General features: G+C 39.0%; 1 protein-coding gene across 1 annotated transcript; it reads left to right on the forward strand.

The window, feature by feature from the left end:
• Positions 1–25,653: 25,653 nt before the first annotated feature.
• HAS2 (hyaluronan synthase 2) lies at positions 25,654–55,513 on the forward strand. Its single transcript, XM_043880120.1, has 4 exons — positions 25,654–26,307; positions 39,468–40,094; positions 52,119–52,220; positions 53,867–55,513. Exons 2-4 carry the CDS (start codon positions 39,468–39,470, stop codon positions 54,794–54,796), a joined length of 1,659 nt encoding a protein of 552 aa, XP_043736055.1. The 5' UTR covers positions 25,654–26,307; the 3' UTR covers positions 54,797–55,513.
• Positions 55,514–72,089: the final 16,576 nt, after the last annotated feature.

The raw sequence follows: 72,089 nt of genomic DNA on the forward strand, positions 1-72,089 counted from the left end.
TCATCAATTGGGTTCTCTCTCTCTCTTTTTCCAACTCAAAGTGAAAAAAAGAGAAAGTGACAGTCACTCAGTGTGACCCCATGGACTATAGCCCACCAGGCTCCTCTGTCCATGGAATTCTCTAGGCAAGGATACGGAAGTGAGTTGCCTTGTCCTCCTCCAGGGGATCTTCCCAACCCAGGAATCAAACCTGGATCTTCTACATTGCAGGCAGACTCTTTACCATCTGAGCCACCAGGGAAGCCCAGTGAAGGACAAAAATGAAAATACTTCTCACCAATTGTGCTCTCTCTCTCTCTTTTAAAAATCAAATTCTTTAACAATTATCTCCCAAAGCCCATCTCCTCCTGGTAGGACTGGGTGGTTTTACCATGATGTGAGGTCACAGGCCTAGGTGGTGCTAGTTTTTTAAAGAAACTGCCTGCTAATGCCGGAGACCTGAGACATGGGTTGGATCCCTGGATCAGGAAGATCCGCTGGAGGAGAATATGGCAACTTACTTCAGAATTCTAGCTTGGAGGATCCCATGGACAGAGGAGACTGATACGCTACAGTCTATGGGGCCGGACACAACTGAAGCAACTTCTGCACATACGAGGCCACAGGATGAACTGTTGGATTTGAAAAGCAATAAATACAGTGCATTTCAGTTTCCTGGGAAAGATCAAATGTTTTGAGTTTGACTTCCTTTCTACCCCTAAAAAATATTTCAGAAGGAAAAGACTGATGAATTCTTCAGTGATCTTTCTCCTTTGTATATTTTGCTAGTTTTTTTTTTTTTTTAAACCAGGCTGTGAAAAGTTGTTGTTCATTAACGAAACTCAGAAAGTAGTCAAATTCCTTTGAAGTTTAAGATAGCATCTGTTTCACTATCCAAAGAGAACAGAGAAATTAACATCTCCATCACATGAGTTTCAATGTAACTCAAGTTATTACCACCCAGAAGTTGCAGGTGCAAGGATATAGCTAGCTTTGTTTTACGAAGCATATTCATGTTTGTATGTGTGTGTATGCACATGCGCAGTAAAGACGAGATTTTATAAAATGCATATTTTAAAAGATAAGTTATAAAAGCTTGAAATTAAATTAGAACTGCTCTTCAGGTAGATTTTTCTGTTACTGTCAAAGCCGTTTAGAGTTCAGTCAATAATAATCTAGGTCTTGTACAAAAAAAGCAAAGAACAAAACTAAGCTTTCTAAGAAACAACTTAAATTTTTTAGTCCAGCTAATTAGAAAGAGTATATTTAAAAGTAGGAAATCAAATTCAAGCAGGATGCTTATCTCTCTTATCCTTCCCAATCAATATTTCAAAAGTTAGAGTATTAAAAATAATAATAAATATTATATTTAAGGAAACACAAACTTTAAATGACACAATGGACCAGCTAGACCTAATTGATATCTATAGGACATTTCACCCCAAAACAATCAACTTCACCTTTTTCTCAAGTGCACACGGAACCTTCTCCAGAATAGATCACATCCTGGGCCATAAATCTGGTCTTGGAAAATTCAAAAAAATTGAAATCATTCCAGTCATCTTTTCTGACCACAGTGCAGTAAGATTAGATCTCAATTACAGGGAAAAAATTGTTAAAAATTCAAACACATGGAGGCTAAATAACACACTTCTGAATAACCAACAAATCATAGAAGAAATCAAAAAAGAAATCAAAATATGTATAGAAATGAATGAAAATGAAAACACAACAACCCAAAACCTATGGGACACTGTAAAAGCAGTGCTAAGGGGAAAGTTCATAGCATTACAGGCTTACATCAAGAAACAAGAAAAAAGCCAAATAAATAACCTAACTCTACACCTAAAGCAATTAGAGAAGGAAGAAATGAAGAACCCCAGGGTTAGCAGAAGGAAAGAAATCTTAAAAATCAGGGCAGAAATAAATGCAAAAGAAACTAAAGAGACCATAGCAAAAATCAACAAAGCTAAAAGCTGGTTTTTTGAAAAAATAAACAAAATTGACAAACCATTAGCAAGACTCATTAAGAAGCAAAGAGAGAAGAACCAAATTAACAAAATTAGAAATGAAAATGGAGAGATCACAACAGACAACACTGAAATACAAAGGATCATAAGAGACTACTACCAGCAGCTCTATGCCAATAAAATGGACAACTTGGATGAAATGGACAAATTCTTAGAAAAGTATAACTTTCCAAAACTGAACCAGGAAGAAATAGAAGATCTTAACAGACCCATCACAGGCAAGGAAATCGAAAGTGTAATCAAAAATCTTCCAGCAAACAAAAGCCCAGGACCAGATGGCTTCACAGCTGAATTCTACCAAAAATTTAGAGAAGAGCTAACACCTACCTTACTCAAACTCTTCCAGAAAATTGCAGAAGAAGGTAAACTTCCAAACTCATTCTACGAGGCCACCATCACCCTAATTCCAAAACCAGACAAAGATGCCACAAAAAAAGAAAGCTACAGGCCAATATCACTGATGAACATAGATGCAAAAATCCTTAACAAAATTCTAGCAAACAGAATCCAACAACATATTAAAAAAATCATACACCACGACCAAGTGGGCTTTATCCCAGGAATGCAAGGATTCTTCAATATCCGCAAATCAATCAACGTAATACACCACATTAACAAATTGAAAGATAAAAACCATATGATTATCTCAATAGATGCAGAGAAAGCCTTTGACAAAATTCAACACTCATTTATGATTAAAACTCTCCAAAAAGCAGGAATAGAAGGAACATACCTCAACATTATAAAAGCCATATATGACAAACCCACAGCAAGCATCACCCTCAATGGTGAAAAATTGAAAGCATTCCCCCTGAAATCAGGAACAAGACAAGGGTGCCCACTGTCACCACTACTGTTCAACATAGTGTTGGAAGTTTTGGCCACAGCAATCAGAGCAGAAAAAGAAGTAAAAGGAATCCAGATAGGAAAAGAAGAAGTGAAACTCTCACTGTTTGCAGATGACATGATCCTCTATATAGAAAACCCTAAAGACTCTACCAGAAAATTACTAGAACTAATCAATGAATATAGTAAAGTTGCAGGATATAAAATTAACACACAGAAATCCCTTGCATTCCTATATACTAACAATGAAAAAACAGAAAGAGAAATTAACGAAACAATACCATTCACCATTGCAACAAAAAGAATAAAATACTTAGGAGTATATCTACCTAAAGAAACAAAAGACCTATACATAGAAAACTATAAAACACTGATGAAAGAAATCAAAGAGGACACAAACAGATGGAGAAACATACCGTGTTCATGGATTGGAAGAATCAATATTGTCAAAATGGCTATTCTACCCAAAGCAATCTATAGATTCAATGCAATCCCTATCAAGCTACCAACGGTATTTTTCACAGAACTAGACCAAAGAATTTCACAATTTGTATGGAAATACAAAAAACCTCGAATAGCCAAAGTAATCTTGAGAAAGAAGAATGGAACTGGAGGAATCAACCTGCCTGACTTCAGACTCTACTACAAAGCCACAGTCATCAAGACAGTATGGTACTGGCACAAAGACAGAAATATAGATCAATGGAACAGAATAGAAAGCCCAGAGATAAATCCACGAACCTATGGACACCTTATCTTTGACAAAGGAGGCAAGGATATACAATGGAAAAAAGACAACCTCTTTAACAAGTGGTGCTGGGAAAACTGGTCAACCACTTGTAAAAGAATGAAACTAGAACACTTTCTAACACCATACACAAAAATAAACTCAAAATGGATTAAAGATCTAAATGTAAGACCAGAAACTATAAAACTCCTAGAGGAGAACATAGGCAAAACACTCTCTGACATAAATCACAGCAAGATCCTCTATGACCCACCTCCCAGAATATTGGAAATAAAAGCAAAACTAAACAAATGGGATCTAATGAAACTTAAAAGCTTTTGCACTACAAAGGAAACTATAAGTAAGGTGAAAAGACAGCCGTCAGATTGGGAGAAAATAATAGCAAATGAAGAAACAGACAAAGGATTAATCTCAAAAATATACAAGCAACTCCTGAAGCTCAATTCCAGAAAAATAAATGACCCAATCAAAAAATGGGCCAAAGAACTAAACAGACATTTCTCCAAAGAAGACATACAGATGGCTAACAAACACATGAAAAGGTGCTCAACATCACTCATTATTAGAGAAATGCAAATCAAAACCACAATGAGGTACCATTACACGCCAGTCAGGATGGCTGCTATCCAAAAGACTACAAGCAATAAATGCTGGAGAGGGTGTGGAGAAAAGGGAACCCTCTTACACTGTTGGTGGGAATGCAAACTAGTACAGCCACTATGGAAAACAGTGTGGAGATTCCTTAAAAAACTGGAAATAGAACTGCCATATGACCCAGCAATCCCACTTTTGGGCATACACACTGAGGAAACCAGATCTGAAAGAGACACGTGCACCCCAATGTTCATTGCAGCACTGTTTATAATAGCCAGGACATGGAAGCAACCTAGATGCCCATCAGCAGATGAATGGATAAGGAAGCTGTGGTACATATACACCATGGAATATTACTCAGCTGTCAAAAAGAATTCATTTGAATCAGTCCTAATGAGATGGATGAAACTGGAGCCCATTATACAGAGTGAAGTAAGCCAGAAAGATAAAGAACATTACAGCATACTAACACATATATATGGAATTTAGAAAGATGGTAATGATAACCCTATATGCAAAACAGAAAAAGAGACACAGAAATACAGAACAGACTTTTGAACTCTGTGGGAGAATGTGAGGGTGGGATGTTTCAAAAGAACAGCATGTATACTATCTATGGTGAAACAGATCACCAGCCCAGGTGGGATGCATGAGACAAGTGCTCGGGCCTGGTGCACTGGGAAGACCCAGAGGAGTCGGGTGAAGAGGGAGGTGGGAGGGGGGATCGGGATGGGGAATAAGTGTAAATCTATGGCTGATTCATATCAATGTATGACAAAACCCACTGAAATGTTGTGAAGTAATTAGCCTCCAACTAATAAAAAAATTAAAAAAAAAAAAAAAAAAAAAAAAAAAAAAATAAAAGTAGGAAATCAAATTCAAGCAGGATGCTTATCTCTCTTATCCTTCCCAATCAATATTTCAAAAGTTAGAGTATTAAAAATAATAATAAATATTATATTTAAGGTTTGCATATAAATGAACATTAATTTGTCAGTCTTTTGATGTACAGTTATGGCATTTAAGGGGGAGTGAAGTACATAGCAACTAATTTGTGCCATCTATTCTTTATAAGCCATGCCAGTAATGGAATTTTTATTATTTCTGATTCTGGTTTCCTTAGAATGGAGTGAAAACTCTGGAAACATTTGAAACTCAAATCTCAATGCAGAAACCTTCAATATTCCTTCTCATCCATACCTAGTTTGATAACAATTATTTCAAACAATTTTAGTTTTACAGATCAATTAATCCCCCAAACACATTGTTATCTTGTATAATTTACTAAACTAAGTAATCATAATAGTAATTATCAAAAATGGAGTAAGCTTCTACTTCTGACAAGATGGAATAAGCTTCTATTTTTAGTTTTTATTTTTTTAAGCTTCTAGTTTTAAAAAGATGGAATAGATATGTTTTTCCCTATTCCTACTACTAAGTATACCAAGATAAAATTTTTGAAATTATATGCAAGGCAGGAAAACAAAAAAAAAAGACCTTGAAAGGTCTGTTTTTGAAAAACAGAAAGAATATACATAGTGGATAAAAAAAGATTAACAGAGCCCTATGAATCAGTGGGATCATCACAAATCTAATATTTGTGAAGAGGAAATGTTTAGAACAATTATAAAAATAGAATTTAAAGAAACACAAAGGGAAATAAAGTTTTAAAATTTTATTCAAGCTAATAAACATTTTAACACCAGTTTTCTGTGATAAGTTATATATATATTGTAGTACCAGTGTTGTGCTATTCCTAGTCGCTTGCTGCTGCTGCGGCTGCTGCTGCCAAGTCTCATCAGTCGTGTCTGACTCTGTGCGACCCCATAGACAGCAGCCCACGAGGCTCCTCTGTCCCTGGGATTCTCCAGGCACGAATACTGGAGTGGGGTGCTATGCCCTTCTCCAGGGGATCTTCCTGACCCAGGGATTGAACCCAGGTCTCCTGCATTGCAAGCAGATTCTTTACTGATTGATCCACCAGGGAAACCCAATGTAGCACCTAGAGCAACCCTTTAAAAAATTATATAAAAGGATACAGTGAAAAAAACTGTAGGTGAAACAAAATGGAATTTTTAAAAAATGTTTTAGCAAGCCATAAGAAAGTGGGAAAAAGAAATGAAAAACAGAAGAGGCAGAAAACAAAGATTTAAATGGCAGGCTTATGTGCTAACATACCAATAATAATTTTAAATGTAAATATTCTAAATATACCAATTACAAGACGCAGATAAGCAGAGTAGATTAAAAAAAATGATGCAAGTATATGCAGTCTATACTCACTTCAAATATAATGGTACAAGCAGGTTGCTGCTGTTGCTGCTGCTAAGTCACTTCAGTCGTGTCCGACTCTGTGCGACCCCCTAGACGGCAGCCCACCAGGCTCCCCCGTCCCTGGGACTCTCCAGGCAAGAACACTGGAGTGGGTTGCCATTTCCTTCTCCAATTCATGAAAGTGAAAAGCGAAAGTGAAGTCGCTCAATCTGGTGTCGACTCTTCACGACCCCATGGACTGCAGCCTAACAGGCTCCTCCGTCCACCGGAGTTTCCAAGCAAGAGTATTAGAGTGGGTTGCCATCACCTTCTCCGATAAATAGGTTAGAAGTAAATGAATAAAAAAAGATATATCATGTAAATGGAAAGCAAAGTGAGAGTGGCTATATTAATATCAGTATGGTAGCTTTCAAAACAACAGAAATATCACATACTAAGAGATAGGTAAGAAAACATAGTACTCCTAAATGTACATGTATTAAACAATAGAGCTTTAAATTCTGTGAGGAGAAAATTAATAGAATTGAAAGGAGAATAGATTTATTCACAATTTTAGTTAGAAACTTCAGCATCTTTCGAGAATTGTTGAAATATGTACCAGTTAGAAAATCATGAAATTAATAGCACTGATGACATCAACCAACAGAATTCAATCAACATTTACGGAACATTCCACTCACCAAAAGCAGAATATATTCTTTTCAAGTACCCACAGAACACATTCCTAAATGGCCCACATTATGGCCATAAAACAAATCACAAAACAAAAATGTAAAAGTAAGGTCATACAGAGGGTGTTTTCTGACCACAATGAACTTAAAACTAGGAATTGTTAACACAAAGGGAAGAAAATCACCAAATGTGTGAAAACTAAGCAACATACTTTGAAATAATCCATGGGTCAAAGAGGAACTTTCAAGGTAAATCAAAACTACACTTAACAGAATGAAAATAAAAATATAGTATAACAAAACTGGAGGATATAGTTAAAACATTGATGAGAGGAAAGTGTGTAGTTCTACACTCTTACATTAGAAAAAAAGACATATCTAAATAATTATGAGAGAAATTTTTAAAACTATAGCTATTAATTTAGATTAATCCATATTTTCTTTTCTGAAGAAAAAAAATGTATCTATTTATTTGGCTGTACCTGGCCTTAGTTGTGGCATGCAAACTCTTGGTTGTGGTATGTGGGATCTAAGTCCTTGTTTGAGAATCAAACCCAGCCTCCCTGCATTGGGAATGCAGAGTCTTATTCACTGAACTACCAAGGAAATCCCAATCCATATATTCTTAAAATCCTACCAGTTGTTACTTTATTCTACTACTACTACTAATTTATAAATTTAGACATCTAAGAGACAAAAAAGCATACTTGTAATTACCAAAATGAATAACAAATCAAAAATATAAGAAATGTGCCCACAATTTAGGAGTAGTAGAATAAAGTAGCAACTTAAATTATCTTTCATTTTCTGTGTGTCATTCATCACTTCCAAATTTCTGCTAGTTTCCTCTAAATTTCTTGTTTTGGCTTGGCTTTCTTTTTTAGGTGAAAATTTGTCTATTTAGGGGAAAAATAGTAAAATCTTTTGTATGTGTGTATATGTGTGTGATAGAGTGGAAATCTGTCTTTTCCAGGTAAACTTAATACGTGTATTCATATTTATTATGTTCTTTAGTGGTTCAGATGGTAAAGAACCTGCCCACAATACAGGAGACCTAGGTTCAATTTCTGGGTCAGGAAGATCCCCTGAAGAAGGGAATTGCAATCCATTCCAGTGTTCTTGCCTGGAGAATCCCATAAGGAGAGGAACCTGGTGAGCTACAGTCCATGGGGTCGCAAAGAGTTGGACGCAACTGACTAACACTTTCACTTTTCTTTTGTTATAATTGGACTTATTTTTATCTCTGGTTTTATGTGTTCTAGTTATCATACAGTATGCCAATAACTTTCACTATTATCCTATAGAACATACTATTTATGTTAGCTGTAGGGATCAACACCACTTTTTTCTCCCAAACTCAAATTTGCATGAATCGTATGATAAATATTAAGTGAACAATTGTTTATAATATTTGAAATTGAAACCTGATGTGACAAGCCAGCTCTTTGGAAAGGACCCTAATGATGGGAAAGATTGAGGGCAAGAGGAGAAGGAAGAGACAGAGAATGAAATGGTTAGATAGCATCACTAACTCAATGGACATGAGTTTATGCAAGCTCCAGGAGGTAGCGAAGGACAGGGAAGCCTGGCATGCTGTAGTTGTTGGAGTCACAAAGAGTCAGACATGACTTAGTGATTAAAGTACAACAACAATAAATCTTCACCCTGTGGTCAATTCACTGAAAAAAAAAAAAAATGTCTGGATGAGAGGATGAATGGATAATTATTTCAGCTTGATTGTATTTTAATAGTGTTAGAAAACATTTTTAAGCTTGTCTCTACAAAGGAAACAAATATTTGTAAAAGTTAGACTAAGCACAATTTATGTCCATTTGTTTAAATAATTTTTTTAAATATAATTATTTTCTCCCACTAATCTTAAATGTTTTCATTTCAAGAAGAAAAAAAAAAAAAAACCTCTTAGCCTTTCAGATTGGGTCCCCTATTTCAAAATATAAATAGGAGCATTTGGAGAAAGGAAGAACAAAGAACATTTGAAAGCTGATTTAACCTTATTGGATCAGTCACTTGTAGAGGCTCAGGGATGATTAAAATTTTATCTATCAAAATAAAAATAAGCCAATAACAGCCATTGCTAAAGGTGAATGCTTTTTAGAAGATATTAGGCTTTCTCTCTCCCTCCTCTTCCTTTCTGCATATATATATATGTATATGTATATATGAAAATTTATATGTGTGTATGTGTGCTAATTCGCTTTAGTTGTGTCCCACTCTTCAGGATTCTATGGACTGTAGCTTGCCAGGCTCCTCAGTTCATGGGATTCTCCAGGCAAGAATACTGGAGTGGGTTGCCATGCCCTCCTCCACATGGAGGTCTTCACAATCCAGAGACTCCTGGGGCTCCTGCATTGCAGGATTCTTTACTGCTGAGCCACAGGGGAGGTATATATATATATGTATGTGTATATATATATGTATGTATGTCAGTCTATCATGGTCCAGGGAGTATGCTTGGTGCTAAGGATTAATCAAAAAAATGGGGTGGTTCTAAAGCGAACTACGTGTGTTTAAGTCAGCAGGGCACATTCCTTTCTCATCTAAACAAGGTATACAATTTTCAACAAACTTGCAGTCTTCACCAGCTGGAAAAAAGGCAAAGCAGGTTTTTTAGTAAAATGCCTAGTCATGTTCAGGTGTAACTGGTCAGTTAGAGGTCATTGAAGAAACAAAGGTTGTTAGTCTTCTCCAGTTTGTGTTTCCTGGTAAAAGAGGATCCTCCGTACAAACAGCTATTCTAAGAAACCAGTTCCTGACTCAGAGTTCTTTATTAAGATGCAATGGTGGAAAACTGTTATTTAGCTAAAAGTCAGAGTGGCATATTTAAGAAAACACGGTGAGGGGGCTAGAGGTGGCAAGAAAAAGTGTGAGGCTCCTCCTTACTGTAAGTTCCGTGGCCTCAGGTCAATAATTTGTCTTAATGGTAAAATGCTTCCTCTGCAAAATGGATGCAATGATACTAGTTTTAGCTTCTCATAGCATTGCTGGGAAGGAAGAACAAATAAACACTTGTAATGTTCACTACAAATATCTCTCACTCTATTTATTTCATGCCTTACTATTTCTTTTTTTTTTAAACATTTTTCTGTGTAAAAAGGTAGCATATCTCTGGATTGGCTCCTTCCAGAACATCTAATCACAATACTGTATTAGATTAGTTATGTAAATGGATATTAAATAACCAATCATGAATTTACTGTTGAATGCATTCAGTCAATATTTATGAACTATCTGTTGTTTTTAAGGCTTTGTACCTAGTGCTCCAAGAGAAAGTGAATGAAACAATTCCTTTGATATTATATGGAAACCTTAGTTTTAAGAATTTATCGTTAAGGGGTCACTTGTGCATACCTGAAAAGATCTTAAATGAAGGTCATATCTTCAGTGCTTTCATAACAGATAAGAAAGAACAGAATAAACTATCAGGTAAGAGAGATTGATTAGATATATTCCCAAAATATTACTAGTATAGAATCATATGCAGTCATTAAAAAGACTATGTCGATCTCTAAATCATTAACTGAAAACACACAAAATAGTTAAATAAAGAAAAGAGTTGCAAAAAGTAAATGCTCCTCTTTGTGTAACTTCTGTACATTGATTTATGTGTCTACATGAAAAAACTGGCACCATTTCTGAGTTTTTACTCTTTTTGAACTCTTTTGTGGTATAGCTTATTTACAATGAATAAACAAGATTTCTACAAAACCAATAAAACTATCTTCAAAGAACTGGAAGTAAGTAAATGGCGTGGGACTAGTCTTCAAAGCTTCCACAACTAAAATTAGGAGAGATTGTATATATAAACATAACTATAAAATTATTGTTGTTTAGTTGCTAAATCATTTCTTCTATCACCCCATGGACTGCAGCCTTCCAGGCTCCTCTATCCGTGGGATTTCCCAGGCAAGAATACTGAAGTGGGTTGCCATTTCCTTCTCCAGGGGATCTTCCCTACCAAAGGATTGAACCTACATCTCTTAAGTCTTTTGCATTGGCTGGCGGATTCTTTACCACTGAGCCACCAAGGAAGCCTAACTATAAAATTATAAAGGGAAAAGTATGATATGAAAGATAGCCATGGATAAGACTTAGCACTCCCAATGCAGGGAGCCCACATTCGATCCCTGGTCAGGGAGCTAGATCGCACATACCACACACTAACACCCCGCATGCTACAATAAAGAACCTGCATGCTGCAATAAGACCTGGTGAGGCAAAAAAAAAAAAAATTAAAAACAAGAGAAGAGAGAGATAATAAGAATTTTTACACTTGGACCAAGGTGAGAAAAGAGCAGAAAGGACAAACAGACTAAGGTATTGAGATGAAAAAGTGCTGTAAGTTGTTTAACCCAGTGTACTTTACATGGAAAGGTTTTCTGTCAGGTTGGAATGTTCAAGACAACATCAGATTGAAGCACTGGACCTATGCTGAGTTGACAATGGAAAGTGGTGATATGTACAATAGAAGAAGGATATGCTCAGATTATACTGTGGAGCAGTTTCACCTCATGGATGTCCTGGTACAGTGCCTGGAAGTACTACCCTGACACCCAGGCATGAAGGACCCTGGTACTAAGCCTATTTTCAGGGCCAGCATAAGCTTCTATCCTGGAATTGGAGGTCAGAGGTCAAAAGAATGGTGCATTGGGTGCCTGATTTGGGGAACGATGCATGTGCTTGAATGTGTAAACTGGTATAGTCAATGCATGTCTGCACTGCCCATCACATTATAAGATATAGCCAGGAGTGGGGAAAAAAAACAGACAAACATAAATGATTGTCGGACCAGAGGTGGATGGTGGCTGGTAGTGAGTTCTCAGACTGTGTTTCTGGCACAAAATGCTGAGGCATTAATTCTAAATTTGAAACAGACCTTACACGTTTGTACAAGGGTACCTTTTTCAAGGTAGGAAGAGGAACTAATTTTATTGAATACTTTGCCCATTTAACTCATCAATATTAAGCATTTAGACATGTGTCACGTGAGCCTCTGTTAGTACTTGTGCTGAGTCCTATGAGGGTTAGTAGTCAGGCTGTAGATGAGATCTCAGGTGGCCTCAGCTTGCAGCAGTGTGAAGCAGGGTTTCAGTTCCCAGCCAGAGACTGAGGTCAGGCAGTCAGAAATAGAGCACTGAATTCTAGCCACTAGACCACTGGGGACAGGGGTCAGTGGCATGGCCCTGGCCTGTCAGCTGTGTAGAAATGAATTCCCACATAGAAACAAAAAGTGGCTATGTGTTTATTAGGAGGAAAAGAGCACAGTGCATGTGGACATACACAAAGGTGGGTTCAGAGAGGGACAGTCTCGCCCTAATGGTAGTTTGAATTATTTTTATGAAGCATTTCTTCTAGGTTTCCTTTGGCCAGTCATCTTGCTTTACCTCATTCGTAGTCCATATCTGCTATATCTCAGGGTCCTCCCATGTGTACATGTTCATCTTTTAGTCAAGATGGATTCTAGCGAAGAGGTCCATGGATAGTTGCATTGATCTCGGGTGGCCTCGGCCTGCAGTGGCGTGGAGTGGAACTTGGGTTCCCTCCGGGTTGCAGTGGTGAAAACACGAGATCCTAGCCACTAGACCAGTGGTCAGTGACAAGGGCCCTGGCTCTTCAACTTTGCAGGAAAGGATTTCCACAAAGACGTAAAGTAGTAAAACAAATGAATTGTTTATTAAGAGGAAAAAAGAGTACAGTACATGTGGATAGAAACATGCGTGGACTCAGAGAGACAGACAGAGAGTCTCTGAGTCACACCCTCGTGGTAGTTTGAATTATATTTGCGGGGCATTTCTTCTGGGTTTCCTTCGGCCAATCATTTTGACTTTTATGGTTCACCGTCCATATTTGGTGTATCTCAGGATCCTCCCATGTGCGCTCATGAATCTCTTAGCCAAGATGAATTCTACTGCAAAGGACTATGGGTGATGAGCCTCTCTTGGCATCACTTCCCTTTGACCTCCAAGAAGCTTTTTTGCACATGTGTGGTTGGAGAGGTCTCCTGATTTTGAGAATGAGAAATTTGTGGTCCTGGCAGGGCCTAGCCTCTTCTCTTAATTGTCCTGCTATTCTCGTCATGGACTGTCAGTCTATAGGGAGTGAATGTCCAATCACTTTACCCTGGGCAGGGAGGGAGTCAGCTACCGCCTACCTCAGCATCACTTACTATGAGGTGATGCCCCTTTTCTTTTGACCTCCAAGGAGCCTTTCTGCACATCTGTAGTCAGGGAGGTATCCTTGAGTTTGAGAATGAGGAATATATATTCTTTCATCTCTTATCTGGGCAGGGCCCGGCCTCCTGCATCATCCTGATTTTCTGGTGTTTCTGCTATTATGGAGTTTCTGACCACATGCGATAAACTGTTCAGCCTGGGGCCCATCCATCTCCTGCCTCAGATGGCCCATAGTAGATGCTCAATCAACTTTTGATGAACAAATAGTCGGTAAAAATGAACACAATGATTCCAAATGAGGAGAGATGACAGACAGATGACAAACTGGCCAGAATTTCTTAGACAGAATTGTTGTATTTCCAATTCAATATAGTCAGTAAACAGCCTAAATTCAGTTATTTGGAAGAGAGTTGGGAAGTCATGCTCAAGTTGTTATATTTAGAAATATCTTTTATTTTATTTAGGAATTTAAATTAAATAAAGATGTGAAAAATAAATATATCCCTTCTCTTTGCTCTAAAAACAGAGGTATAAAGATTTGTTTTCAGTTAACTATTTATTTTTGGACACACCTACCAAAGAAACTCCTTGATTCAATCTGGCCTGAATCACTGACTCATTGTGTGTGACGTGGGGCAATTCATTTGACCTCTCTTCACCTCAGAGCTTTTCAGCTGGAAATATAGGTGTAAAGCAAGAATGTGCTGAAAACCAGATGCTCCATCTAAGTAAGCTTCCTTGGGTAAATACATTATGCAAAAAAAAGAACATTCAACTCTTTCAAAGAAGTATTTTAAATTTGGCTTTTAATTCTTCAACCTAGGGCTTTTTATAATTTAGGTAAACTCAATGAATGGTCATATACCTTCTGAACTATATACTTATGGCTGGTACTCAATGAGTACTTTAAAAAGATTTTCTTTAAGAATTAAAATCCAAATCTGTAGCTTTTACATCTTCAAAAAGATTTGACCAGCTTTTTGAATTTTTGAACTCTGAGCATATTCTAGTAGTATAGTAGCAGAAAGTCTTAACCTGAAGAAGAGAAATTGAACATCTCTATGACAACGGAGGAACAAGTTCTTAAGCACTTTCTTTTCAACAACAACAGTAATTATGGTTAACATTTATCGCACAATTATCAGAATCTGCCTGCAATACAGGAGACCTGGGGTCGATCCCTGGGTCAGGAAGACTCCCCTGGAGAAGGGAATGGCAACCCACTCCAGTATTCTTGCCTGGAGAACCCCATGGACAGAGCATCCTGGTGGGCTACAGTCCATATGGTTGCAAAGGGTTGGACACGACTGAGTGACTAACAGGGTATCAGACTGTTATGGGGATAACTTTATTTACTTTCAACATGAGCTTCTAAGGTAAAGTTTTAGTAACCTCCCTATTTTACATAAAGAGAAACTGAGACCTTAGAGAGATTAGCAATTTGCCCAAGACCACACAGGTAGTAGCTGTGTAGGTGCCAAAAACACATAGTTCTAGTCCAAGAGCCCTCAGGTCTATATGTGATATTGCCTCACTTGTGGTAGAAATCACTAGGTTAATACACCAATGAAAACTTACTGATTATACAAACCTCATCATGTTCAAGACAATCATAGTGTCATGAAATAAATTCTTTGGTATCCACAATTTGATTGCATTTTGCAAAAGAGTTTTTGCTCTTTTGTTTCCCAAGTACAGTTAAGACCAAAAACTGAATTTTAAAGAGCTATGTGTAAAAAGCCCAAGAAACTCATAAAACAGAAGTTCCCAAGCTTCAAAGTACACAAGAATTACCCAAGGAAGTGTTCAAAATAGATTCTCAGGGTGTGCGTGCTCAGTCGCTTAGTCATGTCCAACTCTTTGTGACCCCTTGGACTGTAGGAGCCTGCCAGTCTCCTCTGTCCATGGAAATTTTCCAGGCAAGAATACTGGAGTGGTTTGCCATTTCCTACTCCAGGCAATCTTTCCAACCCTGGGATCGAACCCATGTCTCTTGTGTCCCGTGCATTAGCAGGTGGGTTCCTTACCACTCTGCGACCTGGGGAGCCCTGGTTCTCAGGACTCACCACTGTAAACTCTGGTGAACTGGGTCTGGAGTTTGGACACGGACATGTCTGTATTTTTAAAAGCAACCAGGTTACCGCAATGGAGGCTGCCCTCAGTCCATACTTTGAGAAGTCTAAGTTACTTGTCACCTCTGATTCTTGGAACCACCTGGCTTTTCAAAATAAACAATGAGGCAACTTCCCTAATTGCTTCATTAGAAGCCTGACAAATTCAGTGTGAACAAATAACAGGTGCTGTCTGCAAGAGACAAATCAAAATACGTTCTAGTTTCTTAGCTTAAGCATAGTTAAATAGATGGCACCCCTCCATGCTAAGTTCTCAGATCCACATTGATCTGGGTTGAACTTTGGACTTTTAAAATACTGGAAAACAGTGCTATGGGAGAGATCATTCCTACAAGCCAGAAGAATGTAACTCCTTTGACTAGCATGACAATGGCCTGCTTTCATCTTCAAGTTATACTGAAGTCTAAGGTAGGCAGGATGTGACTAAGGCAAGGCAAGCTGTCACATTTCTTAATGGCATTTTGTAGGACAGAGAGTGCAGCACCAGCCTGCAGGTACCTTGGGAATGATAATTCTGCTAATTGGGTTTTGGAGCTTACACCTCGCTTGGACAAAGGTAGGAAGTCTCACTTTACTGAATTGTTTCAGCGTTTTTCTTCTAATAATTTCAGCTACTTGCCTTAGAAGGCAGTCTTCTTACCTTGAAAGTTTGAATTAGAATGCGGACTTTTGTTATTGTTGCTCTTTTTCTCCTAAAAGTATAAAAGTATAGAATCAGATTTCAATTCCCAAGGAAAGGCAAATAATGTATTCTTTAAAAATCTTCTATTTCCAGTTTCCTATTCCCCTTGGATGACTTTCTCCCAAATGCCTGATTTCCTTAATTTGAGATTTTACGTTCCCTAAATTGATGCATGAAAAAAAATTACTGTGAATCACTAGAGAAAATAAAAGGCTTGTTTAGTTTTTCACCTCTTTGTTCTTTCAAAAAACTTTTAAGTATATGATATAGTTGCTAAAGAATTAAAGGTTTAGGGTATTATAGTATTTACAAAGACCTAACAACACTCCTGTTGAACAAGGAAATTTTTAATTTGCCCTTGAACAGATTTGGGGGAAAGCAATCGGTGAATCCCTTGAAATTGTATGGACATTTTTGAGCACATATTCACTTTTCTGAGAACAGAGTCATTTTTTCCCCTTAATTATATATACAAAAAGAAATTTCCTCTACCTAGAAGACTTTTAACTACCCCCCCCCTTTAGTAAGAAATACATTAGTTTCCAGAAATTGAGTATATCTTTAAGATTTTTTTAAAGCTGGAAATCTTATTAAGCTTTTCAGGAAAAAGGTGAAATGCCAACCAATATTCAAAGAAGATAAGTTAAACAATGTAGCTATATTTTCACAATTACAACTATTAGCAATTGCTTGTGAGCACTACCATTTCAAAATCTCCTTAGTCATTACAATTAAGACTATTAAAATATCAAAGGACAGTTAAATTTAGACTTCCCCTCAACTAGCTCTTTCTGCTTTTATTGTTTTGTCATGTAAAATATAAACCCTTACTGATGGAGCTATTGGTATTTAAACTGAGAATAAACAGTTCTGTCTTTTTCTGTAATCTGGGTCAGAAAATCACATAATAAAAAATGTCATTTAGGTTACATGAAACAACTCTGTCCCCCTCTAATCTGAATCCCATATGAGCCAGGGGATAATTCTTAAAATTTAAAGAGTCCAATAACAGGAAAGCAAAGCTCTCACATATTTGCTGCTTTATGATAAGGTTTTAAAATATAAGGTTTTCTCTTTTTTTTCTTTTTCAATAATTCATTCAGATGGTTGTATTTGGATATTGTGATGCCAATCAAATCACAGTCATTCATCTTAGGTACTTTTGAGTAATCTTTTAGACTAAGCCACATAACATTTTAAAGCTAGTTTCCCTATCCATGGAAAGGGATATTGAAAGAAGATTATAAAGAGAGTATCTGATGAAGAAAGGGAGTTTTGTTCTTTTTCTTTCTTTTGGGTAATCTTTAGTGCACAGCTTTAATAATACTCAAAATCTAATTTTAAATTATCAACAATTGAAAAATTATTATTCTGCCTGATACAGTAAGATCTTCAAAAACTACGATGAGATTTAAAGTATCCTCTTCTATATATTAGTGAATTAGTCTCTTCATTCTGATTTCCTGGATATCTGATAGATGCTTCAATATCTCCCTCTACCCACAAGTGAAAAACCTAGTCTTACCTTCAAAATTTCATCTGAATTAATCCTGGAGCCTCAAGAGTTCAGCCTTGGAATTAACATTAAAAATATGCAGTCCAATTTCGATGAACTACTGGAAACCTCTTCACATTATCTGAACTGGGAACTATTAATAGAAAACTAAATTCCTGATGGGCTTCCCAGGTGGTTCAGATGGTAAAGTTCGATCCCTGGGTTGGAAAGATCCCCTGGAGAAGGGAATGGCTACCCACTCCAGTATTCTTGCCTGGAGAATTCCATGGACAGAGGAGCCCATTGGACAACAGTCCATGGGGTCACAGGACAGACTGAGTGACTAACACTTTCACTAAATTCCTGAACAATCTTTTTCTGTCTTTGCACAATACAGAATCTTACAAATACTACCTTTTATGAGGCTGAGACATATTGTTTTAATTCCCTTTGGCTCATAGAGAATATGCTAAGTCTCACATGTATATGCCAGCATTGTGAAAGCTTTCCATGTCTGTTAGGTTCTCTGAATCCTTTCTGTTCTCTGAAATATCATTCTGGGCATTGTTGTTTCCTATAGGCATACTTCATATGACAGAATTACTATTAATATTTCTCTTCCTGTTGCAGGAAAGAGGACCCTTTCCAGGGCCTGAAAGTGGGCTCTTGTCTAACACTCAGAAATGAATTGCCCAAGGAGATACATGTGCTGACAAAGCAAGAGATTTTATTGGAAAGGGCGCCTGGGCGGTGAGCAGTAGAGCAAGGAAACCCAGGAGAACTGCTCTCCCAGTCTTACGTTTTATGGTGATGGGACTAGTTTCCGGTTTGTCTTTAGCTAGTCATCCTGACTCAGAGTCCTTCCTGGTGGTGCCAAGATGGATGCCAGCAAGGATTCTGGGAGGCGGTCGGACATGTGGTGTCTCCTTTTGATCTTTCCCGAACTCTTCCAGTTGGTGGTGGTTTATTAGTTCCGTGTTCCTTACCAGGACCTCCTGTCATAAAACAGCTCACGCAAATGGTTACTATGGTGCCTGGCCAGGATGGGCCGGTTTCAGTCAATGTGCTTCCCCTAATATTCCCACTGGTAGATCTCTTCTCAATGTGAAAGTTTATCTATATTCTTAAAGTGAAACACACAGATTTATATACCGCTACATTTGCTATGCTTAATGTAAACTGGCATTTTCCAAAGTGTAATCTGTAGATGCTTGGGTACCCCAAGACCCTTTCAGAGGACCAGCAAGATCAACACTATTTTTAAAACAAGACTAAGAAATTATCTGCATCTTTCACTACATTGACACTTACACTGATGGTGCAAAAATAATGGTGAATAAAGCTGCTTATACCTTAGCATGAATCGGGGCAGTGGCATTAAACTGTACTCTCAGTCCTACCAGTTTTTGTATTCTTTTCCCCTATACAGGGAAAAAAAAAAAAAACCAAATTTAAGAAAGTTCTTGAGGGACTTCCCTGGTGATCCAGTGGTTGGTACTTCACCTTTCAATGCAGGACTTGCTCCCTGGTTGGGGAGCTAAGATCTCTCATGCCTTGTGGCCAAAAAACCAAAACATAGTACAGAAGCAAAACTGCAGCAAATTCAATAAAGACTTTAAAAATGGTCCACATCCATACAAAAAAAAAAATCTTTAAGAAAGTTCTTGATAAAACAGTGAAAAAAAAATTATTCATTTTATTAAGTGTCAATCTTTGAGAGTATGTCTTTTTAACATTCTGCGTGAAGAAATACCAAGCTACCATGTTTGTCTGGTGAAAAAGCTGTGATTCTGCTGTGGGCTGAGGGGACCACTTTTCTCCTGGTATACCATTTTCACCTGAAAGAATAATTCACAGGCAAACTATTATTCAGACTTGGGTGTTTTGAAAGATATTTTATTTTTTTGAAAAATAAGTGAACTTGCCACTGTGATGAAAATGATTGACATTATTTGATGCTAGCAAAAATATATGAGCTTTCAAAAGAATATTAGAATTTCAGTAAACTTTATTTGCCACCATGACCATGATAGCTTCCCAATAGTGGAAGACTTTTTAGAGAAGGTTGGTGGTGCTTCAATGGTTATGATTTTTAAAATATGCAATAACGAAATATACCAACATTTGGGAAATTTATATAATTTAGTGAGCTGATATTTTATAAATGACTAATACATGATATCACAAATTCATTAACAGTTGTAAAAGATGCATTTACAGTGTAAGATAAACCAGCAGATTTTAATTTGACAGAGTACACAAAGTTCATTCCTGTTGTTTCAGATTCTACATTGCCATTTACCTTTACTTTTTTATTTAAAACATTTTTTTGGCCCCTCTAGGTCTTTGTTGAGGCTCAAACTTTCTCTAGTTGCCGCATGGGGGCTTTTCTTGTTATGCAGCATGAGCTCTAGCCCTTGAAGACTAAACAGTTGCCATTTGCAGGCTCTCAAGTTTCAACTTAATTGCCCTGTGGCATGTGGGATCTAGTGTGTCCCCTGCATTGGAAAGTGGTCGGGATTCCCTGGTGGCTCAGTGGGTGAAGAATCTGCCTGCAATACAGAAGACCTGGGTTTGACCCCTGGGTTAAGAAGATCCCCTGGAGAAGGGAATGACAACCCACTCCATATTCTTCCCTGGGAAATCCCAAGGACAGAGGCGCCTGATGGGCTACAGTCCATAGCATCACAAAGAATCAGACATAACTGAGTGACTGGCACACTTTCTTAACCATAGGACCACCAGGGCAATCCTTGCAATTTACCTTTAAAAAATTACTCTTTGTTGAAGTTTTGACTTAGCATCAAAGAACAACAACAACAAAAAAAGCTAAAAATAAAAAAGCTTCTAAAAAAAGCTATTAAAATATTCCATTTCCCAATTACACATCTGTTTGAAGCCAGAGTTTTAAAATGTCAATCGTTAATCCAAGTAACAATTGAATGATGAAGGAGATATGGGAATACTTTTTTTTTTCATTAAACCAGATAGTAGAGAACTGAAAACATGGAATACAATACCACATTTCACAAAAAATATGCTATTAAGTTGACTAGTCATTGTGTGTAGTACTTTAAATGAATTAATAAATATGTTTTAAACTCTTTCAGTCAGCTTTTCTTTTTAAAATTAATTTTATTCAAGTATAGTTGATCTACAATGTTGTGTCAGGTTTTATTCCTAACATGCTAAATATTGATTCCTATAACCCAAAGAGACATGCTTATTGAAGACCTCAATAATTTTAAGGGTATACAGAGATCCTTTACCCCAAAATGTTTGAGACTCTCTTATGCAGAGAATTATAAAGGTAGTCAATCCTTTTATTTGGGGAATTCCCTGGTGGTCTCCTGATTAGGACTCTGTGCTTTCACTGCCAAGGGTGTGGGTTTAATCCCTGGTTGAGGAACTAAGATCCTGCAAGCCACTTCATGGTCAGTCAGTTTAGTCACTCAGTCGTGTCTAACTCTTTGTGACCCCATGGACTGCAGCACACCAGGCTTCCCTGTCCATCACCAACTCCCAGAGCTTACTCAAACTCCTGTCCATTGAGTCGGTGATGCCATCCAACCATCTCATCCTCTGTCATTCCCTTCTCCTCCGGCCTTCAATCTTTCCCAGCATCAGGGTCTTTTCCAATGAGTCAGTTCTTCGAATCAAGTGGCCAAAGTATTGGAGTTTCAGCTTCAGCATCAGTTCTCCCAGTGAACAAACAGGAGTGATTCCCTTTAGGTTTGACTGGCTAGATTTCTTTACAGTCCAAGGGACTCTCAAGAGCCTCCTCCAACACCACAGTTTAAATACATCAGTTCTTCAGGGCTCAGGTTTCTTTACAGTCTAACTCTCACATCCATACATGACTACTGGAAAAACCATAGCTTTGACTAGAGGGACCTTTGTTGGCAAAGTAATGTCTCTGTTTTTTCGTATGCTGTCTAGGTTGGTCATAACTTTCCTTCCGAGCAACAAGCATCTTGATTTCATGGCTGCAGTCACCATCTGCAGTGATTTGGAGCCCAAGAATATAAAGTCTCTCATTGTTTCCATTGTTTTCCCGTCTATTTCCCATGAGGTGATGGGACCAGATGCCATGATCTTAGTTTTCTGAATGTTGAGGTTTAAGCCAACTTTTTCACTCTCCTCTTTCACTTTCATCAAGAGGGTTTTTAGTTCTTCTTTGCTTTCTGCATCTGAGGTTATTGATATTTCTCCCAGCAATCTTGATTCCAGCTTGTGCTTCATCCAGCCTGGCATTTCACATGATGTATTCTGCATATAAATTAAATAAGCAGGGTGACAACATACAACCTTGACCTACTTCTTTCCTGATTTGGAACCAGTATGTTGTTCCATGTCCAGTTCTAACTGTTGCTGCTTGACCTGCATACAGATTTCTCTCCATGGTGGAGTTTCACTTCACTTCATGGTAGAGTTAAAAAAAAAAAAAAAATCCTTGGTTTGAAAACTTTGTCTCTCAGACATATAAACACTTGCTTTGTGTTGTGAGAGGGAGGAGATCAGTAACAACTCATACTGACTCCAGTAAATCTGCTTCTAAAGTTTTTTGCTACATTATCTTGTATAGTTGAAAATGTAATAGATATAGGTTGTATGAAGTTGGTCTTAGAATATCAAAACCTGAAAATATCTGTCACTCTCTGATCCAAACAGCTTACGTTTAAGATAGAATGCTAAATTTTAAATTAATTATCAAATGTTATTCAGTTGGCCAGGATGGATGGATGGATAGCTTCACCCACTCACTGGACATGGGCTTGAGCAAACACTGGGAGATACTAAAGGACAGGGAATCCTGGCGTACTTCAGTCTTTGGGGTGGCAAACAGTTGGACATGTCTGAGCGACTTAACAACAACAATAGCTTGTTTATGAACTGGACTTCATGTCTTTTAATTTGTTGCTTATGAATCAGTATTAGATGGCTAGTAGCTGTAATTCTGGAGAAGGAAATGGCAACCTACTCCAGTGTTCTTGCCTGGAGAATCCCAGGGATGGGGGAGCCTGGTGGGCTACGGTCTATGGGGTCAGACAGAGTCGGACACGACGGAAGCAACTTAGCAACAGCAGCAGTAGCAGCTGTAATTCAGGCCTAGGACTCAGAAAGGAATTTCAGTTAAATGTGAAGGTTTGGGGTATATCTAGGGGCACCCAGAGGAATTTAATCTTTAATCTATGAGTCGGTGATGGGACAGAAGAAAGCTGAAGTAGGTCCAATAAGTGAGCATAGGATAAAACTTCAGTTAATGCCTATCAAGAATAGAAATGCTTATAAAGAATAGAAAGCAAGGAGAAGGGTACTAAAGTTTTTTGTTTTGTTTTTTTTAATATCCAGATTGGTTATATTAAGGATCATTGGGTTACATTCGGAAGCTCTATCTAAACGAAAGGTAACACATTAATCTCCTAACATTGGGTTGGCCAAAATGTTTGAGTTTTTCCCTAACATCGTGCAGAAAAATCTGAACAAACCTTTTGGCCAAACCAATTTAATGTAATACATTCTATCTTCATAACAACTCTGTAATGTAGGTATTTTCTCCACTGATCAGCTAGGTAATAAAGGTCTAAAGAGGTGAAATATGATTCCAGGATTATACAAATGGATCCTATATCATGCAATCTTGCATCAAAAGTGGGATTTGTGAGGTCTTTCTTATTCTGAATCCGCTAAGAAAATCTGGCAGTTAACAATATTCTGCCTTCAAGAAGCTTTCTCCTCTGACTTTAAATTGTGCTATCCTTTTCCCTCCGCTTTTTTGGGGAGTGTTGTTAGGCTCGGGGGAGACTGATAGAAATGCATGGATGTGTAATATTTTTATATTCATCTAGTGTTAGGAGACAGGAGAAGGCGATGGCACCCCACTCCAGTGCTCTTGCCTGGAAAATCCCATGGACAGAGGAGCCCGATAGGCTGCAGTCCATGGGGTCGCTAAGCGACTTCACTTTCTAAACTCCAAAGCGACTGAGCGACTTCACTTTCATTTTTCACTTTCATGCATTGGAAGAGGAAATGGCAACCCACTCCAGTATTCTTACCTGGAGAATCCCAGGGACGGGGGAGCCTGGTGGGCTGCCGTCTGTGGGGTCACACAGAGTAGGACATGACTGACGTGACTTAGCAGCAGCAGCAGCAGTGTTAGGAGACATTTTACTTTTGCTTTATGAATCATAAATTACAAGTAGAAGGGGACAAATAGCAAGTGTATTTTTGTTTAAGAAACTCAATTTTACTAATCTCATTGCTCGAACTCTTAGCACAGAAAAAGCTAAATGCTACCAAGGAATAATCAACAACACCGTGTTACATATAATATTCATGGAAATTTAGAGCTGAGGTTGTGTTCCTGTGGGGTTCCGCAGCTAGGTATTTGACATCCCACAATTTCCACCCTACTCCTAAGTCCGTTTAATTCACATTATGTGTAAGAATACTTACGTTAGATAATATATTTTCAATTATAACTCAGCATTTAAAAACAACCATACAACTACAAATCACTAATTCTTATTCAGTGAGATGAAACTGGGCTCTGAAATTTATGACAGTTTCTCAGGAGTTGACCACCTAAGGCAGAAGGCTGCAAAGTTTGCAGGAGAAAATTCAAAAGTGGGTTTCCCCGGAGCGTTATAGAGTCATCAGGCCGAGGAGATACTTCCCAGAGGTGTGACCGCTGTGTGTGGGGGGTGGGCGGAAATGCGTAGTACTTTGCAAGTCGGCCCCTGGGGACTGGGTTGGCTGACACCAGGTCTGGCAATAAAATTCTTGACCTCTAATCACAGCATTCTCCCCCGACCCCCCACCCCACCACCACCACATCCTGCGGGACGTGTTGAAAAAGCATCGCTCCCAGGTTACTGACTTGTCTGATTTGACTTGCTCATTAATGTACAAGATACGTGATATGGAGCAAGAACCTAGTTTTCAAGGCCTAGTCGAGTTCGAAGTAAGTCCACACCTCAGATGAACGTTGGAAGAAAAAAAGAAATCTCTTTTATTCTATAATAACTTCGGCGAAATCTCCCCAAACCGAAAGAGTTAAATTGTAAGCTCACTTTCATTTTTTCCTAAACAGTGCCACCTACTGTCCATTTGAAGTCATCAGGAGGCTTTTGGCGAGGACCAAAGAAATAAAGAAAGGAGGAAAAGGAAAGGAGAAAATTAACCCCCTGCCTTGGGTCCTTGGAAGAAAGATGCGAATAGGTTATCACGAAGCAAAAATAAGTATTTTGACTTGTTATCTTCTTAAAAGTCCCAAGAAGCAAAAGTCACTTAGACACTTACGCAGCTTCTTAGACACGGCCTTTTTTTTTTTTTTTTTTTAGAGCGCTATTCTGGAGTTCTCTAGAGGATGATTTTTATTTTGTTATATTTTATTTATAATGCTCGCTGCTGGCATATTTTAATGTTAGGGGATCAGGTTAAGGAATAAACACAATTATTTTTCTACTCTTTCGCCTACCCAAGGCGAAACTTCTATGTAAAGGAGAGTTTTGACACTTGACATCAGCTCAGAAACTTTTGAGTTGGAGGGAAGAAAGGGTTAACCAGTGGGAGACCAGTCACTGATTTTTTAAAGAGTTTCAGCCGGCTTTCGGAGGCTCCAGGTGTACACACCCCCCCCCCCCCCCCGCCCCCAGCTCTCCCTTCCCAGGGCCGTTACTTAGCCTAAGGGCACCGTTTGGTCTTAAAGCAAATTACTTAAACAGAACTGGCAGTGCATCGCGAAGTGGGGATCCCTGTAAGTCGGAAGAGTCAGGGATGTCTACGCAGCCTGGCCTCCCGGCTCCTCCGCTGGAGGGAAGGAGGGACTCAGGTGGTGGGCCGCCTGTGTGCGCAGCTTTGCTCTGCACACGTTTGCAATCAAGTTAATTGAATTCATTGGAGTTTAGAACCGGCCTCTAGCTCAGAGAGAGCTTTGAATGGCCAATTTCTCTCGCCCTCTCCCCCTCCCCGCCTCCCGCCCGCCCGCCCGCCCGCGCTCCCAGTTCCCTCCCCTCCGGTTTCCCAGTCCGCACCTCCCTTCTCCACTCCCCTCACCCCTATTCCCTCCTCCGCCCTATTAAAACACCCACCAGCTCTCCAGTTAAGACCCCCTTAAGTTGGAGGAGGCAGAAAGGCAACAACCGCGAGGAAGGAGAAGTCAAGACGTCTGGAAAGAATTACCCAGTCCTGGCTTCCAGCAGCCCATTGAACCAGGGACTTGAACCAGCCCCAGCCAAAGACATTCTCCTGATTCTACGCTTCCTGGGTTCTGCTGAGTTTTCACCAGGCTTTTTTTTTTTTTTTTTTCTTTAATACAAAAAGAGCAGAGAATTTCCGATATTAGGGGAAAGGAACTAGAGCATAAAATAAAATAAAGTTAATTTATTTTCAAAGCACAGATAACATTTTTAGAGTTAGAAGATTGAAGTGCAACGGAAATATTAAAAAATACTAGTGATTTTATTTTAAGCGGGGGAGACCTAAACATTTGAGACTCCCCCATCCTTTTTAAATGTTGTTTTTAAATTTTTTATTTTTCTTGGCCGGTCGTCTCAAATTCATCTGATCTCCTATTACCTCAATTTTGGAAACTGCCCGCCACCGACCCTTCAGGACCACACAGACAGTCTGAGGACAACTTTATGACCAAGAGCTGAACAAGGTACGTTACACTGGCGCGATTCGGTGAACGGTGAGGGTCCTCGAATAGGCCAGGGAGGGGGAAGTCATTACCCCCACGTTAAGAGTTAAACCCAATTTTAAGTCAGTGTTCGACAGGTCGAAGTTTGAGGTCTGAACATTTCCAACAGGCTGCAAATCAGGGGATATTTCGGATCCCTGGCAGGCTTAGCAACCTACCCCGGGTCTTGTCCCATCTCTGCGGCGCTCGCCAGAAATCTATTGCCTTTATGGGAACACAGGTAACCTCTTTGCCTGGGAAAAGCTGCACTTCCCGGGATGTACTTTTCCATTCCACATCTTCCGGAGCTGCCGAGGGGCTCCCGAGCTAGGAAACAAGCATCTCCACTGTGTAAGGAAAATGCATTCCCCACAGCCGCCCCCTTCCCCCTTCCATTCTCATCACCTCTCTTCTTTTTTTTCCCACACTCTGGGGAGAAAAGCCCTGAACAGCCTAGCGCATTTTCCTTCTAAGTGGGAAGGCAGCCTGTTTCTTGGAATGCAAAGGGTTAAAGCGATCGCGGGTCCTAGCTCTGGCCCCAGGGAGGGAGGGTCCTTCGCCACCTCCGTGCGGCTACCGGCCTCACTCGGCCACTCCCCTTTTTTCCCCTGCCTCACCACCCCCCCCCCCCCCCACCTCTTTGCACTCTCTGCACTCCATTTAAGTGTCAGAATGGGTCTATCTGGGCTCAGCCCGGCTCCGGAAGCCTCACTACGGCCAGGGGTCCCCGACCCAGGCAGTGGCACTTGGAGACCCGAGCGGGAGGAGAGCGCGCATCCCTCTGTCGGCCGCCGAGCCCCCGGAGGCAGGGCGTGCATGGGGACCGCGTGGGGCTAGCAGGCAGCTGCATCGTCCCGGGAGCCAATTCCGACGTGGCATCGGGCACGCAAACGCCTCTTTCCGCAGCTGCAGCGCGGGGCACGGTCGGGTGGGGGTTTTGGGGGTGCCGTCCCCAGCCCCGGGTGGGGGTGTGGGGGGCCACTGGGAGCCGGGGGTGAAGATGGGAGGCGAGCCAGAGGCTAGGTTGGGATGGTTAATCAACACCTTGGGCGGAATTCGTCAAGCTGGTTCCCGCCCAGCGTGAGCGAGGGCTACAAAATGGGTCCCTGTGAACAGGAGGGCGGGTCTGAAAGGAGGGTCTGTGTGAGGGCGAGGACTGGGAGGCGAGAGGCTGTTCCTCTGGCCCAGGATACGCAGCCGAGGGGAAATGGCTCTGAAGGGATAATTAAGTCTGGAAAGAGGGGCTGGGAGCTGAGAGGCGGTGCCTGGAGAGGAGGGTTTACAAGACCCGGGTCCTATTACACAGGCTTAGGTGCCAGCTTCCCGCGGCCACTCCCTCCATCCCCCAAATGGGCCGCGCGAAGTACTTGGGAGACACCAACCCCACGCGCCTCTGGCCCCAGCGAGCTGCTGCAGCCCTGCTCCCAGGAGGAGGGTGTAGGAGCTCTGCCGGCTCCTCCCAGCCGGGTTCCTCACCCTTGGGGACCACTGCTGCCTGGTGTCTCCCGAACTGCTGCCCAGAAAGGCTGCACTTACCCAACCCACGTGGCTGGCCTGGGATTGCCTTTGACGTCACACCCAGGGGGGAGGTGTGACGCAATAGATTGGGAAGCTCTGATTGGCCACCGAGGGCTTTCCCAACTGGAGGCCTGAGTATATATAGACTTTCAACTTTGCCTGAGAGCAAAGCCAAGGAAGTTGGTTGGTGAGCTTCGCTGGGAAACGGAGGCGACAGATAAGAACAACTTCGATGTTCATTGTAGATTTCAAGGTTCTTTCCGGCAGATTTCTCTTTTCAGTGAAGACATGATAATGTACCTTTGAAAGTTTAAGAAGGATTATGACCTTTTTTAAAGGTCATTTTAACAAATATTTTGAGGGTCAGCACACATTCAAACATGCCAGTGATGAAAGGTTAAAAGTGAAAATGTATGTTTGTGTAGAATTGGGTAGAACAAATAGTTATGCCCATCAAATTATTTGTAGATACAGTTGAAAATGTTATAGAATAGGTTTGAAAAGAACTCCTAAATTCTAAACTTTTTCCTTTCATTCCAATGTGCACAGGTTGAATCATTCATTAAACTAGTTTTCACTTCATTTTTCCAAAGGCTAAATTAAATAAGATTATTCTGACAACTGAAATACTGTTTTTAAAATGCTTACTATAGTCCAACGGAGGTTTTCCAAATATTTTGGCTATTATTTTAAATTTTCAATAGTTTGACTCTTTAAAGTACACATTTTAGTATATATATTATGTTGTGAATGAATTAATCAATATTGGGACTAATGATTCAAAATTCTAAGACATTTCTGGATTATAGCATTATAATGAAGATATAATCTCTCCTCTTTTCTTTTTATATAATACCTGAGCTGGGTGAATAGAAAAACTTCTTGTATAAGTGTGACAAATGTACATTACTGAAGTTACTTGTACTGTACCTAGAACTGGATCCTTTGTTTTCAGAGAAAGCTATGGCAACTATAAGAAGAATTCAAGGTCTTAAATCAATGACTCGTACCAATGCCACTGAATGCCACTCTCCTCCAAACAAAGATGTTGTTTAGTCACCTACCTTCTTGGAAAACAAGAATTGTGCAACAAATGGGTAACAGACTTACTAGAAAAAGTAAGTCATATCAAAACTAATCATTACTGTAAAGTCTGTAGAATAGTCGCACAATATTGAATTTCAAATATTTTTTTCACACATGGATTCCTTACCAACTGAGATTGTTTTAAGAAATATTTCTTGAATTTCATAGCTTCCACTGATTCATTTATTTTCTATGAGGAAAGGCCTTATTTATGGATCTCTGGGAGAGACCGTTTAGCAAAGTTTGATTACACAGTTGTATTTTTAATTTAAGACCAAGTAGTGTATTATTAACTTCTTGGCTTTTATATAATGTGGGAGCTATAAGTTAATGTAATTGGAGAATAGAGCATAAGCCCCACTGTCCTTTTACAGGTTCTGTTTTACCCATGCTCATCCAGGCTGTGTTCCACTAACAGGCTGTAAGGACAGAACCTGTGGCAGCTTGTATGACACTGTATGGAGGGACAGCTCCCTGCAGAAAAACCATTTTCATCACCCCAATTTGGTTTTAGTCCTTTCCTCTGTAGCAGCAGTCTGCATAGACTAAGTATTATCCCACTTCACATATCTTAAATTCAATATTTTGAATGTTAGATCTATGTGGAGTTCATAATATACTGCCATGTTCACAACCTAGAAACATGTCAGAGTCAAAATAAATACAACTTAACACTCTTAAATTTTTCTTCAATTTAAATGTAAAATATTTAAATATGAATGTCTCTTAAAAGCATACAACTGTACTGCAATTTATTTTAAAAATGAACAAGATGTAGTACACACCTAAATGGGATGCATCATAGGAAAAGCATAGTCAAAGAAGTTTTTAAATAACCATAGTGTAAGGCAAAATACAGTCTGGCCCATAAAGAAGTAAAATAATAGCTACTATTTATCACCTGTTTAATATGTATCAGGCATTGAGGTAGATACTTGATATGAATTGTATCTAGTGCCCTGCCATGCCCCCTAACAAGAAAATTTTATGGAAAAGAAACTTTGCCTCAGAAAAGTAAAGCAACCCACTCAAAATCTCAGTGTTACTAAAGAGAGTGAATGGAATTTAATCCAAGATTTCTTGAATATAACACCCTTGAGTTGGACTATGCTATAGTTGGACTAGTAAAGTTTTATGAAGGTTCAGACTGAGGAGAAATCACATCTGATTGAGAGAGATCAGCAAAGATTTCATGTAAGGATTTGACACTGGTATATATGGCCACATATGCAGTGAGGATTTCATGTCAGGTCTTTCTGTAATTTCCCCCCTTTGCCACAGTGAACTTTAGGATGAAGTTTAGGATGGTGAAGTTTGGGAACAAATAGACAATTGGGAGAATGGGCATCTTAGGAAGCTGTTGATCAACATGGTACAAAAGAAGAGAAATCTGAAATCTAAAGTTCTGGATCCAGAGACAGCTCAGATGACAAGGTCTTTGAAAGGTGTTTTGCTAAACCCCTGCAGAATTAGCTCCAGGGTCTCTGCTAGAAGAAGTGCAGTGGTACTGGAAAGACAAAGGTCAACTTCAAAACCAGAGAGGAAGAGGAGGTCAGAAGGGGAGAAGGAAGGGGTGGGTCATGTGCTCTAATGTGAAGACTCCTGGGAGGCGTCATTTGGGTACGTCTCTTAGGATTTCTAGCTGAGGACAGTAGCAGGGGCAATATACCTGAGGGATGTATATCTGTCCAAATGAGGTCATGAAAGTTTTCTTAGACTTTAACCTAATGATTACCAAACTTTGTTGCAATTATAGTTACTTAAGGAGATTTAGAAACTCCTGACACCCTTGTAGCACCCCATGCCAGTTAACTCAGAATGTTGCAGGAGCCACACTTCTGTAATTTTTACAGATTCCCTGGGAATTGGATATACATCAATATTTGGGAACCACTGCTTTTTAGCCTTTTGTTGACCATCCTTTCTAATCCACCATTTGCAGGCAAATGGCCAAAAGTAGAATGTGTCTTGTTAAAAAGAAATACATTTCCAGATGCCTTGCTAGTATCACCTACGTAAGTTAGTATTTCTAACTCTAATCATTCTGCATATGACTTGATCTATTTCTTCCTCCTCCCACACATTAGAGTAAGGAAAATCTATGTTCTAAAACCATTTCTGCTATTAGATGTGACCTTGAGTCATGCATTCAATAACCATATTTAAAAAAATATCTCCTCTTGTCCTTTGTGCTTCTGTGTGTTTAAATATCAGCTGTAAGTGAAGGGACATTGATCTGGTCTTTATTAGATTTTGGACTATAATGATGCATCCTATGTGTCAGTCCCTGAGGTCAGTCTATTTCCCTCAGTAAAGCTGGTCCTAAATGTGCCTTTTAACCCTTTGTATTGAGAGCAACAACTCAATATCTTGTAGAAATGGAAAGTGCAAGTCACTTTATAACTTGAGTTATGTTCCTTTATGTTAAGATACTAACACCATTAATATTCCATTGACTCTAATAAATATACATATTCCTTACCAATAATCCTGCAAAAAGTTATCATTCCCATTTTGCAGATGAGGAAATGAGGCTCAGAAAGTAGAGACCAAAAGAGATTTACACTTTATATTCATCCTTGTTCAGGTGACTATGTTGAGGAGACTATCTACAGTGCAACCTACATCCATTCTTCTTCTAGACACTCAGCTGTGGGCAGCTGTCGGTTAAAATCATTAAAACGAATAAAGTTATCTGTACCACTAAATATTTTCAAGTTCAGAGGTATCAATTGTCTAAGGACACATGGTTCATTCATAGAACCCTCAAGTGGTTTGTTGAACAGCTAATATGAGGCAGAGGGACCTTGGACTTGAATCCATTTCTTCCCTGTCCTGCTATCCTTTCCATTATGTCAAAATTATCCCTTGTTAACTAACAAACAACAACTTAAAGGGACAGAGAGTCAGACTGAGTAGGTGATTACTAGTGGGGTAGTAACCCACAGACAGCTGACATCACTGAGCTCTAACTGTTGATAGTTTCCTTTCAGGTATTGAAATGAGATGCATCTTTTAATCTCATAATTAGGTGAAGTCATTATGATTAGCTCCATTTTAAAGATGAAGAAGGGTTTCCCAGCTGGTGCTGGTGGTAAAGAACTCACCTGCCAATGCAGGAGATGTAAGACGTGGATTCGATCCCTGTGTTGGGAAGATGCCCTGGAGAAGCAAATGGCAACCCACTCCAATATTCTTACCTATGCACAAATTCCTATGCACAGAGGAACCTGGCAGGCTATAGTCCATAGGCTGCAAAGAGTGAAACACAACTGAAGCGACTTAGCGTAGGATGAAAAAAAAGAAACCACTGAAAGACAGTTGGGAGTCTAATCCAACTCGGTGTGGTTCCAGAGGCCAATATATATGGGTGTGCACATTCACACACAAACACATACTTGTTCACAACCATTAGCATCAAGACACAAAGCAGTGTGTAGATTAATGGACAATAACTATTTTAAGACCACTTACAATAGAGGTTAAGTGGAAAACTACTCAGAGTTTAAATGGAAAATAGATGACCTCATTATCCCTTATACCCCAAACTTGACCCCCGAACTCAGCTTGCTCAGACTGCAACTTACAACTTCAGGATCATTTGCCTTTTCTAACTTTTTTATCCAAAGGTCTTCTAGAGCTGGCTGGATACTCAACCCCTCCCACCCCCCAACCACTACCTTTAAATAGCCGGGCAAGAAATTACATAACTGGTTTTAAAAGAGCGAAAAATCTGCTAGATGAAGGATACCCTGAGGGCTCAGCATATTCACTGCCTCTGCAGCAAAGACAGGATAAGGCCCTGTGCTCTGTCAGGCTACATCGACTACTTGAGTCTAAATGAATATTAACTTACTTAAAATGTACTTACTGAGGGCATACCCTGTTTTATGGGCTTCTAAGAGCTTCCCTGGTAGTTCAGACAGTAAAGAATCAGCCTGTAATTCAGGAGACCTGCGTTCACTCCCTGGGTTGGAAAGATCCCCTAGAGAAGGAAATGGCATCCCACTACAGTATTCTTGCCTGGGAAATCCCATGGACGGGGGAGCTTGGTGGGCTACAGCCCATGGGATTTCAAAGAGTCAGCCACGACTTAGCAACTAAACCACAACCACCCTGTTGTATAGCGTAGGCATATACAGTTGATTGAGATACGCAAGTCCCTAAAGTCAGGAGTGTTCTTAGTGTAATATAGAAAATTAAGCAGAGTCGGGAGCAGGGGTTAGGTGGGATGAATTGGGAGACTGGGTGGGATTGACATATGTGCGCTATTGATAGTATATATAAAATGGATAACTAATGAGAAGCTACAGTATAGCACAGCAAACTTCACTCGGTGCTCTGGTGCCCTAAACGGGAAGGAAATCCCTAAAAGAGGGGATATGTGTATATGTGGAGCTGACTCACTTTGCTGTACATTAGAAGCCAATACAGCATTGTAAAGCAACAATACTCCAGTAAACATGAATTAAAAAAACAGAAAATCCTGCAGGGTCAAGGGAGATAGTGACAGGCAGTGAAGAGATGTCAGGGAGGAGGAGTTACTTCATTTTCATTAATTTTGGTATTTCCTCTTATTTTTTACTTTTTAAATTTTTTTGTTGGAGTAGAGTTGATTTACTGGGGGAATGACCTTAGATGGAGTGGTAAGCTAGGACCTCTCAGAAGAGGTGTCACTTGGACTAATGTCCACAGCCTTTCCCTGATGCTGACTCGACTCATCAGAATTCGCTTTAGTTTCTCCCTGATCCAAAATGGAAGCTCCCATAATGGAAGCTGTGGGGACTTAGTTCTCACCACTGTACTAGGGCAATGAGAACGGTTTGCTCTCTCTCATCCACCCTTCGCTGTCTGGTTAATAGAGGAAAGTCAAAGGGAAGGAATGGTGCCTAGTGCTGCCCAGGGACCTATAGAGTCCCGCTTGGGGTCTATGAGCAAACAGCAAGGCTTATATCTGCTCCACGGGTGGAACCTATGACACTGTCTCCCCTTGATTTTCTAAGAAACAGTAAGTACACACTGTGGCTATAGATTGACTCTCCTGGTGGCTCAGTGGTAAAGAATCTACCTGCAACGCAGGAGCCGCAGGAGACTCCGGTTCTATCCCTGAGATGGGAAGATCCCTTGGAGGAGGAAATGGCAGCCTACCCCCGTATTGCCTGGAGATTCCCATGGACAGAGGAGCCTGGTGGGCTACAGTCCATGAGGTCGCAAATAGTGAGACACGGCTAAAGTGACTTAGCACGCACCCATGGCTGTATGTACTTGTGTGTCTCAATCAACTGTGTATTCCTGTATCCAAAAAATAGGTTTAGCACAGAGTAGGTATTCAATAAATACATTTTAAACAAGTGAAAAATCCATTTAGACTCAAGCAATCAGTGCAGACTGGCAGAGAGCCTAGGGCCTTCTTCTGTCTTTGCCTTTCTTAGAGTAAAACAGGATTTTGACTGTTAACATTAAGAACAGCGCTGCTGTTGCCTAAATAGAACCACCAGCCAATTCCCTTTGGCACCACATCTTTCCAGGTTCCTTTGGTTGTAGCCATGTGGGAAAATACATGAGCCTAGAAATCTCTGGGAATTGGCTGTTGTATCTGTTCCTGGGTGCAGATCAATACTCATTTTTCTATTACAGCAGGAAAACAGTTTTCAAGTTCTTTTTAAATCTTTCCTTATACAACAGGCTTATTAAGTAGAAACAAAAGATCACCACCTAATTTTTCATGAAAGTTCAAATCTATTCAGCCAATATTTGCTGAAATTAGTCTAATCACCGGGCATTTATGCTACTATGTGAATTGGGGCAAGTTTTGTGATTTGGGGCAAGCTACTTAAATATTCAGTCTTGGCTGCCTCATCATATATATGTGTGATTTGTAACATGAGATTAACAGTATTTTATATTTACTGTTTAAATTAAGTTGGATTGTTCCCTAGTCAAGAAAACAAAACTTGACTATGCCTGGAGCTTAGAAATGATGAATTAAAAATCATTGACATCACAATGATGCCAGTGATATTTATGAATAAAGTTACATCTATCATTCAAATATTTTCTGAATACCGACTGTAAGTCCAACAATATTTTATGTCCTTGGGGGACATTAGTGAAGATAATTATATATACATATATAGGTGGCTCAGATGGTAAAGAATCCATCTGCAGTGCAGGAGACCTGGGTTTGATCCTTGGGTCAGGAAGATCACCTGGAGATGGAAATGCAACCCACTCCAGTATTCTTGTCTGGAGAATTCTGTGGATAGAGAAACCTGGTGGGCTAGAGCCCACGGGGTCACAAAAGAGTCAGACACGACTGAGTGACAGATAACTAACACACGCAGATACACATTGTATACATATACACACAAATTATCTGTTGACTTGGAGTGTACATTATGGTGCACCAAACTGTTTTTTTAGCATTTTGTTTGGCCTAGAATTCTATGCAGCAACTTAAAAATCAATAAAATGTAATAATGGGCAAAACCAAGTTTTATATTTTCAATAATTTGGGGAGGCAGATTTCTAAGTCTTCCTATCCGCAAATGATCTAGGATGAAGCTAACCATATTTTCCAATGTAGCAATAAACTATGTGTCTGACAATGAGGGTTTGCTTATGAAACAGAGTGTTTGAATTGGGGATTGTCTCAGAAAGCCTCACACATATGGTGCCCATATCTCTGAAATTATAAAGAAACACATCCTGTGTGTCAGTTCCTGAGATCAATCTAGTCCCTCAGTGCAGCTGGCTCTAAGTATGCCTTTTAACCCTTTGGTCTGCACTGAGATGCTGTTTGTGTCACACTAGGCAGCAACCCAGACTTCCCAGAAATAGATTCTACTGCTGCAGTTTACTAGCAACTTTTCCCAGGCTGCAGGACATTCTGTGGACTCCTATGATGTAAGAGGGTGTTCCCACTTCAGCAGTGGCCAGCAGATGCTATGTGAACACGCTCTGTGTCTACATGTGCTGATAAAAGCAAGGAAAATGTGAATAATGGAAAAGAATGGCAGGCAGTTCTTTTGCTGGCTGTGGAGATTTGACACACAAGCAGAACACACTTCTGAGCTTCTCCCAGGCAGAGTGTTTTCGTCCCCTTGAAATTTTTCACTCTTGTGAGAATGACTCATGTCTTGGAAAAGACAAGTTCCTAGTCTGGTGCTCCCAGCACCTTCAGCATTGGTTAGCGTACACTTTGGGAGTTTTCAGCATCCGGCCAGTGGTTTCGATTAACAAGGGAGACTGTGCTCTCTTGCCTTTCCCTGAAAACTCAGCCTTTCACCATTGTCCAGCAGCTTGCAGTTTGCATCTGTGTCATGATTACCTTTATCAGGCTCCCATGTTACATACTGCGGTGTCCTATATAAGTGCTAAAAGTGGAATGCACATTTGGTTTTTTGTTTTATTTCTAGCTTCCATGTTAGCTGATCTTTTAAACTATTGTATTTCTGAACACTTTGGTTTTGTTCCTGATTGTTGTCCTGTGAAGGGTCTTTGACAAGTATCATCAACTCCATTTAGCAAAGGAAAATAATGTCTACAAGTTCAAACCCTGGTCTCCAGCCTACTTTACATTACTTGAATTGTAATGAGCTGGAGACACTAAAGCCAATATTCATAACAGGCACACAAACACAAACTCAGAAATTATTGTTAACTTGAGTCCAAGGCAGGTATTCCTGATTGTTGGCATTAGTGACTGATTTCCTTCCATGTGGCAGTTCAAGGCCCAAGCTCCTTCTATCTTTGGGCTTTGCGATCTCCAAGGACCTGTTAATAAGTATGTCAGGATTGTAGAGGGAAAAAGATATTATTGCAGCATGCCCACTCTATCCCTTAAAAGCCCTACTGGAAATGGCACATTTCAGAATTCCAAAGACTGGAATGCCGTGGCCACATCAAGTAATCTGCTCAGGAGTGGAAATATAGTTGGTGAGCAGTCGCAGTAAGTTACCCTAAAGCATAATACACTCAGGACCACCTCAGTGATGACCACAGGGCCTAGAATGTAAATGGTGTCACTTAGAGTTGAGTGATGTGATGGCCACACAACTAGTAACAACCAAGATGTTAACAGATTTTATGTCAACACTCAACTTAATGTGGAATAGGAAAATATAAATAATATATCCAGGAAGAGATTTTGCAGAGATAATTACTTAACCCAAGGTACTTTTAAAATACATTTACTTAACTTTTCAGAAACTAGCTGAACTAAAGGGAAAGGTTAAATATTAATTATATGCAAATATGACAAAACCCCTGAAGTTGGTATAAACGATTGAAGGTCATACAAATTATGTCCCTCATTAGAGTTCATTCTTGGAAGGGGAGGAAAAAAAAAAGACTTCGGGGGAAACCTATGATATTGTAATTAATTCTAATAAATATAGACTTGATCTTTGGCATGAGGCTCTTAAAATGCTTGGCATTTCCTACAGATTTAGAGATGTCTTTTGTTAGGTTCATGAGGTGACTTTTGGAATAACTTCCATTTTCTTGTCCAGTTAAGTGGGGGGGTGGGGTATGGGCAGGGAGTGGTGCAGGGAGACAAGCTAGAGATGGAGTTTAATTGCCAATGGTCAATGATATAATTAATCATTCTATGTAATGAATTCCCCATAAAAACCCCAAAGAAGAGGGTTCAGCAAGCCTATGGATTAACAGACATGTGGCAATTTGGGGAGAGTGATGCATGGAACTTTCCCCATACCTTGCCCTGTGCCTCTCTTCCATCTGCCTATTCCTAAATTACATATTTTTTATATTAAACCAGTAATCTGAATCTGATGTGTAAACAGGTTTCCTGATTCTGTGAATCCTTCTAGCTAATTAATTGAACTCAGGAGGGGAGTTCATGATCCTATGAGTTTTAACCAGTTTATCATTACAGGTAACAACTTGGGCTTGCAACTGACATCAGAGTGTGGGTCTGGGAGGGGCCAATCTCATAGGATGGAACCTGTGGAATCTGATAGTGTCAGGCATATGATGCCAAAATTGATTTAATTGTTGGATACCCAGCAGGTGTCCAGAGAATTGTCTGTGGCATGTGTAGGAATAGGAGCCAGGAAACAAGACCAAGCACCTCGTCTGTGGTCATAATTGGAGATGCTTTGAGAAATACAAAATATATGATCCTCTTGTATACACATTCAAAATATTTCAGGAGATTCATAAGCTGGGGAGGAGTACAAAACTGGATATTATTAAGAACTGAAATATGTTTTAAAGTCTAAGTTGTTAAAGTTCTTCAGACAACAGAAAATTTACCTGTTGAATTAAGCATGATGCTATTTCTTCTTTAATTATATAATTTACTTCTGCAAACATTTATTGTGTCCTTGCTGTGTTCCAGTAAAGTTCCTGATTACCAGGTTCTAACAGGCTGATGTGGATGATGGATGAAGGAGACAGTCATATAAACAAAGAACTATAATTTGGAATTTCAGGAGCTTTGATAAATGTCTGTGTAGGATATCCATGCATAAGGAAGTTTTAATGGCAACAGAAACTTGGGAAATAATCCAGTCTAAATGCCTTTATTTTACAGATTTAAATTTTTTAAACTTTTATTTCTTATTATTTATTTGGCTGTGCCAGGTCTTGGTTGTGGAGTGAGGGATCTTTGATCTTAGTTGCAGCATCTAGTTCCCCCACCAGGGATCAAACCCTGCCCCCCTGCATTGGGAGCAGAGTCTCAGCCAGTGGACCAGCAGGGAAGTCCCTAACAGATTTTTCAAGACTGAAGCCCAGAGAGGAAAAGTGACTGGCTCAAAGTCACGCAGCTAAATGATAGAAGAGCCAGAACGATAGAATCCACGTATTTTTATGTTCAGCCTCAGCTAGCTGCATGGGAAAGATGTGAGCTGAGGGATTTGCATCAGAGCTGAAATAAAATGATACATAAGAGATTGAGCAAGGCCTATGAGTTTTGAACTTGCAGTGGTCAGTATTATGACTGAAGGAATATGATGGTGCCAGAGTGCCTTGATCACTAAAAAAAATTAGGTGTTATGCTTAACTATGACCACACATACAGAGTACATCCTTAGATAAATGATCTAATGTACTAAAAATGATGCATCCATATATTTGTTACATACATTATAGTTTTCAATGGTACAATGCACTACCATCTCATATGATGTTTGAAAGAATCCTCTGAAGTGTGTCAAAAGGACATTCTTTGTTTTTAAACACTTTTTTTTTTCCAGATCATTTATTTGGCTGTATCAAGTTTTAGTTGTGGCATGTGGGATCAGTTCCCCGACCAGAGATTGAACCTGGGTGCTTTGCATTGGGAGTGCAGAGCCTTAGCCACTGAACTACGAGGGAAGTCCCCGGAAGGACATTCTTATCTCTCTTTTGCCAATGAGATGCTAAACTGAGATGCAGAAAGTCACTGAGCTAGTTAAGTGAGAAACTCAGGGTTAGAACACTTGGAACCAGTGTGTTCCCTGTGGTACCCTGAATTAAAGAAGTGTGGAACAAGAGTGGTTAACCAAGTGTATCATGTGGTTATTTTACAGATGCATTGTGAGAGATTTCTATGTATCCTGAGAATAATTGGAACCACACTTTTTGGAGTCTCTCTCCTCCTTGGAATCACAGCTGCTTATATCGTTGGCTACCAATTTATCCAAACAGATAATTACTATTTCTCTTTTGGACTGTATGGTGCCTTTTTAGCATCACACCTCATCATCCAAAGCCTGTTTGCCTTTTTGGAGCACCGAAAAATGAAAAAATCTCTAGAAACCCCCATTAAGTTGAACAAAACTGTTGCTCTTTGCATTGCTGCATATCAAGAAGATCCAGACTATTTGCGGAAATGTTTGCAATCTGTGAAAAGGCTAACCTACCCTGGAATTAAAGTTGTCATGGTCATAGATGGAAACTCGGAAGATGACCTTTACATGATGGATATCTTTAGTGAAGTCATGGGCAGGGACAAGTCAGCCACTTATATCTGGAAGAACAACTACCACGTGAAGGGTCCTGGTGAGACGGATGAGTCACACAAAGAAAGCTCGCAACACGTCACCCAGTTGGTCTTGTCCAACAAGAGTATTTGCATCATGCAAAAGTGGGGTGGAAAAAGAGAAGTCATGTACACGGCCTTCAGAGCACTGGGGCGAAGTGTGGATTATGTACAGGTAGGTCTCCATATCTGCCAGGACAAACATACATTTAAATAAAGCATCTTTTGTATTTCTCCAGTCATATGCTATAGCCCATCCTTGTCCCTTCTGGACACAGTACTTCTTTCAGTTCATCTGAAAACAGCATGACTGTTGAAAGCACATTCTGAAAAAGAGAAAAAAAAATTTTGTAAAACGGTTAAAACTATCTATGAAAATGCTTACTTCACGCAGTGTGATTGGTTGGAAGTGAAGATTATTTTGAACAGGAGACCCTTCCTTCTCTTCCCCTCCGTTACCTTCTCTTCCCCCTTGGTTCTGCCAAATCAATTCCAACATCATTTTCCACACTCTTAAACTCTCCAGCGATGTAAGAAAATAGTGTGTACCCCAGCAGAAGGAGCTGGAGAAAATCTGCAGGACCAAAGGAAGGCTATGAAATATTTTTCACAGAAGCTAGGCAAAATGGGGGCAATGAAAATTTTAATTGGAAAGTATAGAAATTCAAAAGTAAGACACCAAGAAATAGAAAAGGGGAAAAGGAAAACAAAAACAAGACAAAAAAAAACCCCAACCTTCTCAGAACAAAATCTAAGTCATGTTTATTTCACTCCCCAAACAGCATTACCTCACTCCTTGCAATTTGACCTTTGAAAGCATTTGTGATGGTGTTTGTTTGCATGAAAATTAGACAGGCTGTGTCTCTTCATTAATTTCCTGACTGCTAACGCTAGGGTTTTTTCTCTCCTAGTTCTCACTGAAGCTTGCTTCTTTAGAACATTAGTAGGGCTCCTATGAGTTTTCTAGTCGTAATTTTCTGCAGATATTTAAGTTAGACTTTGTTCACAATGATACTGAGAAGGAAGAAATTCTCTGACTTCAGATATATATTCAACACTCTTCCTCTTCTTAAACATGAAACCCTTGTTTTTGGAAGATCCATCATATATTTTAGGGCAATTTATCAACACAGAGTAATGCCCACTGGGTCTCTGAGTAATGGGTCAGGAATGAGCACTGGACTCAATTCAATCAACTGAAATTCTAGTCCCAGTTATTAGTAGCTGGTTGACCTTGAGCAGGACCTCCCAAATCTCGGTTACCTGGTTAGAAGATACCAATCTCTCAATGGATTTCAAATAATTATTTCAAGTTATGAATCCAAAGCGGCTTAGCCAAAGTTGCTGATAATGGCATATGTAGTCCTTATGCAAATTATGATAATTTCAATTGCTAATTAACATGTCAGTGGTTAATTTCACTAATAGTTGAATCATTTGAAACATTTCTTCAGTTTACACCATCTGTGTAAAATCTCTCTTCTAGGGAGTTGATTTCAACCCCCAAGTGTCTCCTATTTTCTAAAACTTGAAAATAAGGCTGATTTAGTTAACTCAAGACATTTTACATACATGACCAGATGAGAGGATAAGATAAAACTTTTACAGTAAAGGATGACTAGGGACCTTACAGAAGATTTGAAGAATGAAGCTCTGGCCCTAAAATGAGAAAACATCTGTTTTGATGTTTTGCCTTTAATTCTAGTTAAAACAATTTACGTTTGTCCTTTCTAATCAACACGTCATTGTGTAGTTTTTCTTCTTTTTTTAACCTGCTTTTCCCAAAGCCCCTTCTCCCATCATTTTGTTTGGAATTTTGTTTGTATCCTTGGCAACTTGACTTGGGCCTGTCCAGGAAAAAATAATACAAAATTTAAAATGTTTGATAGACTTTTTGCTGGTGCCCTAATCAGGCTTGAGAACTTTCCTTCCTTCAGCATGATGTGTCCAAATAGACTGACCCTAGCAACAGCTGTTAACTGGACCCTAATCCTCCTGAGCCTTATGGTCCATTCAGAGCACTCAAAGAAGGCTAAAAACTCTTTCGGCATTCTGAAACCAGTAAACTATCCTGCCACGCTCCATCCTCCCTTGCTATTTTAACCACTTGTGCCCTATAAAAACAGAAATTGTGTGAAATTCACTCTAATATAGTATTCTCATCCTTTCTTCTGACTGACCCAGGGTCCAAGAATTGCAGAGCAGAAGACCAAGGGGGAGGGGGTCGAGGTTTTTGGCTACTGAGCATTCCAAGTACTTGGATGTGGAGTTCAAGTGGGTTAGGGATGGAAGGAAGCAACGTTCAGGTGCTAATACACGAGAGAGAATGGGGACAAGGGGAAGAAATTGACCATCTGCTCATACTTGCTAACCTGGCTGGAGAATGCTGCTTAAGTGTGCGGAGAGATGGCCAAAATGATTGGCTTCCAGTTGCAGCTGGATCCTTGGCACTCATCAGCACTCTTTTCACTTGATCTTGAATAGATGTCTTGCTTATTCCTCTCGTGTCTGTTATTTCGTATCTTCGTCACTCTCCCAAGGCCTTACCCAAACTCCTCCCTGCTTAACTACAAACAGATGATTTTGCCTGCTACAAAAGAGAACAGCAAAAGCATGGGCTCTGAAGGCTGTCAAGATCTGACTGTCTTCTGCTTACAGTTCCAAGGGTCCCCAGCCTCACCCCCATCTCAAGGTTAACCTTTCTACCTGCATTTCTGAGCTTTCTGGGTTGGCTCTCTCTGGTCTCTTTAAGAACAAGGCTTTATTAGTTATCACCTCTTTATATCTCTCCCCTCTATCTCTAGCCTTCTATAATAATTACTTTTTCAGCCTTGTAGCCACTCAAATAATAAGTGCCAACATGGAATATTTAGGGAAGCTTTAGTCTAAGACAAGCCCATCGTGGTAGGAAATTCATCTGTGATGCTAGTGGCTGCTTCCAGAGATGAGAAGATAGAAAAGCAGCAGAAACAAAGAGAGAAAATAATGTATAGGGAATGAGAAAAAAGGAGAATAAAGAAGATTTTCTTAATTTTCAATCAATGTATTTTCTGGAAAAACTTTCAAAGATGTAGAAAAGTGCAAAAAGCAGAACTAAAATCATCTGCAACAGAGATGGCAGAGAGAAATTAGGAATTTGGGATGAATAGATAAGCTATTATATATAAAAGATAATAAGACCTACTGTATAGCATAGGGAACTATATTCAACATGTTATAATAATCTATAATGGAAAAGAACCTGGAAAGAATACATAGGTATATATTTATAACTGAGTCACTTTGTGGTATACCTGAAACACTGTAAATAAGCTATACTTCAATGAAAAAGAAAAATCATCTGAAGCAAATACCTGACCCATGGTATAGATTATAAAATTTAATATTTTTCAGCATATACTTTTCTATTTTTCCTTATTTTAATTTGACATCTAGATTTGATAATCATACCTCTTTTCACTGAATATGTTACCACATAAGGGGCTACCAGTCTATGTGACAAAGGAAAGAAAAAAAAAACAAAAAACAGTATCATCTGATGTCTCTATTAAGAATTTCCCAGGTTAAAAATATACAATAAGTATCAATATTTTCCCAAAGGGAAGATTATAGGAAGCAATTTTATTATTAATTTAATCCAGCAGTACCCTTGCTATCCAACATTCTTCTGAGAAGGAGAAAGGAAGATTAAATCATTCCTGATAGTAGAGTTGACCCTAATTGTTCATGGGTTCGGTGTTTGCAAATTAGCCTAATGAGTAAAAATGTATTTATTACCCCAATATCAATAGTTGCAGTGCTTTTGTGATTGTTTACAGACATGCTCAAAGTGGCAAAAAAAGTGAGTCACCTGATGTAAATATTTCCAACTCAGGTCAAACAAAATTATGCTTGGTCTTTTTGTTTCAACTTTTATACTATAAACAAGCAACTTCTTTAGTCTATTTAATAACATGCTTTTCATATTTTTGTGCTTTTTGTTGGTGATATAGCTATTTAAATGGTCCTAAAGTGAAGTGCTGACTAGTGTTCTGAACAAAGGCTGTTTGCCGGAATTTCCTGGCAGTCCAGTGGTTAGGACTCCTCATTTTCACTACCAAGTGCACAAGTTCAGTCTCTGGTCAGGAAACTAAGATCACCAACTGAGTTACAGTGCTGTTGGACATGAGCTCAATGTGAACGAATCAACAATATATATTAAATAAGGTGACCCAAATAAACACAAATAAAACAAGGTTAGGTATTGATCACTAGGCAAAACTGCTGTGACCAGAGGCTTTGAGGAACCTAACTCTTCTCTACTTCTGCTGGAAGCAATTTTCTGATGTATGCTAATTCATTGTTCATGGAAACTTTGTAGTGCATAACTACCGTGGATAATGAGAATTGACTGGAGTATAACATTTGATTGGTTCCTATTTTCTGAAAATTTCTGTTGGACCTTATTGAGAATGTTAATGCAACTTTATGTTCTTCATTTTAGAGGATGAAATTAAGAGCACATTGACATAAGAATGGGGAAATCTGAATTCTTGATTTAACTGATTACTTGCTACGGGCCTCAACTTGTACAACAGATGATTTCTGAGATCACTTACAGCTCAAGACTCCAGTTTAGGGCTGTCTTAATTTCCTAGCAACCTACCTATGCTTTGCAAGAGTATATCATTAGACTTTTCTTTTCATTTTTAATCTATGCTTTTCCCCAAAGTCAGGTTCTTGAATGTAGACTCTTATTTAAGGCCACCATTATGCAATTTCCTGCTTCCCTTCTTTAGAATGGGAATTCCAACCACTTGTAATAAAGGGTGTTTCCTGGCTTAAGTCTTAGAGGTGACAACATTTGGTTTCTCATTTTCCAGCTAGCTTGTCACCTTTGCTTTTGCACTGTCTTAACTTTTACTCGTGTATTAACTTTCCTGAAAAAGAAAAGAGAATAACCAAATGACTCATTTTTCACCTTAAAGAAATATTTCACCTGAAAGCAAATATTTTATAACAATTTGGGTAACATATTCTACCAAAGAGCAACAAATAATAACCAAATTGTTTAGGTGTCTGTGATTTAGAGGCTTCCTATTGGCTATATTGAGATCTTTTACTGTAAATCAAATTAGCATAAGAAAGAATAATCCTACCCATGCCCCTGTCCCTCTCCCAAAAGAAAGTTTCTTTTCTGAGGGCATTTATTTTTTCCTGGATTGGATTCATAGATTAATTTCAAATGGTCTTTTCAGTCCTAAAATTATTAGATTTTATGATTTTGTTTTTGCCACTCACAGTCTGCCATAAACTGCTCTCTAATCTTTCTCCCTAGTAGACAGCCCAATCTAAGGACTTAATGGTGCCTGCTCAATAATCCACCTTGTTTAACTTAAATTTGTTGGATGTTGGATTAGGCATTAGTTTCTGCTCTCTGAGTGAGTTTTGGTTTATTTACAGTAATGATAAGAAGGACTCTTCCCTTCGTTGGACTAGTGTTCTTCCTTTTTGCCTCTGGTTTTGATCACTCCATTTTTTAAAAAATATTTCTTTATTTGGCTGCATTAGGTCTCAGCTACAGCATGCAGGATTTTTGTTGGTGGCTCTGGGACCTCAGTTCCCCGACCAAAGATAGAACCTATGTCCCCAGCATTGCAATGAATGAAGATTCTTAACCAGTAGAACTCCAGGGAAGTTCCAATTTATCACTTCTTTTTATTGAGCATTTACTCTGAGCTAGCCCTTATAAGTGCTATACATACAGTATCTAGTTTATTCTCCATTACAACAAACTGCTAAGTGGATTGACTTATCCATATTTTTCAACTGCGAAATGGAGACTTACAAAGGTAAGGTAAGGAGTTTAAGGCTACAAAGCTAGTGCAAGTAAATATAACTGCTCAGTGGTGGATTGAGACTCCAGTTTGTCTGATTCCAAGGTTTTGTTTGACACTTTCTTTGCAGTAGTATGTTTGCTCTGACGTTGTTTAGGGGCCTAGCACTGGCTTGTGTTTGCTAGTGAATAACTATTGGGGAATTTCAGAATTCTGGCTGACTTCTCTTTCAGGCAATAGCCTGAGGGAAACAGGGTAGGAGGGTCTTTCCATTTACTATGTGGTTAAGTTGTCAAAGGGAAAGTAGTAGTGGGATCCTGACCAAAGGTAAATTTCAAACATATTAGCAATAAATAGTCTCGCTGCATCCAGGTTAAGATGAAGGTCAAGGTTAAGAAAGGGTTGCGCCTTCTAAGCAGACAGAGGATGAAGGCAGTAGCAACAGTAGGGGTCTGGATTTATTTTCAACCTTGTTTCCTCAGGCAGCCTAAAAAATTAAGACTTCCTCTTGCTGCGTAGCTCTCAGGGCCCTTTGAAGTGGTTTGGAGCAGACAGATATGGAGAATCCACCAGTCAGTCTGAAAGGAAATATGTTTTTTTAAAAAGGTGAAACATGGGGAACTTGGCGTTTTAGACCTGAGTCAGGATTTGAAAGACATTTGATAGAAGATGTAACAGAATAGTTTTCTTTAAACTATGGTGAGGTAGATTAATGATAAGTGAGGTAAGCTAGAGTGGATTTATAGTCTGATAAGTTATGACTAGACAATGATAGTCTATAACTATTATAGATAATTCCAGACACATTTAAATTTGTTCACTGTGATAAGAGATTCTTAATATGTAATCAATTTTCATGTTCCTTTTAGAGATTCTCTGTCGAGTTATCTATCTGTGGTAAAGACTGCCATGCTCTTTGAGGTGTGGGTTTACTTACAGTATAAAAACATAAAGGTGGTTATCCTGTACAAAGGAGTTTGAGCAAATTCCGGGAGATAGTGAAGGGCAGGGAAGCCTGGTGTGCTGTAGTTCATGGAGTCGCAGAGTCAGACACGACTTGGTGTCTGAACAATGAACAATGAATGGTATACTTCTCTATGATCCTTTGTAATTACAAGGTACTTTTCTATTTGGTGTCTTACTCCACTATGACCTACTGAAAATTGTAGAAGTGAGATATAGGACTCACTACTTAATTGAGGCTTCTTGATTCTGAAGATATTTGCTCTTATAATAGGCAAATCTTGGCTAAAGAAGAAGATCTAGTTTATTAATATTTTATACTTTTGATGCAGTTACTCTTACTAATTATAACATGTGGAGATGGAGGAAATCTTTTTTAAAAATCTACTAGAATTAAAATTGTGGCTTAGAACATACTTTATCTCAACTTTTTAAAAAATTTTTATGACAGAGAACTCTCCTCCTGCAACCAATTATTGGAGGCCCAGGGTTGGTGAAGTTTGCTTGTAAAACACCTGATAGTAAATTTCGGCTTTGCACACCATATGGTCTGTGTTGTAACTGTTCAGCTTAGCTGGTTTAGTGTGAAAGCAGTCATAGATAATATGAAAGTAAATGTGTGTGACTGAGTTCCAATAAATCTTTGTCTATGGACACTGAAATTTGAATTTCATATAATTTCCATGTGTCACAATTATTTTTTTTATTTTCTTCAACTATTTAAAAAGATAAAGATCATTTATCTCATAGACCATCCCAAAACAGGTGGCAAGGCTGACTTGATTCTTAGTCCTTAGTTTGCCAACTCCTGTTGTAGACATGCAGAAAGGGGCAGCCCTAACTCTTGGCTTGAGCACTGATGGAGGGGAGCCATGGCCTTACCCACTTTAACTGATGATTCTGTGGTTATGACTGAGGCGGCTGGTTCTGCCCCATAACATCTTCTTTCTTCGCATTTTCCATTCATTTTAATCAAAATTTGGTGACTGCCTTGTTTCCATATCTCCCAGTGAGAAATATTATGACTGGTGATCATGCAATTTAAACAAATTAGAATGATTCATTCAGGGTGGACAGAAAGACAGTTTGATTTGTTCTCAGTTTCCTGTGTGCAGGTCATGTCCCGTGGTTTTCCCCAGTGTGAAGTTAAGCTCTTCATGAACTGGTGTGTTTTCCCCCACAGCTTCTAGCCCAGAGCTAAACAGCCAACCTCTGTGAGGTTATACACTTGTTATTAATTGGTGGAGAGACAGCTAGAAATCCTGTTTCTACTAGACTAGTTTCAAGAAGGGCTAGGGTTAAAGCCTTTACACACAAACAAATCAATACTATTATGTCCATGAACATACTTGCTTTCACAGACTGTCGTAGATGGTGGTTTTCTAGTTGGCATTCTATCACCAAATAACATCCAGAAATTGAACTTCTATAAAGAACTCTTTAATCCCACTATAACAAACCCCTCCCAAGGGATTTCTGAGAGCTTTCCCTTCTGACAGTTAAATTCACCATGTGAACAATCTCTCTCAGAGAACTTCTGGCACTTTGCTGTTGGAAATTGGGAGGGGCGGGCCCAGCTTAAATATGCAGAACCTCAGAAGTTTGGTTCCACTTTGGTCATTTCAGAGAGGCAGTTCCCTTAGCCTGTTTCTGCTCACAAGCAGGAGGAGTTACCTAAACATTAATTCTAGATTGCCCCCTTCCTGTTGTTTTTAGTCTTATTTTAGCTTTCTGGTTTTACCTTTCCCATCTTGAGTCAATAGAGGTGGGTGTGGCCATAAGCTCTGGATGCTGAGAGGTTGAAAGTTGGGTTGAACTTCTGCCTTCACTTTTTAGTACCCTAGTGACTGGCCTGCCAGGCTTATAACCGTGTATTTACAAAACAGTGATAAACAAGGCAAGAGAGCGGAAAAACATTGCTATTGGAAGAATTTGTCTAGGTTTCTGAGGTTTTGGATCTTGGATACAAGTCCAAGTATTAGCAAAATTCTGTTTTTTTTAATGGAACACTAATGCCTAGCTGCTGTCTATTTTTTCCTCCTCTAAAATAAGTCAGACCATGCTGGACCAAAATAGAATGCATCCCCACTCACCCAAAAGGGGCAAGAAGTTATTTAGAAAATGCATGTTTCTAAATAGGGACAGTAATATAAAAATTCAGAAATTAACTTTCATATAGCTAATTGACTTTAGAGAGGTGATTTCATTTCTATAATTTTGGATACCCTATATACTCCTTAAGTTATAAATTTCAATAATACATTTAAATTGCTGTTTTCACCAACATTATTTGTTATTAATATACATTAATTTTTTCAGAAAAATCTATTAATAAAATTAAGCAACATACATTTTAAAAAATTTTGAGATTTCCTAGTTATATATGTGAGGGTCTCCTACAATATACACATAGAAAATCCATTTGACCTCAGAAGTGTGTGCATGCTCAGTTGCTCAGTCATGTCTGATCCTTTGGACCCCATGAACTGTAGCCCGCCAGGCCCCTCTGTCCGTGGGATTTCCCAGGCAGAATACTGGAGTGAGTTGCCATTTCCTTCTCCAGTTAACTCAAGAGTTCATGCTTCTAAAAGTTGTTTTCATATTTTTTCATTCACAACTGGTATATCAGATTCCTACTATTTTTATAAACCAGTTCAGAGAACTGTAAAAATACTGGCTTTTGATATAACTAGACTAAGTCTTGATTAAATTAATAGATGTAGCCAGACGACATAGAAAAACGACGGAACTGCAGCTAACACTCCGGTCTCTGGCAATCATGTCTTTTATTGCTTGTGTGGGGATATGATACTGGTTCATGGTGTGTCAAGTTTGATCACTGTATGTCTTCTTGGGCCTGGCTGAGTCCTCCAGAAAAAGATATGATGTTATTAATATAATTAGAAGTACAGAAGTGACAGCTCTTTTCCTACTTCTGATTTTCTTTGATCCTGTGGAAGAATCTCCATCCACAGGTATAACACACCTAATTCCTCCCTATGAGAACTGACTTAATCTGGTCGGGGAGTATGGAAGATGTAAGGGGTAGCCTAGTTCCTTCTTTCTTCTGGGAGTGGGCTACTCCGAAGCAGCCATACCTTTCAAAGGGCCATTAACTCTTCAGGAGGAGACTGGTCCCACTTAGGTGCTGTTCAGAATTGATACATTAGTAGTTCTGGGGAACATAATTATAAAACTGGCTACTGTATTGATATGAGCCCTATTTTCCATATCAGCTTTATGAATATATAGGTAATATTTTGGCTTCATATCTCCTTTATTCTTCTGTTTCATTTTTCAGTAAGTTCATAAATCAGCTTGGAAAGAAACGTACTATTTGTAACCCTGCACCTTTGGCCTCCAGTAGAATCTTCTGTGAGCCATTCTTGGGTATAGACAAATTCTAAAAGTTTTCTTGAAGTTGTAATTGGTTTGCTTTCAAAATCGGTTTGCTTTTTTTTTTGGCTTGTATAAAGTTCATTTTTCAAAATAACAATTAGCACTTACAGAAAAGCTTAAGATAATTTACATCTCAGTCAGTTCAGTTGCTCAGTCATGTCTGACTTTTTGCGACCCCATGAACCGCAGCACACCAGGCCTCCCTGTCCATCACCAACTCCCGGAGTTCACCCAAACTCATGTCCATTGAGTCGGTGATTCCATCCAACCATCTCATCCTCTGTCATCCCCTTCTCCTCCTACCCTCAATCTTTCCCAGCATCAGGGTCTTTTCAAATGAGTCAGCTCTTTTCATCAGGTGGCCAAAGTATTGGAGTTTCAGCTTCACCATCAGTCCTTCCAGTGAATATTCAGGACTGATTTCCTTTAGGATGGACTGGTTGGATCCCCTTGCAGTCCAAGGGACTCTCAAGAGTCTTTTCCAACACCACAGTTCAAAAGCATCAATTCTTCAGTGCTCAGCTTTCTTTATAGTCCAACTCTCACATCCATACAGGACAACTGAAAAAGCCAGTGCCTTGACTAGATGGACCTTTACTGACAAAGTAATGTCTCTGCTTTTCAATATGCTATCTAGGTTGGTCATAACTTTCCTTCCAAGGAGTAAGCGTCTTTTAATTTCATGGCTGCAATCACAATCTGCAGTGATTTTGGAACCCAGAAAAATAAAGTCAGTCACTGTTTCCCCATCTATTTGCCATGAAGTGATGGGACTGGATGCCATGATCTTAGTTTTCTGAATGTTGAGCTTTAAGCCAAATTTTTCACTCTCCTGTTTTATTTTCATCAAGAGACCCTTTAGTTCTTCTTCACTTTCTGCCATAAAGGTGGTGTCATCTGCATATCTGAGGTTATTGATATTTCTCCTGGCAATCTTGATTCCAGCCTGTGCTTCCTCCAGCCCAGCATTTCTCATGATGCACTCTGCATAGAAGTTAAATAAGCAGGGTGACAATATACAGCCTTGATGTACTCCTTATTTGGAACCAGTCTGTTGTTCCATGTCCAGTTCTAACTGTTGCTTCCTGACCTGCATATAGGTTTCTCAAGAGGCGGGTCAGGTGGTCTGATATTCCCATCTCTTTCATAATTTTCCACAGTTTATTGTGATCCACACAGTCAAAGGCTTTGGCACAGTCAATAAAGCAGAAATAGATGTTTTTCTGGAACTCTCTTGCTTTTTCGATGATCCATCGGATGTTGGCAATTTGTTCTCTGGTTCCTCTGCCTTTTCTTAAATCAGCTTGAACATCTGGAAGTTCACGGTTCATCTACTTTTGTATATAAAGAGCTAGATGAATACTTAATACTTTTAAAATAAAAAGGTCGTCTGACCATCAAGCTAGTTTCCTTTCTGATGGAATGTCATCTGCTAAGTCCAGGTCAAATGGACATCTTGTTTCAGAGTTATACAACCCACCTTAGAAGACACCTTCCTGTCTTAATTACCATATTAAAATAGAGAAAAATAATTACTGTTAAACATACCTCTTTTTCAATACTGCCATAGGAGTTTTCCATCATCATTCAGACCTGAGGAATAAGATATCTAAAAGCTTAATTTAAGGCAATTAAAAAGAGAGAGAGAGACATTTATGGTGACCAATCCAAGATGTTTTCCAAGACCCGGAAACCCAAGGTGTTACCAGGGATATGAGACTTTCATTGCCAAAATTAAGTACATCCATGGTGAACCAGGAAAACCTGACCATGTTTCATGACATGCCTAGGTCATCACTTCATTTGTTCTTTCTTCTCAGCAATATTATTAGCTTAAATACTGAGTTTGCAAGTTCTTTGTATTAGCCATCATATAACAAACTCACATTCAGATGATACTTGCTTATTGAGGCCTTGTGACAATAGGCTGAAGGCATAATATATATATATGTCCAATTTTGACTACATGGAGCACGCTCATTGTCTTATTTTCTTTAACTCATTACTTACTTTGTTTTCAGGTTTGTGATTCAGACACCATGCTTGACCCAGCATCATCTGTGGAGATGGTAAAAGTTTTAGAAGAAGATCCCATGGTTGGAGGTGTCGGGGGAGATGTTCAGGTATGTATGGCTTTATGTTTTCCATGAGTCACTTTTAGTAGCAACCTTTGTCATTGATTTTTTGAATATATATTTATTATACACCAAACTGTGTGCCAGGTATTGTTTCTGGAGACTAGACACTTTAGAATGTGTCTTGTACCCACTGTACTACCTCTTCTACTGTCTAAATTGAAGTAATTTATAATTTCTTTGCTTAACTGTGGGTCGTAACACATGTATGTAGTAGCTGATAAGTTAACATAAAATACAATGTAAGTGTGTAATTTCTGCTGTATCTTTTTAAGCCATAGCTTAATTTTCTGGTAAAATGATGTTGGAATTTAGTGCAAGGATTAAGAAATGGAGGTATGGCTGTGGGTGGTTTTTATTACTATACCATATACCTCTATATTTAAAAGCTGAGCAATATATGACTGGTCAAAAAATCCAAATCGGGAAAACTAAAGTAAAAAAGAGAAACTGCAATTCAAATTTACACTAGAGAGAAAGTCAAAGAAGTGGATTTTCCAGTCATTATTTCCCGTTATTTGCTATCAATAGAGAAACAATACGTGAAAGCAATATTAACGAAGGTGATTAATATTTATGGATGAGAAAACAATATGTTAAAATATATGAAGATTAAAGTGAATCCTTTGCAAAAATACAGTTAGATTTTAGGAAAAAGTGAGAAGCACATGAACTTTCGACTTTAAATGTAGGTATTATGTTGATGTATAATCCATATTGATATGCTCAGTACCAGTGAAGGCAAAGAAAATGAACTAGAAGGACAAAGAAATACCCTGGTGATTATAAGGAAGCATATAAAATCCAGATGAAAAGGGAACAAAATTGAGACAGAGGAGAGAATTAAGAAATATTGCCCCTCCCCCAAAGCTAATAATTTTAGTAGCCTGTATGTAGAGCCTTATTTCAGGATTCCAGTTTTGAGGTGAGCCAGAGAAAACCCCTTCATCACTAGCATTGCTAAAACTGGAGAGGAAGGAGAATAATAGAGTTGGATGAGTAGGAAAGAGAAGAAGATGGGACTTAAAAACCTTCAAATATTGGATGGTAAGAAAGTGACAGAATAATTTAAAGGCTGAGAACTCAATCCTAAAAAAATCCCAATGTTACAACAAGAGAAAGAAAACATAACGAAGGAGTACAGGGAGTGATGAAGTAAGTAGAAAAAAGTTATTTTTAACAAGTCTTAACACATACACATCACTTATCAAGTTAATCTAGTAATACACGAAGAAAATAAAGGAATATCATGTTAAAAAGGAAAGAAATAAAAATAGAAGGATAAAAAAATCAAACATGACTCTAGGTAGTAACCTCACAATAGTGCAGATTTTGTTGGTATTTTTAGCTGGGGCTTCAGTTTAGTCGCTCAGTCGTGTCCAACTCTTTGAGACCCCATGGACTGCAGCATGCCAGGTTTCCCTGTCCATCACCAACTCCCGGAGCTTGCTCAAACTTAGGTCCAAAAAAAAAAAACAGGTCCATTGAATCAGTGATGCCATCCAACCATCTCATCCTCTGTCATTCTTTATCCTCACAACTTCAATCTTTTCTAACATCAGAGTCTTTTTCAATGAGTCAGTTCTTTGCATCAGGGACTTACCTTTATTTAATTACTTTTATTTTTCTTGCAGATTTTAAACAAGTATGATTCCTGGATCTCCTTCCTCAGCAGTGTGAGATATTGGATGGCTTTTAACATAGAAAGGGCCTGCCAGTCTTATTTTGGATGTGTCCAGTGCATTAGTGGACCTCTGGGAATGTACAGAAACTCCTTACTGCATGAATTTGTAGAAGACTGGTACAATCAAGAATTTATGGGCAGCCAATGTAGTTTTGGAGATGACAGGCATCTAACGAACCGAGTGCTGAGTCTGGGCTATGCAACGAAATACACAGCTCGATCCAAGTGCCTTACTGAAACACCTATAGAATATCTCAGATGGTTAAACCAGCAGACCCGCTGGAGCAAGTCCTACTTCCGAGAGTGGCTGTACAATGCGATGTGGTTTCATAAACACCACTTGTGGATGACCTATGAAGCCGTCATCACTGGGTTCTTCCCTTTCTTTCTCATTGCCACGGTAATCCAGCTCTTCTACAGGGGTAAAATTTGGAACATCCTCCTCTTCTTGTTAACTGTCCAGTTAGTGGGTCTCATAAAGTCATCTTTCGCCAGCTGCCTTAGAGGAAACATTGTCATGGTCTTCATGTCCCTCTACTCAGTGCTATACATGTCAAGTTTACTTCCCGCCAAGATGTTTGCAATTGCAACAATAAACAAAGCTGGGTGGGGCACATCTGGAAGGAAAACCATTGTTGTTAATTTCATCGGACTCATTCCCGTATCCGTTTGGTTTACAATCCTCCTGGGTGGTGTGATTTTCACCATTTATAAGGAATCTAAAAAGCCATTCTCAGAATCCAAACAGACAGTTTTAATTGTTGGAACGTTGCTCTATGCATGCTATTGGGTCATGCTTTTGACACTGTATGTGGTTCTCATCAATAAATGTGGCAGGCGGAAGAAGGGACAACAGTATGACATGGTGCTTGATGTATGATCTTACGTTTGATGTTTGCAGTTGCAGACACAACAAAACCTTAGCTCCTCTAGGGACTGTATGGTATTGTGGCGTCATATAACGCCACCAAAGGAGACATATCGCTGCTGCTGGGACTTGAACAAAGACATTTGTATGGGTTTATTTTAATTCTGCCAAAGGAAAATGATACATCAAGAAGAACAACTCAGATTTAACCTGATATTTCTATGAAAATGGGAAGATTCTTTGTGTATGCACTTTTTCCTTACTGTACATCCGCCTAACAGTGTTTTGCCCTATATACCTCACTAGCCATGCTTTATGTGGGTTATCATGGAAGAAAAGGATTTTGGAAACTCAAGGAAAAGTTCTTTCAACATATACAACCTAACTTATGGACTGTGTTGATAGCTAATTTTTTTTTTTTTTTAGAATGATTTTTCTGTTTAATTCTACCAAATGAAATGCCAAAGGAAATTTTACAGGCCGTTGGCTGTGCTGTATTTTTATATAATTGTACTGTGTTTTAAAATTTTTGTATGCCAATTTTAAAACAAATTTTGCATATTTTATATTTTACTTCTCTGCCAAAATACACCTGTTTTTCCTTTTTTTTTTTTAATAAAATAAGTTCTTAAAAAATTCCTACTTAAAAAGATTTCTACCCAAAATGTGAAACTTGGTTGACATTGTTCATGATAGAAAGAATAAAATATTTCTCTCTCTCTACCTTTAAAATTGAATAGTTATTTCTGTGAAAAAGTGAACTTTAAATGTTTTAACTTTTTAAAAAAGTTCTTTTAAAAAAGGCCAATACACCTGTCACACTTCCAGAGTAGAAATTCATACTTATCTGTACAAAGAAGTCGTTGAAAATCAAGGCCAAAGGGGTAGGAAAGTGCAATTTTTTCAAAAGATTGAAAAAGGGAATGTTAATTCTTGAAAGAAAATACTAGGCATCCAGCTGTGGACAAAATCTGGGTATCAAAGATAGTCTTTGGACATTCTCACAGTATTTTCCCAGGCTAAGAGCAATGTGGGAAAAATTATCTGTATAATTTGGACAAATACAATTCAGTTCATCTTTTGTTCTGTGACCTGTATTCACTGGATTCTGTCTATATGTGGAACATACTTTACCTCCCCCCCCCACCTTTTTTTTTTCCAGCTTGTTAGTTTACTTTGCATTTCAGTATGAGGTTTATATGGGTGAATGGGATAAAGTATAAGGATAAAGCATATAAATTCAAAACCAGCAGAATCAATCTCCGGGTGTCCTCTTTAGCTTTCTAGGGAAGATATTTTCTGAATTATACAGATAATTACTTCACCTCTTCTGTTCTTGGCCTATGTAAATGTGTCTACAGAGTAGACATGATATCAAGGTTTAATAGTTATATCAAGAATAATTGACACATAAAAAATTTGAAGGCTCAGGTACCCTCAGCCTGATTAATTTAGCTACTCTGGGGCCTCAGTTATCCAGTTTGACTTTTGGCATGACCTTGTAGCTGGTGCTGTGTAGACTCATATTAAAAAAAAGACATGTAGAATTTCATGGAAAGCATTGTGATGAAGCAGAAATGTGGAGAAGTATTCGACCATGTTCTTCCTAACTTTCTGCTTCCTTTTAATGCAGACATCTATAGTCCATCCATCCTGCCTAAGAAAAAACTGCACATTCTACCTTCAGAGTACAAAAAGGTACATAACTTCTACAACATAGACTTTCACTGATTGGAGAGCTTGTGGGAAACAAACAGACCATGCCATTAAATGAGATTAAAACTTGAGTTTGCCTTTTTAATTATTTATGTTCTAAGTTAAGCTTGATAACATTCAGATTCTCTCATTCTTATAAAAGATTGAATTAATTGCCTGTATTTATTTTAGCAATTATTCAATGTATTTCCAGCATAGGATGTATAGTATAATTGAATTTTTTTGTAAATAAAATATTTTTGATAAGATTATTGCCTTTTTTTCTAGGGGAAGGGGGAATTCAAACAAAACAATGTTTTATTTTGATTGTAAGGGTATGGATTTAAGAATGGGGTATATAGAAAAATGAACATTGTAAGTCAACAATAGAGGTCATTTAATGTTATTAATCAGAAGGCAGAAATCTCTAGAGTTGGTATGGTTGGGAATTTAGAAAAATGAGAGAGACAGTCCCAAATAACATGACTTTGTCTTTCTTGAATCTTCTTTTTCTGCCTTGTTCCTGAAAACAGCCCCAATTTAGACAGAAGTTGTTTTACTATAGTAATCTATCATAGTGGGGGAAAAAAACATACATTTCAGAGACGTCATAGGCAAGTTTGTTATAACATTATTTACAAATAACAAAATCTTAACCTAATTTAAGATTTAATAACGTGGGTAATAATTAAATGAATTATGACATTTCCAAACAATGGACTATAATTACCCATTAAACAAAATGTTCCTAGAGAATATGAGGCTGTTGAAGATGTGTTAGATTTAAAAATACAACCATTTTGTAAGATAATACCGATTTTGTAAAAACAAAAATGTTAAAACATTATCTCTACTCGTGGGAATATGACCGATTTATATTCTGTATACATTTTTTTTGTATTTTCCAAGTACCTTAATTATGTATTGTTTTTATGATTAGAAAAGGACAATAAATGTTGCTTTTTTCAAAAAGTGGGTTGGGGCATCTAATAACATTTCATGGTTTGAGGAGCTTTAATAGTAATTAATTCATTTTACCACTTATCCCTCAAATTCATCTTATTTCCCAATTCTTTTTATTATTTGTTTCCTAAGAATCCTTCATTAACTTCATACAGTTACATGAAAGAACAACACACTATAGCCATTGAACATTCCTGCCACTCAACACCAACATAGTGATGGTTCTAGTCCCAGTAATTTGCTGATAAACGTCACTTGGTGCTATACTAGAGGTTGGCAATCTTTTAATGTAAAGAGCTAGATAGTATACAAGGAAAGTATACTTTCCTGGCCATATGATCTGTCATGTGACTACTTAACCCTGCTATTGTAGCACAAAAGCATCCATAGGCCGTATGTAAACAAATTGATGTGTTCCAATAACATTTTTTATGGGCTTCCCAGGTGGCGCTAGTGCTAAAGAACCTGCCTGCCAATTCAGGAGATGGAGATACAGCTTCAATCCCTGGGTCAGGAAGATCCTCTGGAGGAGGAAATGGCAACCACTCCAATATTCTTGTTTGGAAAATCCCATGGACAGAGGAGTCTGGCGGGCTACAGTCCATGGGGTTGCACAGAGTTGGACACGACTGAGCAACTAAGAACTTACCCAGAACAGTATCTATTTACAGTGTTTTTCATCCAGTTCCTCAGCATAAATTCTTTGAAATTAATTTGTTTTTATTTCCCAGATGGTTATTGAGTCTTTTTGCCTTTTCATACTGTTCATGGGGCTCTCAAGGCAAGAATACTGAAGTGGTTTGCCATTGCCTTCTCCAGTGGGCCATGTTTTGTATTGAGTCTGTTTTTTGAGAGAGAGAGAGAAAAAAAAAAGATAGTGTGAGAAACAGGAGTGTACAGAGAAAAAGTTGTTTAAGATGCAGTTGCAAAAAAAAAAAAAAAAAAAAAGATGCAGTTGCATCTAAGGCTTCAGCCTATCCATCAAAGTTTCTAGAAATGGAATGGCCCTCCAGAGTTGTCCTAGATTTAGACAAAGGGACCATACTTTTGTTAATACCCCTTCTCCCTTCATATCAATCAGTAATTGGGTGAAAGGTATTCTCGGGTGGGAGACAGGAGAAAAGACTCAGCCTTGGGCAAAGAAGCTCACTTCAGCAATTGGAAATTCCAGGAGAGTAACTCAACTCATTTAACAACACTCAGTACTAATTGCTCTGTGTCCAGTCATGCCCGACTCTGCAACCCTATGTCACGTACTATAGCCTGCCAGGCTCCTCTGTCCATGGGAATTTTCCAGGCAAGAATACTGGAATGGGTTGCCATTTCCTCCTCCAAGGGATCTTTCCAACCCAGGGATCAAACCAGCATCTCCTATTTCTCCAGATTCTTTGCCACTGAACCACCTGGGAAGCCCCCAGTACTGTTGGTGACTGGGAGCATAAGTACCTCTGTCCTAAAGCAGAGAAATAGGAATTGCCTCTCCTAGAGTGTACCCATTAAGAATCAGATTCCTAGGTAGTTAGAGCTTCTTAGCTAATAGACCCTAGGTGGACCTTAAGAATCTGTGAAAGTGAAAATGCATTAGTTGTGTCCAACTCTGTGCGATCCCATGAACCGTAGCCTGTCAGGCTCCTCTGTCCATGGGATTCTCCAGGTAAGAATACTGGAGTGGATTGCCATGCCCTTCTCCAGGGAATCTTCCCAATCCAGGGATCAAACCTGGGTCTCCTGCATTGTAGGCAGATTCTTCACCATCTGAGTCACCTGGGAAACCCTAGGAATATATATATACATCTCAACAACAGCCACAGTGATTCTCTTGTAATTTCTGCTTCTGTTTTGGCAAAAATTATTCTGATAAACATTGAAGTCAATGTCTCAACTGGAAGAACACTTTTCTTAATATTCTTCTTTTCCCCATTCTCCATCAGAATTTTCCTGTTTATCAGAAGACCTTCTGCTTGCCAGATTGCCCACAATGGATCACTTAAAAAAAAAATATATATATATATATATCTTAGCTGTGGTGTGAGGGGTCTAGTTCCCCAAATAGGGATTGAACTCGGGCCCCCCTGCACTGGGAGCACAGGGTCTCAGCCACTGGACCACCAGGGAAGTCCCTACAATGGATCTTTAGATTTAGGACTTCTCTAACACTTGAGAGTTCCTAAGTACAAGGTCCTTTCATTTTTCCCTACATTGCTTCTCACTCATAATTTTCTCTACTGTTGTTTCCTGAAGTGGTTGTAGAATAATGCCAATCACTCCAAAAGGCGGTAAGCCTAGCTCTAACCAACCTGCGATAAAACATTGCAATTTATTACCAAAACTTGGGATGAAATTTCAGGGTCTCCTGGAGCTCTGTCACTTAAACTCTTGGCTTTTCTTGAATGAAAACTGGGTAAGTGGTTGTCCCAAGACTTGCTCTGTACAAATATGCTTTATTACACACAAGTAAGCCTGGTACCTCCAGCTGTTTTCTTTGAAGCCCAGATGTGGAGGGTTATTTGTGCCTATAAAGGACATTGGCACTAAGATTGGAAGTCCAGAGTCACAACCTTCTAGATGAAGTTGAAGTTAGAGAGATTGTCTAATCATTGTCATTCTTTATGTTCACATCTTCTTGTATTTCAGAAGAGTAAACTAAGGATGCTGTGGACTCTGGATCTGAAAGGAGAAGCAAAGTAAATTTGGTGCCATGGCCTATACTTAAATTTAGGTTTTCTGAAAATACAAATCCAAGAATCCTCTCTACCAAGCTAAGTAGGCATAGGCAAAGGTAACTCACAAGTGTAACAAAGAAAATCTGTGCATGTTCTCTTATTATACAGCAGGAGAATCCTCCATGGAGCAAGACAGCTTAATCAATTCCAATCCCTCTTACTTAAGAAAAAAGTCAAGACAATCCTTTCTCAGATAAGATAAATCCTTTTTCTAAAGAGTTGTTGATACTAGAGTCAATAAGGTTTCCCACTGGTGCTAATGGTAAAGAATCCACCTGCCAATGCAGGAGACACAGGAGACACAAGTTCAATCCCTGGGTTGGGAAGGTCCCTTAGAGAAGGAAATGGCAGCCCACTCCAGTATTCTTGCCTGGAGCATTCCATAGACAGAGGAGCCTGGTGGGCTACAGTCCGTGGGGTCACAAAGAGTTGGACATGACTGAGTGACTAACACACAGACCTAAATTCAGAGGAATCTGGCAGGCTACAGTCCATGGGGTCGCAAAGATGCTAGAGTCAGTAGGGCTGAGCACAGCACAGCCAGCTAGAATCAGCAAGAACTGGACTAGCATGACCTCCACATGTCAACCACAAAACATTTCTTTTTGGGGTCAACTTTTTTTTTTTTTTTAATTAAACTTTTCACGTTAAGATAATTGTAGATTCAACAACATTGTTAGAAATAATACAGATGGGAGTGGCCAAGAAGGCAGAGTAAGAGGACTCTGAGCCCACTTCCTCCCAAAATACACCAAAATCACAACAATTTACAGAGCAACTATCATTGAGAAGGACCTGAAGACTAGATGAAAATGTTTCCCAAAACTGAAGATATACAGAAGGAGCCATAATGATACAGGTAAGAAGGGTGGAGACACAGTGTAGCTCATATCCACATTCCTGGGTTAGTGACCTTCAGGTGGGAGGATAATTGCAATTGCAGAGGTTATCCCCATGGAGAGAGAGGCCCAAGCCCCACAGTGGGCTCCATAGCCCCAAGGTTCTGCAATGGAGTATGAGCTTCCAGAACTTCTGGTTTTGCAAGCAGGTGGGACTTGAGTACAAGGGAATCAGAAGGTTGTAGGAATCAGAGACTCTGCTCTTAAAGGGCACCAGTAAAAGCTACCAAGTTCTGAGTCCTAGCACAGAAGCAGTCATTTGAATGGAGCCTGGGTCAAGCTCATCTGCCGAACTTAGAGAACCTCCCAGAGAGGCAGGAGGCAACTGGAACTTTCTCAGGAGGTGGCAGCCATTTGGGGAGCTTGTTCTGCCCTGAGTACATTGCTGCTAGCTGGTGCCGTTTTGGAGTTCTTCCTCTAGCCAATTAGCACTGCAGACTTAACTTAGCCATAGTGCACTAGGACCAGCTCTGAGATACCCTAGACCCTACAGCTAGATATCATGGGAGCATACTGACTCACCAGTGAGCCTGCATCAGCCCTGTGACCCCTGGACACTGAAGCCAGCCATGCTGGTATCCAGCCTCACCCATCAGTGGGCCCCACCAGCTCCAGAACTCTCAAAGTCCTGATGAGTTTCAAATACTGTACCAGCAGGTATGTGTGTGTTCTTAGTCACTCAGTCTTGTCCAACTCTTTGCAATCCTGTGGACTGCAAAGACTCTAGACTCCTATGTCCTTAGGATTTCCCAAGCAAGAATAATGGAGTGGGGCTGCCATTTCATGTTCCAGGGGATCTTTCTGACTCTGGGACTGAACCCTCATCTCTTGCATCTCTTGCACTGGCAGTCAGATTCTTTACCACTGGCGCCACCTGGGAAGACCAGGTACATGCAAATAAATCCCATGGTAACCACAACACAAAAGTCTAGAATAAGGTAATACATACACACAAAAGAAATCCAAATAATACACTAAAGACAATCATCAGTCATAAGGGAAGAGTGCAAAACTGGAAGAAAGGAACGAAGAAGAATACAAAAACAACCTCCAAATGATTAAGAAAATGGCAATAAGTAGATTCCTATCAATTACTTTACATGTAAAGGGACTAATTGCTTCCATCAAGAGATCTACTTCAGATGTGAAGACACATACAAACTGAAACTGAGGGGATTTAATATTGTTAAAATGACCGTACTACCTAAGGAAATCTACAGATTCAATACAACCTCTATCAAAATACTAATGATGCTTTTCACAGAACTAGAACAAATAATTCTAAAATTTGTATGGAAACACAAAACACCCCAAATAACTGAAACAATTTTGAGAAAGAACAAAGCTGTAGGTATCACACTCCCTGATTTCAAACTATACTATAAAGCTAAGTCAAAACTGGTGTAAAAAAGACACACAGCAATAGAACACAATAGAGAGCCCAGAAATGAGCCCACACTTACATGATCAATCAATGGAAGACAAAGGAGGCAAGAATAAACAATGGAGGAAAGACAATATCACCAATAAATGGTTTTGGAGAAACTATACAGCTACATGCAAAAGAATCACAGTGGGTTACTTTCTCACACTAAAAACTCAAAATGGATTAAAGACGTCAATGTAAGACCTGAAACAATAAAACTACTAGAAAAAACACAGGCAGTATTAATTTTGACATCAGTCATTTATTTTGGCTATTCAGGCAAGGGAATCAAAGACAAAAATAAATAAATGAAACTGCATCAAACTAAAAAGCTTTGTACAGTGAAGTAAACTATTAGCAAAATTAAAAGACTTCCTACTCAATAGAAGTATACATTTGCAAACAAAATATCTGATAAGGGGTCAATTCCAAAATATACAAAGAACACAGAAATCCATGTCAAAAAAATTAAAAATGGGCAGAAGACCTGAATAGACATTTTCCCAAAGAAGATATACAGATGGTCAATAGATCCTGAAAAGATTCCCAACATCACTAATCACCAGGGAAATAGAAATCAAAACCACAATAAGACATCACCTCACACCTGTCAGAATGGCTATTATCAAAAGGACAACAACAAAAATAGTGTTTATAAGGATGTGAAGAAAAGGGAACCCTTGCTCACTATTGATGGGAATATAAACTGGTACAGCCACCACAGAAAACCATATGGGGATTCCTCAAAAAATTAACAATAAAACTACCATACAATCCAGCAATTCCACTCCTGGGCATTTTCCCAAGGAAAACAAAAACAATAATTCATAAAGATATAGTCACTCCTATGTTCAACATAGCATTATTTACAGCAGTCAAAAAATGGCAGAAACCTAAGTCCTCATTGATAGATGAATGGATAAAGAGTATGTGGTATTCCATAACCACTAATCTTTATTTTTTTCTTTGTTATGGCTGAGTAATGGAATATTACTCAGCCATAATAAAGAGTGAAATCATGCCATTTGTGACAACGTGGAGTGACCTGGAGAGTATTATGCTAACCTAAACAAATCAGACAGAGCCAAACAAATACCATGATTTCACTTACACATGGAATCTAAAACAAACAAACAGAACAAAACAGAAACAGAGTCATAGTTACAAGCAACAAACATGTGGTTGCCAGAGAATAGGAGTTGGGGGGCAAGTAAAATAGGTGAGGGAGATTAAAAGGTCTAGACAGACCTCATAAAACAAATGAGTCATGGGGATGAAATGTATAGCATGGGGAACACAGTGGATAATAAAATAATATCTTTGTATGATGACAGATTCTAATTAGACTAACCATGGTAATCATTTTGTAATGTATAGAAATATCAGATCACCATTTTGTGAACCAAGAATTAACATAGTGTTGTAGGTCAATTACACTTCAAAAAATAAACAAGAACTCACAGAAAAAGAGACTGTATTTGTGGTTACCAGAAGTGGGGAGTAGGCAGAGAAAGAATTAGATGGAGGTGGTCAAAAGACATCAACTTCCAGTTATAAGATAAATAAGTACAAGAGAATGTTATGCAAAACATGGTTAATGTCATTAACACTGCTATTTGTCATAGATGAAAATTGTTAAGAGTGAATCTTAAGAGTTCCCTTCACAAGGATAAAGTTTTTTTTATTTCCTTTTATATCTGTATGAAATGATGGATGTTCACTAAACTTAAAGTGTTAATTATTGCATGATGAATGTAATTTGTTATGCTGTACACCTTAAGCTTATGTAGTGCTGCATGTCTATCTAGTAAATCTCAATAAAACTGTAAAGAAAAAACTTTATTAGCTAGTGTTTTTTTTACTCAATTATAAAAGGAAAAAGAAGAAAGAATAAAGTGAGATCTTACCCATTTTACCCAGTAATCCTCACGCCCCCATGGTAGCAACTTACAAAATCATAGTATGCTATCCCAATAAGGAAATTGACATTGATACAACCCATTTATCTTAGATTTCCGAAGGTTTTTTTTTTTTGTACTGAAGTATTTGTGTGTTGTATTTAGCTCTTTGATGGGAAAAGGAGCTTGCGAAGGTTATTTTACAATCATGATTCTTTATTAATTTTATGGACAGCTTGGGACTAAAAAGGTCAAATGAATGAAGTAACAGACTGAAATCTATTCAGACATGAGATTCATCAGGTGAAAGTACACTGAGGTCTTTTGGATCCCGAGTCATGGCTTAGACACCCTGAAGATGAGACATATATCAGGGGTCAGAACTCATGAAGCAGTGTACAAAACTCAACAGAAGACCATGCTCTAAGCAAAGCGCCATAGCCAGTCTGGCTCCCTAGGAGCTGTAGAACGGAGTCAATGAAATACTGAGAGGTGGTCTGAGGGAGGGAGTGATTCTACTTTATTTAATTCTTGCAGACAGGACTTTCATGTATTCCAAGGTTACCATTTAGCTGAAGAGGTTTCTTAAAGATGCCCAAGTTTCTATTTTTATTTTTGAAAAAAAGATCCCAAATTAAAAAATAAGTCAAGGAGCCCTATGCTGTGTACACAGATTTCTAGAGGCTCAGCAGGAAACATTCTGGAACACCTAATTGAGTATCCTAAGATCTTTGCAGCAAAGAGGAAAGTCCCTGGCAACTTGCCCTCATTACAAAGCACGTGTTCCAACTTTAGTCTCCCCCCCAGCACTTGCCATGATGGTTTTCATTTAGGGCTGACTGGACCCCCCAAGTAGACGACTTGGAGAATGCTTCTGAATCAACTTTCCCATGCTATACTTGGGTGCTAGATTTGAGCAAAGAAAAAGGAAAAAAAAAACCAAAAAGTGTAATACTCTTCAAGTCCAGAAAAATTTGGCTGAAGGACATAATAAAAAATAACAGAGGGAAAAAGTGTGTTTGTTCTTTTAAAATATGGAACCAGTAACTTAATTCATAGTCACATTTCTTTGTTAAACTTCAGTCACAGCCATTTTAAAATGCGTTTGAGAAAGAGCTGCCAGTTGAGTGCCTAGGTTGGGATTTATATGAATCACTGCTTGACAACACTGTTGACTTCAAGATCCAGACTAATTACCCAGGCAGGGCAACCAGACCATCAGCTATCGCCAACAGAGAGAGTGGACTCCACGTTCAGTTGAGTAACTTAAGCCTCTCTGGGTGTCCAACCCCTGCTCTCTACCCACACTCAGAACAGGCTGTCCTGAGGCTTTATCTCTGAACTGAAGAGAACAGGGAAGGCAAGGAGGGGTTTCTGTCTGCCCTGTCATTCTCCATCTGAGCTCAGGTTTCAAAAGGCAAATGAGAGATTCCTTTATCCCTGCTCTTGGCCTTTTCTGCAATTCAATCTCCAGGATTTGAAAGGTTTTAAATTAGTGAGTCTTACACAAAAAAGAGTTCTACTTTTTGAAATTTAGTAATGTTAATCTTTTTGCCAGTTTTTCTAAATGTCCTATGGACATTTAATTACAACATTTGAGATACAAAATTTTAAATATATTTGTGTAGGATATGATTAATACAAATTAATTAAATATAAATCTATTATATTTAAATTATTAATGACACCATTCTAGACGCTCCTATTCTTATTTTTTCTGTACTTGATAAAATATTCTGAGAATTGTTAATATGTCTCACTATGATTATATATTTTTTCCTTATATTTCTTCTGATTTTTGCTTTATATATCTTTGTTTCTTTATTGTTAAGGTGTCTAATCGTTTATGATGTCTATCTTCTTTGTGAATTGTACCTTTTATCATTAAAAATATTCATTTTTGTTTCATTTAAAAAAAAGAAAAGAAAGTGCATAATAAATATTTTAAAAAGTTATTAAAAAATATTAGTGTGTCTCTGGGTCTTCCCAGATGGCCCTGTGGTGAAAGAATCCACCTTCAATGCAAGAGACATGGGTTTGATGCCTTGGTTGAGAAGATCCCCTGGAGAAGAAAATGGCAACCCACTCCAGTATTCTTGCCTGGGAAATCCCAGGGACAGAGGGGCCTGGCAGGCTACAGCCCATGGGGTCTCAAAGAGTTGGACACAATTTAATGACTGAGCACATACACAGGCATGCAAATCAATGTGTCTGTACCCTGTTTAGAAAGAATCATGGAAATCTCCAAGCCAAGTTGTATTTTGATTCTACTCCAGCCTGTGGGGATACGTGAGGCCCTGTTATCTGTGCCAGTCCCGGCCCTTAGGTTTAGACATCATGGTGCTGGTTCACCCGGTGGTTGAGGGGTTTAGTGATTAAACTCTATTTAGATATAGAGTGTAAAGGTTTTAAACAGCAGCTACAGAATCAGATTGCCTATGGCCAAATCTCAGTGCATTGTGTTTAAAAACTGCATAAGCTTATTCTACTAAGTTAAACCCCAAGTCTGTTTCTCCATCTAAAATACAGAGATAAAAATAGTGAACATTGGTGTAATTCTTACTCTCTGAAATATGCTTTCAACTCATGTAATCTTTTAAATATTCTTACAAGTCAGGTACTCTTATCATACCAATCACTGTTTTATTGAGCATAATAATTCTATTAAGAATAATAGAGCACAGAGAGAGATTAATTACATGTCCTGGGTTAGCACTCAGTGGACAAGGATTATACACAGCACATTTTGCTCTGGTGACTTAAGTGCCCAATTACTATGCTGTATTGCTTTTCCATCTTTGATAGAAATGAATAGTACTTAACTGAAAGGGGTATAGTGATGTGTGAATGAGCTCTATGTAAACAAGTAAGGATAGGGCCTGGACCTTACTGGAGTGGGTAGTCATTCCCTTCCCCAGGGCATCTTCCTGACCCAGGGATCGAACCCCAGTCTCCTGGATTGCAGGCAGATTCTTCACCATCTGAGCCACCAGGGAAGCGCTCCTAAGTGCTAGCTATAATTATTGATGAGGATGATGACAATGTGGTGGTTATAAGAATGTGATGATGGTGATAATGATGCAGTTTGAGAAAATATACATCTGTCTTTCCCATGCACAGGTCAGCTTCTTGAGCACAGGTATCTAGGACCATGGAGTACCTTGTCATCTTGATCTGATGGAAATGGAAAAAAGCTCCCACTTCTTGAAAAATAAACCCAAGCTAGGACCTCACACTCATTGGGTTGATGGTGAAAGAAAAGGGACAGAGAAGAAAGCAATCAAACAATGGCTTCTCTACCCTCTTTCTTCAAATTTAATTCATACTCAGGCCCTGTATCAGGTGACTTCCCTAACAAATTTGCTGGATGGGCATCATTTTACAATTTTATCAGTGAAGACACTGAAGCATTAAAGACGCTAGGAAACATTTTGAGTATGGCAAGCAGAGAATCTCTGAGCCAGAGTTTAATTCAGGCCCCTGTGCAAAGCAGGTGTGGCGGTAATCAGTAATTGCATGTGAAAAATAATTGGATAAACTGCAGCGAGTCCCCAGGGCTAGCTGCATCCCTGTCTCTTTGCACCATCTCTCACTGACAAACATATAGGAGCATCTTTCATAATCGGTACAAGGCCTGGGATGCCTGACGGCTTCCACACACCATGCATGGGCAGGCTTCAGAAAGTGTCTGGTCAGTTGAAAGCAGGGCTCCAGGGTGGTTAGGCCACAGCCAGCTGTCCAGGAAGATATTACACAAGGACACAGGCTCATAATTCCTAACAGTTGGGAATTTGTTGTTTTAAATACCCTCCAGCTCCTCTTTAGTTCTCTGTAGGTAAAAATAGTTCAGTTGCCAAGAAACCTGCAAGTGGTGAGAAGTTCTCACCAAACAGATGGACAAATTTGTTGTTAAATGAAGCTGTAGAAGACCGCTCTTTAAAGCTTCAACTCCTGTTGCCCAATATAAGATGGGTCCATCACAAGACGCTACAATGAGTTATTATATTTAAGTAATATGGATTAATAGAAGACTGCACTGACCACAGAAAGTTAGAGTGTAGCTATGGTTCCTCTTCATCTCATCCCAGAGTCACAGCTTTCCTTCCCTGATATAGTAGATGAGCCAGAGTCAGGGTTGCAATGAACTGAATCAACATCCTGAGTGGAGTTTTTCTGTTGGTTCCCACCCAGCATGAGCAAGTGCTCAGAAATAGGTTGGTGTGCACAAGAGGGCAGGTCCAAAAGTAGGATCTATGTGAAGGGCAAGGATGGGGAGGCCAGAGAAACTTTTCCCCTGGCCATCAAAGCACCATGAAGAGGATATGGTTCTGATAGTATGATTAAGGCTGGAAAGAGGGCCTAGAGAGCTGGACGCAGTGCCCGGGGAGGAGGGTTTATAAGACCTGGGTCCTATTGCACAATTTCCAGTGTACTTGGACTCACCCATTGGGAGCAGCTACAACCCTGCTCCCAGAAGGTGCATATAGGAGCCCTTTGACCTTTCCTTGTCCAATAAATTGCCTACCCTTAAAGACCTTTGCTGGCGGCTGTCTCCCAAACAACCACCCCAAAAGGCTCCACTCCTCTAATCCACTTGGCTGGACCAGGATGGCCTTTGACATCGCACCCAGAGAGGAGGCATGATGCAATCAATCTGGAAATCTTGGTCGGCCAAGGAGGGCTTCCCATAATTGGAGGCATCACTCCATGTTGACTTTCAGTTCAGCCTTAGAGTGAAGCCAAGAGGTTGAAAGCAGGAGGCAACTGAAAAGAGGCTGAGCTACTTCAATGCCCTTTGTAGATTTCAAAGTTGTTGTTGCTGTTTGTTTTTATTTGTTTCCCCTACAGATTTCTCTTTACTCTGAGGCATATGATAATAATGTACCTTTGGAGATTTTAGATAGGATGATGATTTATTTAAAAGGTCATTTTAACAAAGTTTTTAGGGTCAGTCCACATTCAAATATGCCAGTGATGAAGGACTTAAAATGTGGATTTATATAGAATTGGCTAGAACATATAGTTATCCCCATCAAACAATTTATAGATACAATCTAAAATGTTACAGAATAGAGTTGAAAAGAGCTCTTAAATTCTAAACTTTTTCCTTTCATCCCAATGTGTGTAAATTCATTCATTCCTTACGTTAGTTTTTACTATATTTTTCTTGAAGCTAAATAAGACTACTCGAACAGTTGAGATACTGTTTTTTTTTTTAATAGCCATCACACTCCATCAAAAGTTTTCCTAGTATTTTGTCCATTCTTTTATATTTTCAATAAAAATTTCACTCTTTAAAGTACCTATTTTAGTGTGTATATTATGTTGTGTATGCATTAGAATTTTGGGATAAATTCAGAACTCTAGGTAGACATTTCTGTATTATAGCATTGTAATTATGGTATAATTTCTCCCATTCTCTTTTTCTCATTATAATATAATATGCTGTCTAGGTTTTTCATAGCTGTCCTTCCAAGGAGCAAGTATCTTCTACTTTCACTATCTACAGTCACTATCTGCAGTATAAGGTGAAATATGATCTGGCCCATAAAAAAGTAAAATAATAGCTATTATTTTAACCTAGACAGCATATTAAAAGCAGAGACATTACTTTGCTGACAAAGGTCCATCTAGTCAAAGCTATGGTTTTCCCAGTAGTCATGTATGGATGTGAGAGTTGGACTATAAAGAAAGCTGAGCACCGAAGAATTGATACTTTTGAACTGTGGTGTTGGAGAAGACTCTTGAGAGTCCCTTGGACAGCAAGGAGATCCAACTAGTCAATCCTGAAGGAAATCAGTCCTGAATATTCACTGGAATGATGATGAATCTCCAATACTGTGGCCACCTGATGTGAAGAACTGACTCAATGGAAAAAACCCTGATGCTGGGAAAGATTGAAGGCAGGAGGATAAGACGACAACAGAGGATGAGATGGTTGGGTAGCATCACCGACATAATGGACATGAGTTTGAGTAGGCTCCGGGAGTTGGTGATGGACAGGGAGGTCTGGGGTGCTGTGATTCATGGGGTCGCAAAGAGTTGGACACGACTGAGCGACTGGACTGAACTGAGTATGCATCAGGCATGGAGTTAGATACTTGAGGTGAGATCTCTAATCTCACCTCACACACAAAGAAAACTTGATATAAAAGAAAACTTGCTTCAGAAATGTTAAGAAAACCACTCAGAGTGACAGTGTTAATAAGGAGAGTGGATGAAGTTTAATTCAGGAATTCTCAAATATAACACCCTTGAGCTGGACTATGCTGCAGCTGGATTAGTCAAGTTTTATGGGGGCTCACATCGAGGAGAAAACACATCTGATTGAGAGATCAGGAAAAATTTCATGTAGTGATTTGACACTGTGGTACATATGGCCACATAGGAAGAGATCTATAGAGACAGAGCCCATGAGCTGGTGGGGGAACATGTAGAACTACGATTTCATGCCAGGTCATTCTGTAACTTCCCCCTTTGCCACTGTGAACTTTCGGATGCGGTTGAGGATGGTGAAGTTCAGGAACAAATAGGGTATTTGAGAGAATGGGCCTCTTAGGAAGCCACTGATCAATATGGGTGGTGCAAATGAAGAGAAATCTGAAACCTAAAGTCCAGGATCCAGAGACAGCTCAGAGGACAAGGTCTTTGAAAAGTGTTTTGCTCAACCCCTGCAGGCTTAGCTCCAGGGTCTCTGCTAGAAGTGCAGTGATACTTGAAAGACAAAAGCCAACTTCAGAACCAGAGAGGAAGAGGAAGTTAGAAGGGAAGAAAGGGAGGGTCATGTGCTCTCATGTGAAGACTCCTGGGAAGCTTCAATCGGGTACTTCTCTTAGGATTTACGGGCTTCCCATGTGGCTCAGTGGTAAAGATTCCCTGTGGTTCAATCCCTGTTTTGGGAGGATCCCTGGTGAAAGAAATGGCAACCGGTTCCAGTACTCTTGCTTGGGAAACCCAAAGGACATGGAGCCTGGCAGACTACAGTCCCTGGGGTCTCAAAGAGTCAGACACAACTTAGCGACTAGACAACAACAACTTAGGATTTCTAACTGAGAACAGTAGCAGAGGCAATACATCTGAGGGATGTACATCTATGCAAATAAGATCATGAAAGTTTTCTTAGACTTTAACCCAATGATTACCAAACTTTGTTGCAATTAGAATTACTTAAGATTTTAAAAATCCTGATGCCCCTGTAGCACCCCATGCCAACTAGCTCAGAATGTTTCAGGAGCCACACATCAGTAATTTTTACAGATTCCCTCGGGACTGGATGTACCACAGTATTTGGGAACCACAGCTTTTTAACCTTTTGTTGACCATACTTTCTAATCCACTGTTAGAAGGCAAATGACCACAAGCAGAATGTCTTGTAACAAAAAAGCACGTTTCCACATATCTTGCTAGTGTCACCTGCCTAAGTTGAATGATAATTCTAATCATTCTATCAGTACATATGACTGGAAGCCAATCTCTCTCTCCACGCATACAACAGTAGCTTAAAAGTAAAGGAAACGTGCTTTCTAAAATAATTTCTGCTGTTTATTAGATGTGATCTTGAGTCATGCATTCACTAACCAAATATTTTTAAAAATGTCTCCTTTTGTCCTTTGTGATTTTATGTCTTTAAATATTGGCTACAATTAAAAGGACATTGATCTGATCTTTATTAGATTTTGAACTATAATGATACACCCTGTG

The sequence above is a fragment of the Cervus elaphus genome, chromosome 21, assembly GCF_910594005.1.
Source record: "Cervus elaphus chromosome 21, mCerEla1.1, whole genome shotgun sequence".
Lineage (NCBI taxonomy): Eukaryota > Metazoa > Chordata > Mammalia > Artiodactyla > Cervidae > Cervus > Cervus elaphus.

Bases quoted from the DNA above. Each gene is read 5' to 3' on its own strand.
- HAS2 (XM_043880120.1), top strand. From the start codon at position 39,468: ATGCATTGTGAGAGATTTCTATGTATCCTGAGAATAATTGGAACCACA. The intron at 40,095-52,118 runs GTAGGTCTCCAT...CTTTGTTTTCAG, and splicing joins GAAGTGTGGATTATGTACAG to GTTTGTGATTCAGACACCAT. The intron at 52,221-53,866 runs GTATGTATGGCT...TTTTTCTTGCAG, and splicing joins GTGTCGGGGGAGATGTTCAG to ATTTTAAACAAGTATGATTC.